General features: G+C 30.2%; 9 protein-coding genes across 9 annotated transcripts in view; all 9 read left to right on the forward strand.

Annotated features, from left to right (window-relative positions):
* Nucleotides 1–5,885: 5,885 nt before the first annotated feature.
* On the forward strand, nt 5,886–7,367 carry LOC124928899 (cytochrome P450 CYP82D47-like). The gene is made up of 2 exons (XM_047469148.1): nt 5,886–6,644; nt 6,747–7,367. Exons 1-2 carry the CDS (start codon nt 5,886–5,888, stop codon nt 7,365–7,367), a joined length of 1,380 nt encoding a protein of 459 aa, XP_047325104.1.
* A 6,169-nt stretch (nt 7,368–13,536) lies between these two features.
* On the forward strand, nt 13,537–15,474 carry LOC124928900 (cytochrome P450 CYP82D47-like). The gene is given in 3 exon segments (XM_047469149.1): nt 13,537–14,115; nt 14,118–14,522; nt 14,851–15,474. Coding segments are annotated over 3 exon segments (1,608 nt in total).
* An 877-nt stretch (nt 15,475–16,351) lies between these two features.
* LOC124932613 (cytochrome P450 CYP82D47-like) lies at nt 16,352–18,117 on the forward strand. Its single transcript, XM_047473271.1, has 2 exons — nt 16,352–17,317; nt 17,432–18,117. Exons 1-2 carry the CDS (start codon nt 16,352–16,354, stop codon nt 18,053–18,055), a joined length of 1,590 nt encoding a protein of 529 aa, XP_047329227.1. The 3' UTR covers nt 18,056–18,117.
* Nucleotides 18,118–21,002: 2,885 nt separating this feature from the next.
* LOC124928901 (cytochrome P450 82A1-like) lies at nt 21,003–22,025 on the forward strand. Its single transcript, XM_047469150.1, has one exon. The coding sequence runs from the start codon at nt 21,003–21,005 to the stop codon at nt 22,023–22,025; it is 1,023 nt and encodes a 340-aa protein (XP_047325106.1).
* A 75-nt stretch (nt 22,026–22,100) lies between these two features.
* LOC124932766 (cytochrome P450 82A3-like) lies at nt 22,101–22,733 on the forward strand. Its single transcript, XM_047473446.1, has one exon. It carries the CDS (start codon nt 22,143–22,145, stop codon nt 22,728–22,730), a length of 588 nt encoding a protein of 195 aa, XP_047329402.1. The 5' UTR covers nt 22,101–22,142; the 3' UTR covers nt 22,731–22,733.
* A 3,720-nt stretch (nt 22,734–26,453) lies between these two features.
* Nucleotides 26,454–33,405, forward strand: LOC124928902 (xanthotoxin 5-hydroxylase CYP82C4-like). Its single transcript, XM_047469151.1, has 6 exons — nt 26,454–27,467; nt 28,046–28,337; nt 30,771–30,839; nt 31,098–31,202; nt 32,656–32,675; nt 32,782–33,405. Exons 1-6 carry the CDS (start codon nt 26,454–26,456, stop codon nt 33,403–33,405), a joined length of 2,124 nt encoding a protein of 707 aa, XP_047325107.1.
* Nucleotides 33,406–47,757: 14,352 nt separating this feature from the next.
* On the forward strand, nt 47,758–49,517 carry LOC124928906 (cytochrome P450 CYP82D47-like). Its single transcript, XM_047469158.1, has 2 exons — nt 47,758–48,756; nt 48,888–49,517. The coding sequence occupies exons 1-2, from the start codon at nt 47,758–47,760 to the stop codon at nt 49,515–49,517; spliced, it is 1,629 nt and encodes a 542-aa protein (XP_047325114.1).
* A 14,397-nt stretch (nt 49,518–63,914) lies between these two features.
* LOC124928907 (cytochrome P450 CYP82D47-like) lies at nt 63,915–65,950 on the forward strand. Its single transcript, XM_047469159.1, has 2 exons — nt 63,915–64,694; nt 65,227–65,950. The coding sequence occupies exons 1-2, from the start codon at nt 63,915–63,917 to the stop codon at nt 65,848–65,850; spliced, it is 1,404 nt and encodes a 467-aa protein (XP_047325115.1). The 3' UTR covers nt 65,851–65,950.
* Nucleotides 65,951–71,811: 5,861 nt separating this feature from the next.
* The window catches only part of LOC124928908 (cytochrome P450 82A2-like), a 595-nt gene continuing 317 nt past the window's right edge, over nt 71,812–72,089 (forward strand). The window contains exon 1 of the mRNA XM_047469160.1: nt 71,812–72,089. This exon is cut by the window's right edge and continues 161 nt beyond it. Within this exon, the coding sequence (XP_047325116.1) occupies nt 71,812–72,089 (278 nt within the window).

Consider the following 72,089-nt stretch of genomic DNA (forward strand, 5'->3'; position numbering starts at 1 on the left):
TACTTAACGAAGCGTTAAGTACTTAACGAAGCGATAAGTACTTAACGAAGCGATAAGTATCTTCATCTTACCTCAGTCTTGCCCTTCTTTTCCAATTTGCTCTTCTTCTTCTTCTTCTTCCTCTCCTCCTCCATACTATCTAATTTGACAATTAACGTGGCCATCCTTTGGTTGGATTTGGCTAATAACTGTTCGCACATACTAACAACCAACTTTTTCATATAAGCCTTGTGATTTGTTTGAGTTTCTTCGTAAGCTGTTTTCATCTCTTTGAGCTCCTCCTTCACCTCTTTGATGAGTTCCTCCTTCAGCGCTTTTACCTCCTCTTTCAGCTCTTCACATTTACATCCAACAGAAGATGTTGGAGGTAATCCAGGACTAGTAGCGGATGGAGGGCTAGGAATGTGGGCAGGACTAGATTCATAAGCAAGCTTCCTCTTCAGGTTTACGGCTTCTTTGAGATTAAGCGCAGCCTTTCTCTTCCGGGTGTTTGGTTTGGAAGTAGGTTCTTCATGTTCATCCTCAGGTTCACTTCCCTCCTCTTCATCATCATAATCCTCCTTCACTAACTTCCCTTCTGTAAATCCCTCAAAAAATTCATCAGTTGACTCATCTATTTGTTCAAAGTCCTCACCACTGTATAACCTCTTCTCCATGGAGGACTCTTCCATCTCAGTCAGATCCGTTGTCTCCAGGGCAGTCTTTATCTCGATCAAGGTGTTCTTCCTGTTGGAATGATAGACTAACAACCTTGGGCGTAGAGGATCATTAAGCTCATTCTTTCTAGCAAATTTAGGAACAAAACCTTTGATGACCTCATATGTCCACACTTGAAATGCCAGTGCAAACCCATAAATGTTATAAGCAAAAGGAGCATAAGGATCAGTAGTACTCTTCTTCTTCTTCTTATAATATGTGTGACTGAGATGTTTCATGTTCTTGTTCAAACCCTTGAGGGTGGCTCTAAAGGTCACTTTCCCCCAAGGAAATCGGAGGAAACTTTCCTCGTCTTCGACCATGTGGAGGATTTTGGCAAATACCACCCTCCTTGGGTCAAATGAAAATAGGTACAGGCAAATCAAGCATACCAGCCCCATCTTCCAGGCATCTTCCTTATCTCTACATCTCAAAAAAGCAGTCTCCAAGTCTTGCATTACTACACTCGACTTCCCTTTAAAATATTTTACCAACAGAGGTGGACAACCTCGGCATTCTTCTTCGTTCACCTCAGGAAACCTTCCGAAGTTTAGGCCCGTCACCAAGGCGTACTCTTTCATACCAAACACAAGTTCTTGCCCATTGATATTGAAAGTAATCTCCTTGGAGGTTGAGGTTACCCTCCTAAGCAACATGTGATGTACAATAGTTCCTGAGAACTGCAACACTGGGGCAGAGACTATATATCGGAATTGGGTATTGTACACCTTCTCCACAAGATCCATTTCCTCAAACTTCGTTACAATCTTCTTAAGGCAGAGGGCGCTTTTCCAAGAAATCCGTCCAGGGAAATCAGGAACGGTGGTTTCTGCCATCTACAAAAGGAACAACAACAAAAATGTAAGATCATATACATAGACCACATCAAACGTTAAGTACTTAACGAAGCGTTAAGTACTTAGCGAAGCGTTAAGTACTTCGCGAATCCCTAAACCAGAAACAATAACCAACAACCAGAAACAAACATGCAAATATAATGCAATAATCAATAACCAGAAACAAACATTAAACGCTAAACCTAACCAAATAAACTGAAACAGCCAAAACCCTAAAACTAAACATGCAAATATGAAAACCCATAACCAAAAAAAGACATGCAACAACCAAAATAAAACTAACCTGAGATTTATGGGGAATAAATGATAGAGAGGGAGGACACGAGGGGGACGGGAAGATCGGCCTTGTCAATGTGTTCTTCAGTGAGACGGTTGTAGAGAGAGAGGAATCGAGAGGATAGAAGAGGGAAACAAATGAATGTCCAAATGTTTTATTTTTTAAAATATATGGTATGGCGCGTGCATATACGCGCGCCTCTTCGTCTTCCTACGCGCGCGTGCCGAAGCGTTAAGTACTTAACGCTTCGCTAAGTACAAAACGCTTCGCTAAGTACTTAACGCTTCGTTAAGTAACTAGCAGAAACGATATCATCTGCAAATATCATCACAGCCAAAAGAACAATCAATAAGATGAACCAATATGAACTAATAAACCAATATATGAACAAATATGAACATATATGAACAAATATAACCCAATATGAACAAATATGATTCAATATGAACAAATATCACCAAAAAGAACATATTTAGGGTTAGGGTTTCATTAAGAAATACAAATAAGAACATAAATCTGTTATACAAACATAGATTCGGGGATTAGGTTTCTTATCTTGTAGATTTCATTCATAATAGTCGAAGTCGCCGGAGTTTACGCCGCCGGCGACAAAATCCGGAGGAAAGAAAGGAGGAGAGAGAAAGAAAATGAGAGAAATGAAAAAATTTGAGTATATATATCAAGACTGTTTCACTTCGCGAAACGCGAACTCCCTTCGCGTTACGCGAAAAGGGTAAAATCGTCAAAAAAAAAATAAGTGGTCATCAGATCAAAAATTATTAAACATTACCACGGATGCAAATAGCCTTATTTGGGGGGTCATTTCATCCAATTTCCCCCTCAAACAAGTAAATCATTTTGGGAAATGACCCGACTTAATAAAGTTTGCAAAAATGACTATTTCAAACGAAAATATCCCTCATGTCACGCGGATCGCGGTCGCGCATCACGTTTGGTCATTATGTGACGCGAACACGTGCCGCTTGATGCAACGGGAGTATTTTCGTCTTTACACATTCTTAAAGAGTATTTTTGCAATGTTTATGAGGCGCTGATCATTTCCTAAAAAGAGTGCATTATTAGGTCATTTCATCAAATTTCCCTAGCATCTAAGAAATGTTTTTTATTTCTCCTACAGAAATTTATGGGTTCTCAAACCTTCTATGATGTCATAATTTTAAGGAAGGATTTTTTTTTTTTTCTCATAAAATAAAATATTTTAATATAAAATTTTAAAATAAAATTATTCTTTCAAAAATATTTTATGTTAAATTATCATTACTTATAAGAGTTTTTTAGGTATTTATTTAATAAATATTTCAATAATTCTCCAACTCCTTTCTTACTTATTAGATGTGTATAATGAATTTTTGGTTTTTAAGTCTCACTTCTTCTTAAATGAGGAATATTATTTTCATATGAAATATGAAATGAACCGTACTCGAAGGTTAAGGAATTAGAAATGAACATTATCAGAATATTTCCATTAATCCTTTAGAGTATTATAGTTTATTTGAAATGTATCGTACTCTGAGGTTAAGGAATTAGGAATGAACATTAATTTCATCGTAATGATCTTTAGTCTTGCTGTATATTCGTCATTTCAATAATATGGTTATGCATATGTAGATAACCTTCAAACATAATCGTGTTTAAAGTGCTCATCAGTGTCCCACCACGAACCTCATGTATTTCTTAACATTTTCAATTTTCTGTATTTTGGACTTGGTGTTATTTTCTACACTCATTCGCATGAAAATTAAGCTGAGTCGATTAGATTTTTCGTGGAAAGATATATTCTCAGCATTGTTTATACCAGCAATATCATCTGGTTTTCACTTAAGAGTGCCAAATCAAGATCCAAAATCCCAAGCACCAATCTGAGAAATTTAGTCTATTAAACTTAATAATAGATGTTATCTACTAATGAAGAGAAACATGAACAAATGTTGCAAAATCTATGCTCACACATTAATGTTTTGAGTGGCATACATTTGATTCAGATATCTACATAAGGCGTATATATTGATGTTCTCCTTTTAGTGATATACCATTATACCAACATAATTGATGCCCAAGAATAATTTCATATAAATGATAATTAAAATACTTCAATAAGACATACTTGCTTATAATTAAGTATACCAAATAAATTAAGTTTATTAATTTACCACCATAATGTTCACAATTATTTTATAATTGATTAACCTTGATTTTCTATATATTAACGTCAATGTACTCATGACAAAACTATAATTATAATATCATTTTATTATTGACATCACATAAACCTAAGTAATTAATTTTAATTTGATATTTATATACCTTCTAATTGGACTAATAAATTATTTATACTTATTGGTGAATATAAACTTTCTGTTTAGATCACTTTAGTGATTAACAAACCAATTTAATTATATTCATTAAATTTAAATGTTATAAACTTAAAATTTTCAAATAGACCCTTCATAATACTAAAAGAAACCTTATTTTTTATCTTTCATAATGATCAAACAAAACTTACTGTTTGATATAATTTCGTTCATTTCTTAATTAGACAGTAAAATAAATAAAATATTTATTTTAAACTGTTCTGTATTTTCTTTTTTAATGTGCAAGTCAATTATTTATATATTAATATATTATATATAATAATATATTAATAACTTAATTCATTTCAGCCATCACATTCTCATAATTAAAAAAAAACAGAAATAATCAACAAGAGATGAAAAGTCAAGAACGTATTCTTCTTTTACCGATAAGGCAGACATTTATTATTATTATTATTATTATTATTATTATTATTATTATATAATAATAATAATATGAGGACAGCACACTACCTCATCAATCTCTTAATTAAAAATAACTGAACCCATCATTACGAAGATAGGATAGATCGAGTCAAACTTTTATTTTTCTTAACTTTAACCCATACTTCAGATAATATAATATATTAATTAATTAATTAATATATTAGTTCATCTTCCATTAATGTTTCTATTATGACATTTCTTCATATATATATATATATATATATATATATATAAACTTCAATTTATATATATATATATTATATGAAATCATAATTTGGAAAATCATACGTTCTTCAACTAAGACTTTCATACCACAAGTTAGATCGAACACATGAACTTCAAGTTTAAAAAAATTATTGTCAAGGATTTTTGAACCGTACAATTTTCACCGATCATAAAATGGTAACACATACTGCAGGATTCATTCATAGCTGTGCGGATCTTAAACTTTTCTCTTTAGAAAACCTTAATTAATGGAGAGAGTCAACCTAGCTTCCTGTAAACCAAACATCATTCCTCAAAGTGTTTGTGGGTTAATTAAACTTTAATTAAAAAGCCTAGAACATTAATATATAGCCCACCATATAAATAATTTATCTTATTATATATTAATACTTAATGGAATGTAGACTTACATTTTTTACAGATCGATACGAATTCATCATTTACTTGCGTTTCAAAGTTGTCATACAATACATAATTTAAATATAGCAAGAGTAAAAAATGGCTGAATATTATAATTTTTCTTTTCTCAAAGACAAAATTGACTACTCATAACCACAGTCACAAGATGGGGCGCCAGTATTACTCCAAATTTCTATCCTCACTATAGTTAATGTCAGAATTTTTTATAGCTTTTTCATATAATAAATATAGTATTTTGTGAAAATTCAACATATATAATCATAGAATAAGAATAAGAGAAAAAAAACTAATTAGCCTTGTTTTATGATATGGATGATTACAATATTTAAAGAGCTTATAGGCATGCAGTTACAGGCCATATATTCAAATATGATCTCCATGGAATATCCCTCATTTCTTCCTGTAAATTTTGTAATCCTAGCAGCCTCCATTTTGCTACTTTTTTATTTTCTAAGCCAATTTACAGCCTTTAAGGTTGTTAGATCTCACAAACCTAACCCACCTCCTGAAGCAGACGGAGCATGGCCTATAGTAGGCCACCTTCATTTGCTTCGTAGACGACTTAAACTTCCCCATATAGTATTGGCGGACATGGCTGATAAATATGGCCCGATTTATACTCTCAGGCTCGGAGTGCACAAGTTTGTCGTGGTTAGCAGTTGGGAATTGGTCAAGGAGTTGTTCACAACTCATGATTTGGCCGTGGCATCCCGTCCCAAATTGCTAGCTTTAGAACACTTTGGCTATAACAATGCTAGTTTTGGTTTTGCTCCATACGGGCCATTTTGGCGCGAGATGAGGAAGATTGTTTCTTTGGAGTTGTTTTCTAGCCGACGTCTAGATCTTCTCAAGCATGTGCAAGTCTCCGAAACAAAAACTTCCATCCAAGAGCTCCATAAGTTGTGGAGGGAAAGAAACAATGGGCTAGACTATGTCATGGTGGATATGAGTCAATGGTTCTCCAATTTGACACTAAACGTGATCCTTCAAATGATTGCCGGTAAAAGGTATTCTGGGACTATGATGGATGGACCAGACAAGGACGAGGCGAAACGGTGTCAAAGGATATTTAAGGAATTTCTTCGTCTCATTGGGGTAAATATGGTGGGTGACGCGATACCTTGGCTTCGATGGTTAGACATAGGTGGTTGTGAGAAAGCCATGAAAATAATCGGGAAAGAAGTGGACGATCTCATGGAGGAGTGGCTAAAGGAGCATCATCATCAAAGGAGCTGTAGTAGCAAGGCTAGAAAAGATGACCAAGACTTCATGGATGTGATGATTTCAACACTTGAGAATGCAAACATTTTTGGCTACGATTCTAATACTGTCAACAAAGCCACATGCGTGGTATGATCATCTATATTTTCAAAAAGAAAATTAAAAAAATTCATTTATATTATGTTACCTAGCTAGATTTTCATTTTAATTAAGTAAATTTTATTTTCGTAGAATTTGATAACAGGAGCTACCGACACAGTATCTGTCGTGTTGACATGGACCCTAAGCCTAATCATGAACCAGCCGGGCGTGTTGCGCAAGGCCAAGGTAGAGATGGATGTTGAAGTGGGGACGAAAAGGCAAGTGGAAGACTCGGATATTCCCAAGTTAGCTTACCTCCGTTCCATAGTCAAAGAGGCGCTAAGACTTTATTCCCCTGCTCTAGGAGGGATAAGAGAACTATCTCAAGACATAAATATAGGAGGCTACAATGTTCCAAAAGGGACAAGGCTCATCACACACCTTTGGAAGCTCCAACGCGACCCCAAAGTGTGGTCGGAGCCTTCCGAATTTCGACCAGAGAGGTTTCTCAATGCTCACAAAGGAGTTGATGTTCTCGGCCAACATTTTGAGTTGATTCCATTCGGGGCAGGTAGGAGAGCATGTCCCGGAACCATTTTTTCTATGCAAATATTGCATTTGGTGCTTGCTAATTTGATACATGCCTTTGACCTCTCAACTCCAAACAATGAACAAGTTGACATGACTGAGATTCCGGGCTTAACCAACTCTAAGGCCATCCCTCTTGACTTGCTCATTACTCCTCGACTACCCCAAAATCTTTATGAATAACCCATTAACTATTATGAACTTATTAAATATAAATTTATTTCAATCTTATGGATGTTGAAATATATATAATATGGGTGCTTCAAATATATAATAATGTTTATTTAGTTTATAAAAGTATTAATTCGTTAGATAGGGTGGCGCAGCAGAAGCGCATAACCCACGTGTCCCAAAATCAAAATTGGACTTTGATAAATTTCCTTTTCAATTTTAATATATGTTTGAAACAAATTATAATTTCAGCCTTAATACCATTTGAACCGGTGCATATAAGCGTCGCCCAATAAGTTACCGACGCTTAATATTACGTCGGCAGTGTGAGGTCGGCGTGTTTTAAATTGGCCGCGCCTAAGTTACTTTGTTTAGAATTTTCCAGCGAAATGTTGACCGATTGTATTTTTTAGCATCTTTTTATATTTATTTTTATTTTTATTTCTCTAGGAAAATTAATTAACATCAATATTTTCCCATGATATTTTACAAAACACAAAATCAAATAGAAGAGATGGAAAAAATAGTATTATAAATGAATGCAGGAGAAATTGAATTAAAAATTCATGGCATAAGATTTTAGGATTTTTTTTTTTTATATTATGTTTAAACAATTTTTATTTAATTGCAGGATCATTTTAAAAAACATAAAAAAATCATATTGCTAGAGTTGTATGTGTTGAGCCAAAGAAAAGAAAAGAAAGAACTGAAATGAAAATGCTTTGTAGACCTACTAAAATAATTCAGGGACAAAAAAAAAAGGTCTGAATTACTCTTTAGGGGAAAAAGCCCCTAGCAAAAACAAAACTCAAACCTTCTATGTGACATAATTTTAAGGAAGGATTATTTTTTAAATAAAATAAAATATTTTAATATAAAATTATTCCTTTCAAAATATTTTATGCTAAATTATCACTACTTACATAAGTTTGTTAGATATTTATGTAATAAAACTTTTAAATAAAATAAAATTATATATATAAATTAAAAATTTTAAAAATAAAATTATTGTTTGAAAATATTTTGAAATTATCATTTTGATTTTAACAAATATATATATATATATATTTTATTGTTTAATAGAATTCTTCATTTCATCCCTATGAGGTGTATTTCTCCACTAACCAATTATGTTACGACCACTGAACAAACTTGGTTGACGAACATGGTTTATGCGCAGCTAATGTAGCGACTTGTCGAGCATTTGACAAACTCACACCATCCATTTATATATATGAGGAGTGATAGAAAGAGGGAATTTGGTGAGGGAATGACTTGGCATCATCTTCATTGTTGGTGAATATAAAAGTGCGAGGAAAAAAATATATACTGAAACAATGATAAAAAGTGAGGAGAGAGAAGAAAGAGAAATTTTGTTATTTTTTTTGCTGTCAAATTGCGGCACATCATTCCCTCCCTCAAATTTTCTCTCTCAATCATATATATATATATATATATATATATATATATATATATATATATTAAAATTATTAATCTTACTAAATAATTTAATATAAATTTATAATTTTAAAATATTTTATTACTTATTAATAAATAAAATCATTTAATTAAATATTATAAAATTTTAATTAATACACAACAATGAAGATATTTTTTTGGTTAAGTTTTATATTCTTAGACTTCCCTAACTTAACTTATGGTCTTGATAATTAGATTGAGAGTGCTCTTATCATATATCATTGTAAAAGTAGCTAAATATAATGAAAAAAATGGTCACATACTTAAATTATTATTTAGATTCCTTTAATTATTGATTTGTGGAATCATAATTTGTGAGGAAAAAATGATTTGTCACCAGTAGTTTTGTTTGGAGACATAATGTTATAAAAATAATTTAATTTAAATAAAGTTATTTAATTTTTAACATAATTTTTAATAATAATTAACTTTAGGATATATATATATATATATATATATATATATATATATATATATATATATATATATATATATATATATATATTGGCGGAAAACCAGGGAAGCATGGGTTTGGACACCAACGGACTCTGGATTAATAATATAGAAAGAACATTATAGGTTTTTTTTTTTAAGTCCATGTTCAAATTACTATTTGCAGTTCACTTTTTATTTTTTTTTCTCCCTCTGTTACTTCTCTTCTAAATTATTGTATAACAAAAAACAAATGTTTATATTATTTAAAAAATATATATTAAATAAATAAATTGAAACAAACAAATATTTAAAAGCTGAAAATAAAATATTAAAATTATATTAAATTAAAAATTATATATTTAACTATCTTAACTTTGAAGGTTACTGAAAAAAGATTTGAAACAGATTATATATTTTAAAAATTAATCTGAAAATCAAGAGTGAAAAAAATAACAAGGAACATTGTTTCAATATTTCTTAAGGCAATTTTAAATTAATATAAAAAATTATTTTAAACAACTTTATTCTGTCTTCCTCTGGTCAGTTAGTCCCACCCTAATAGGGGAATTTGAGGAAATGAACATCAAGATAGAGGACCTTATTACATATGTTGCGGGCCCATAATTTTAATAGCGCTAGTGACCCTTTTTTTAATAACAATTATACCCTTGCGTGACGCACCTGGGGTTGCGTGACGCACCTGGAGTTGCGTGACGCGATTGCGTAATGCAACGGGGGTTGCGTGACGCAACATGGGCATTTTCGTCCAAAAAATTTCATAATTAAAATTTTTTGAAAAATAAAAAAATAAAAAATTGCGTCACGCAACCTGAGGATGCGTGACGCAATAGGGACATTTTCGTCAGAAAAAAAGTGGTCACCAACGCTATTAAAATTATGGGCACACACCATATGTAATAAGGCCCCTCTTTAAGGTCATTTCCTCAAATTCCCTCCTAATATCATCTTTTTACCTATAAAATCTTATTTTTTTCATACATTAATTGGGTTATTTGAAATAAAAAACTAAATCCAATCAGCCTTATATTTGCTTTAATATTAGTTCATGTGAAACACGATGTCTAGATTTTAAAAAATAAAATATTAGTAATATTGGCATAATATAATATAATATGAAATGAGATATTTGTTTTTGAATGAATGTATTATTAAGAAGGTTACTTTAATTTTAGACTTAAGTTGCATGAAATTAAAATTTATTTAAGTTTAAAGCCTATAACTCTGGCCTTGGATTTGGGTTGCGGCCTGCCAATAATGTATTATAATTTAAAAAGAAAAATCTAAACATTGTCCATTATCCTCTTTTGCATATATGTATCATTTGTATGTAAAGAAAAAATAAATCTGAGTTGATGAAAGTGAGCTCTTTTTATTATTTTTCTTTATTTTTTTATTTTTAGTTTTAATATTCTTGAGCTTCCCTAACTTAACTTATGGGTTTGTTAAATTTAATTGAATGTGCTCTTATCATATATCATTGTAAAAATAGCTGAATATAATGAAAAAATTGTCAAATACTCAAATTATTATTTGAAATTTCAACTTTAATATTTTGTAAGTAATTATAAAATTAAATATATTTAATTAATTTAAAAAATATACGAATTCATTTTTTTTTCATTATTCTTGAATAGTTTAGCAAAAATAAAAAATAAATAAAAAAATTCTCATACATATGCAATTCAAAATAAGAACCTATATAATAAAAATACCAAATTGGAGGCAAAAATAATAATTGGGAGATTGAAAATTTTTCTTATGATCTTATCTATAAGGCAATTGAATTGATTAAAATAGTATTTGATGCAAAAATCATGTCGTGTTATTAGGAGGGCAGGCCCTACAATGCTTTTATTGATTGTTAATCCTTCAATAATTCGTCCAAAATTATTACCATGGGTCCTCCCTCCAAAATTAATCCACAAATTAATCATCAAATTTTGTCGCTTAAAAGATTGTCTAGATTTTTTTTAATAAATAAAATGAAATAATAATGCTCCACAACCTAAAATGATAAATCAATATTTTTATTTAATAAAAAAATAAATGATTGAATCAAATAATTTGAGAGATAATGGAAAATGAATATATGGTTTTGACTGAAAAAATAAAATAATTTTTCTATTATTTTTTTACATAATTTTTACTTTTTAACTAATAAGGTTATGTCATGTTATTTACTAAAATTTCTTCCTCCTACAACTCTTTAATAATAATAATAAAAAAAATCAACTTCTAACTTATATGTTTTATATGTTTTGTTATCTAATTTAATATATTCTTTTAATCTAATAAAATAAAATTACCACCCACTCTTTATTTTTTCAATTAAAGTGAAAATGACAATAAATATGATAAAATAGTATTTTTAAAAGGATATGATATACCTATTTTATTTGTGTGGATCTAGAAAGTTCATTATTTTAATAAATTTTAGAGGAGTTAGAACACCCACAGCAGGGGCAATGCTGATCCCGAGTTTTCGGCTGCCCAACCTAAAAATATAAAAAAATGATAAGAAAAAAGTTTTGGTAAAGTTAGAACTCATGACCGGTTAAAAATATTTTGTTTACATCCTACACCACTAGGCTAAATACATTTATGTTTCAAAAACACTATAAATATCTTCTTTATTTTAATAAATGAACTGCCCTGAGGATTTGTCTGTCCGGGGGTTTGCTGGGCTTACCTCAAGGTCGGCCCTGACAGGGTGTTAAATGGGGACTAAATGGTGCAGCATGGTACAAATGAGTATCAAATTTTGAGGATTAAAAAATGGGTATCAAATTTTGATACCGGTGCAAATTTTATTTCCAGCTGATGTGGCACAATGACAGCGTTTCAAGTGGCAGCGCTGGTGGGTTATTTTTTATTTTGTTTTCTTTTTTAAATACTACTTTTGCATAATAGTTGATCAAAATAAAAAAATATTTATATCATTATTTTTTATTTTTTAAGATCTATAAATAGAGACTTGGTTTGTGTCATTTGGACACAAAAAAATTTCTGAAATTTTCCACCATATTATCATCCTTGTTTGTATATCTTCTCATTAACAAATTACCAATGTTTAGAGTGTTTGTTTTATTCTTCGTTTTAAATAATATTTGTATGTTTGATTTACCAAGTGATGAATAATATTGTTTGTGGTTTAAAAAAATGAAATTATGTGTGTATATACTTAAATGATGTGAAAGTGAGAGAAAATGAAAAAGTTATTTTGATACATTGAATAACACTCTGCTTTATACTAAAAAAAGAGTGTTAAAATAGATATTAAGCTAACGTGACATAATATTAAATAAAAAAATTTAATACCATGTTACTGTGTATAGTCTTATAGAATGAGGGAAAGAACAAAAGAGAAATTTAAAATTTTTACAACCAATCATGTTGAGATATCTGTTGTTAATCTTCCCATTTTTTCACCCAAATTTTCTCTTAATTTCTCTAAATTTTATTATTTGACATGATATATATATATATAATTTATTTTTTAATAAATAATTTTATGTTTATTTAATGACATTTCATTAAATCTCTTAACAATTAATTAATTAAATAAAATATTAAAATACTTTATCTTTTATTTTTCTTAAATTTATTTATTATTAAATAATATTACATTTTAAGTTTTAAAAAGAAAATATACATTTTAAGATTTATATCAAACAATATTATTTTTTTTAAAATTTATACCAAACAACATTATTTTAATAATTCATATTTTATATATTTTAATAATCTTATACAGATCAAGGCACGGTTTAATGATCTGAGTTATTTGTGATTTTTTACTGTAAGCTCATATATTTTCAATTATTAAATTTATTAATAAAATATTAAAATACTTTTATTTTTATAAAATTTATATACAAAATAATATTATAGTAATTCAAACAATTAAAAATTTAAACAACTTACTTTTTCATAAAAAGAAAATAAAATCACTATACTCTAAACCTCCATCCAAATAACCAACTTCAAACAAGCCCTTAGACAAGGTTTATTTAAAATTAATTTCAAGAACTCCCAAACACGGGCTTAAAGAAAAAAAAAAAGAAGATAAAATCAAGTAGTTTGAAATTGACCCTTGTGGTCTTGGTTTATTTAGGAGTGTTTGGATAAGAAAAAATAAACATTAATTATGTTTTGTACATGCCCAAATAAGTCTAATTAACTAAGGCTGTCTTAATTCTTGTAGCATTTAAAGACCAATTCAGTTTCATTTCAAATTATGATTTCCATGGATTCCTCCTCTTTTCCAATAGATTTTGTAGTGACAACAACCTGCATTTTGCTTCTCTTTTACTTCCTAAGACAGCTTAAGGCCTTTAAACATAGATCTCACAAACTAATTAACACACCCCCGGAAGCCGGCGGTGCATGGCCTATAATAGGTCATCTCCACAAGCTTCATGGCCCTAAGCTTCCCCACATAGTATTGTCAGAAATGGCCGATAAATATGGCCCAATTTATACGATTAGGCTCGGTTTGCACGAATACATTGTGGTTAGCAATTGTGAGTTGATCAAAGACTTGTTCACCACTCATGACAAGGCAGTCTCGTCACGTCCCAAAATGATAGCCGCCCAACACTTGGGCTATGACAATGCCATGTTTGCTTTTGCTCCCTACGGAACATTTTGGCGCGCGATGAGGAAGATTGTATCGTTGGAGTTGCTTTGTAGCCGACGTCTAGAACTGCTCAAGCATGTGCACGTCTATGAAACGAAAACCTCCATCCAAGAGCTCCATAAGCTGTGGAGGGAAAGAAACATTAGTCACGAGTTAGACAAGGTCAAGGTGAATATGAGTCAATGCGGTTCTCGAATTTGACCCTAAACGTGACCCTTCAAATGATCGCTGGTAAAAGGTATATCGGCACTATGATGGAGGGGCGAGAAAAAGACGAGGAAAAAAGATGCCAAAGAATATTTAGGGAGTTTTTTTGTCTCACTGGGATAAATATGGTGAGTGACGCGATACCATGGTTTCGGTGGTTAGATTTGGGCGGTTATGAGAAGGCCATGAAAAAGACCGGTAAAGAAATGGATGATCTGGTCGAGGAGTGGCTACAAGAACATCTTCATCGAAGGAGCTGTGGTGAAAGTAAGGAGGATAAGAACAGTGATCAAGACTTCATGGATGTTATGATATCGACACTAGAGAATGAGAATGGAGATATGGGTGGTTTTGATGCTAATACTATCAACAAAGCCACATGCCTGGTATGATTTTTACTTCAATTTTGTTTGTTCTTGAAAAGTTAGAATTATTTTAAAATCATTCTTATAAAATAATATTACTACATGCTAATAATTAGTCTATTTACTTATATGACAAGTACAATCACAAAAGCGAACCCTTACATCCAATAATTCCCAAAACATACCTAACATCCCAAATTCCGAAAATAGTCCTATGTAACTGTCTATTGTCCATTTTTGAGTCTAAACTCAACCATGACATTCAATCACAAACAAAAGTGATTTAGTTTAGTTTTAGTTGTTTCCAAAAAATTGGATTTATAATTGTTATCAACTTGGTACATTATAGAACATGATAATTGGAGGTACCGACACAACATCAACTATATTGACATGGACTCTTAGCTTACTCATGAACAACCCTCACAAGTTGCGCAAGGCAAAGGAAGAGATAGATGTTGAAGTTGGGATGAAAAGGCAAGTGGAAGAGTCGGATATTCCCAAGCTAGTTTACCTCCAAGCCACAATCAAAGAGACACTAAGACTATATTCCCCCGGTCCTCTTGGAGGTATAAGAGAACTTTCACAAGACTTAAAAATAGGAGGCTATCATGTCCCAAAAGGAACAAGGCTCATTACGCACATATGGAAGCTCCAACGAGACCCCAAAGTGTGGTCGGATCCTTCAGAGTTTCGACCGGAGAGGTTTCTCACCACCCAAAAGGAAATTGATGTTCGCGGACAACATTTTGAATTGATTCCCTTTGGTGTGGGTAGGAGAATATGCCCGGGAATAAATTTAGGAATGCAAATTATTCATTTCGTGATTGCTACTTTTCTACAAGGCTTTGAGATTTCGACTCTCAACAATGAACCTGTCGATATGTCTGAGATTTCGGGATTATCAAACACAAAAGCCCTTCCGCTTGAGCTGCTCATTACACCTCGACTACCCCCAAATCTTTATGAATAATGTTATGTACTATTATATATATACATGAATGCTTAAATAAGTTTGTAGTTTTTCTTTTGCTACACTTTATGTAATATATAGTATTGTTTGATAACATAATTTTATGATATCCCTTCTTACAAAGCATAACATTATTGTAGATAAAAAAAACAAATTAAACTCGATCTGCCTTAAAGTTGCTGAGCATCCCATGATCACTTGAAATCTTTTCATTTCCTCACACATCAATTTGCAAAGGAATAACTAAGAGCACGTTGCTAAATTTGTCAAGTCATGCAAATTAATATTATGAAATTGTTTGGCCTAGCTTATTAAATATGCAAATTAAATTCTAGGCCTCCTTTTCACCTAACATAATTGACAAGAATTTGAATTATATACGTCTCTTAATTTCTCAAGCAATTATTTTTGTTATTTTCTTCACTAAGTCGTTTCTTTCAGATTTTTCCACACACCAAGTCATTCTCGTTTGAAATTTTTACAGAAAGATCATATACATGAATTCATAATTTACTTGCGTTTCAAAGTTGTCATGCCATACATAATTTAAATATAGCGAGAGTCAAAAATGGCCGAATATTATAACTTTTTTTCTTTTCTTAAAGAAAAATTGACGACTCATAACATAACCACAGTTACAAGGTGGGCCAGTATTACTCCAAATTTCTATCCTCACTAATAATTAATGTCACAATTTTTTTACCTTTTTCATATAATAAAATAAAAGTATAGTATTTTGTGAAAATTCAACATATATAATCATAGAATATATAAGAGAAAAAAAAACAACTAATTAGCCTTGTTTTATGATATGCATGCTTACAATATTTAAAGACCTTATAGGCATGCAGTTACAGGCCATTCAAATATGATCTCCATGGAATATCCCTCATTTCTTCTTGTAAATTTTGTAATCCTAGCAGCCTCCATTTTGCTTCTTTTTTATTATCTAAGCCAATTTAAAGCCTTTAAGGTTAGAGATCATAAACCTAACACACCCCCTGAAGCAGATGGAGCATGGCCTATAGTAGGCCACCTTCATTTGCTTCGAAGACTTAAACTTCCCCATATAGTATTGGCAGACATGGCTGATAAATATGGCCCGATTTATACTCTCAGGCTCGGACTGCACAAGTTTGTCGTGGTTAGCAGTTGGGAATTGGTCAAGGAGCTGTTCACAACACATGATTTGGTCGTGGCATCCCGTCCCAAATTGGTAGCTACAGAACACTTGGGCTATAACAATGCTAGTTTTGGTTTTGCTCCATACGGGCCATTTTGGCGCGAGATGAGGAAGATTGTTTCTTTGGAGTTGCTTTCTAGCCGACGTCTAGATATGCTCAAGCATGTGCAAGTCTCCGAAACAAAAACTTCCATCCAAGAGCTCCATAAGTTGTGGAGGGAAAGAAACAATGGGCTAGACTATGTCACGGTGGATATGAGTCAATGGTTCTCCAATTTGACACTAAACATGATCCTTCAAATGATTGCCGGTAAAAGGTATTTTGGGACTATGATGGATGGACCAGACAAGGACGAGGCGAGACGGTGTCAAAGGATATTTAGGGAGTTTTTTCGTCTCCTTGGGGTAAATATGGTGGGTGACGCGATACCTTGGCTTCGATGGTTAGACTTAGGTGGTTGTGAGAAAGCCGTGAAAAGAATCGGGAAAGAAGTAGACGACCTCGTGGAGGAGTGGTTAAAGGAGCATCATCATCAAAGGAGCTGTAGTAGCAAGGCTAGAAAAGATGACCAAGACTTCATGGATGTGATGATTTCAACACTAGAAAATGCAAACATTTTTGGCTACGATGCTAATACTGTCAACAAAGCCACATGCGTGGTATGATCATCTATATTTTTGTTTATTTATATTTTCAAAAAGAAAATTAAAAAAATTCATTTATATTATGTTACCTAGATTTTCATTTTAATTAAGTAAATTTTATTTTCGTAGAATTTGATAACAGGAGCTACCGACACAACATCTGTCGTGTTGACATGGACCCTTAGCTTAATCATGAACCACCCGGGCGTGTTGCGCAAGGCCAAGGAAGAGATGGATGTTGAAGTGGGGACGAAAAGGCAAGTGGAAGACTCGGATATTCCCAAGTTAGCTTACCTCCATTCCATAGTCAAAGAGGCGCTAAGACTTTATTCCCCGGGTCCTCTTGGAGGGATAAGAGAACTCTCCCAAGACATAAACATAGGAGGCTACAATGTTCCAAAAGGGACAAGGCTCATCACACACCTTTGGAAGCTCCAACGCGACCCAAAAGTGTGGTCGGAGCCTTCAGAATTTCGACCAGAGAGGTTTCTCAATACTCACAAAGGAGTTGATGTTCGGGGCCAACATTTTGAGTTGATTCCATTCGGGGCAGGTAGGAGAGCATGTCCCGGAACCAATTTTGCTATGCAAATTTTGCATTTGGTGCTTGCTAATTTGATACATGCCTTTGACCTCTCAACTCCAAACAATGAACAAGTTGACATGACTGAGATTCCGGGCTTAACCAACTCTAAGGCCATCCCTCTTGATTTACTCATTACTCCTCGGCTCCCCCAGAATCTTTATGAATAACCCATTAACTATTATGAACTTGTTAAATATAAATTTATTTCAATATTATGGATGTCGAAATATCTACACATAGTATGAAAATATATAATAATGTTTACATAGTTTATCTTTTAAATTAATAAGAGTTTTAATCTTGATTAATTAAAGTGGCGCAGCGGAAGCGTGGTGGGCCCATAACTCATAGGTCCCAAGAGCGAAACTTGGCTCTGATAATTATTTATTTATTTTTAATATATAATTGTTACAAAAATATAATTTCAGCATTAAAATCATTTTACCGGCGTATATAAGCGTCGCCCATTATCGCACCGACGCTTGTTATAAGCATCGCAGTATGAGGTCGGCGTATGTTTTAGAGACGCATAGTTATCCGCCGGTACAACTTAAATTAGCGCCGCCTAGGTTACTTTGTTTAGAATTTACTAGCATCTTTTTATTTTTATTTTTGCTTTCTCTAGGAAAATTAATTAACATCAATATTTTTGCCCATGATATTTTTCAAAACACAAAATCAAATAGAAGAGATGGAAAAAATAGTATTATAAATGAATGCAGGAGAAATTGAATAAAAAATTCATGGCATAAGATTTTAGAATTGATGATCAACAAGATGGAGGAGCTAGCCAATGTTAGAGTACATTTTCTTTTATATTATGTTTAAACAGTTTTTATTTTAATTGCAGGATATTTTTTTTAAAAATATATATATATATATATATATATATATATATATATATATATATATATATATATATATATATATATATATATGCTTTAGTACTAATTCAGGGGAAAAAAAAGTCTGAACTGCTCTTTAGGGGAAAAAGCCCCAGCAACTAACAAATATCCAAAACAGAACTCAAACCTTTATGATGTCATAATTTTACGGAAGATTTTATATAAAATTTTAAAATCAAATTATTCCTTCAAAATATTTTATGCCAAATTATCATTACTTAGATGAGTTTGTTAAGTATTTATTTCAATAACTATTTTAAATAAAATAAAATTATATATAAATTAAAATTTTTAATTTATTAAAATTTAATATAAAATTATTGTTTGAAAATATTTTATTTGAAATTATCATTTATATCTTAACAATGATATATAGATTATATTTATATTAACATGATTAATCTTACTAAATAATTTAATATAAATAAATATTTTTTTACTTATTAATAAATAAAATCATTTAGTTAAATATTAAATATATATTATAAAAATTTAATTAATACACAACAAGTAATATAGTTATTCAACATTAATAAATTTGACATATTAAACTAAATTATAGTAAAATATTATATTTTTTTTCATAAAAATGTAAAGACTATAAAATAGTTATTTGAATGGTATTTAAAAGTTCAGGTCACATTTATGTAATTTTTTTTATTAATAATAATAAAAGATTTTTTTCTTTTTGTTAAATAAAAATAAAATATTTATTTAAATGGATTTATATAAGTGTTTATTATTATTATTATTACTGCTACTTTATTTATTTTTACACAAAATTTAAGTACATTTTTATTATTTATCAATTAAAAAAAAATCAAACTCAACCTACAAACTGATTACCACTTTTAACCTTTAACATATTATTATTATTGTTTATTTTTTATTCAACGAACTTCACAATTATGTTTTCAACTTTAATTTAAATGTTAATGTGTTACCATTGATTTGAATGATATTCAAGAGTTGAAGTCCTTATATTTTTATTTTTAAGAATTAAAGAATAATTAACATTAATACACTCCTTAAACTCAAAACACTTTTAAATAGAAAAATATAACTCTACATATTTTTGTTATTATAATTTAGAAAATATATAATTGATAACTAAAGTTAGCTAGGTAGATTATTGGTAAAAAATTATTAAGTTAATAAATTCAAAAGAATGTATGTTTACCCTTAATTTATAATATAAAAAAATATTAAATTAAGATATTGAAGCCCACATCTGAATCCGTATAAAGAGTGAGATATATTGCATATCTCATCAAATATTTTTATAATTTTAAAACAATTCCGGACACTAAATAAGACAAATTGTTATTATCAATGGCCGGCCCATGGGCCATAAAAAATAAGAAAGCACCCAAAATAAGAAGATTAAAATATTAAAGTGGATTAACGACCCATTAAATTAAATTATTTTTATTAATATTAATACAAAACTATTATATTTATTTAATATACAACTTCGAATATACATAGTGAAATAATAAATAATAAAAAAAAATATTTTTTAAAACCAAACTAAACAATATGTACAGCTATTCAAGACCTAACAACATCTTATTTCATAGACCAAATCAACTCTAAAAAGCACGAAAACAACATTTAATGTCGTTATTTTTCATTTTAAAAAAAAACTTTTAGATTTTTATTTTTTTGCAAAATATAATTTTACTTTGAAGATGCATATACTCATAGCCGACCCAATGATTAATCATGTCATCAAAATCGCAATTAAGTGTTTCATCAACCAGCACCAATTTAAAAAAAAAAGTTTTTACCTTGATGACGTGAAAATTTGTAGGCTGTATGTAAGCTTTATAAAAAGAATAATAATAAATTAATTAAAATAACACTGACGACATTAATATAAGTAAATATAAAAGTATAATATGATAATATAAGAATTAACTTCTTGTGAAATGTATATGGACAAAATATTTTGTTTTTTTATATTCAGAAAACAAAGCACAATTAATGTTGACAAATATATTTATGTTAAAGCTGTGCAGCTTCAAACGTACACTTTTGTAGAGAAAACATGGTAAGTTGATTCATTAATTAATTTAATAGAAAATAACAAGACATTGTGCTCAAATTGCCTTAGAAAAGGGTCGAAAAAGAAATGATAATATCACTCTCTATAAATAGCCATCTACTACAAGAACATGAGCATTCAATAATCCTAAATCCTAAAGCCATGATGATTTCCATGGATGTCTCCTCTCTTGATCTTGTGAGCTCTTCAATGGCAGGAGCATTATTTATTATAGTAATGTCCCTTTATTATTATTATTTCTTAAAAGGGAACGTGTTCCAAATTCCTGGTACTAGAGCTCATCGTAAACTTAATAAACCGCCCGAACCAAGCGGATCATGGCCTGTGCTGGGTCACCTCCGTCTTTTCCGAGGTCCCAAACTTTTCCACGTAACATTGTCTGAGATGGCCGACAAACATGGTCCAATTTTCGGCATCCGTCTTGGACTTCGCAGGGCGATTGTGGTTAGCAATTGGGAGTTGGCCAAAGAACTGTCCACCACTCACGACCTAGCCGTGGCATCGCGTCCTCAAATGCTAGCTTCAGAGCACTTGGGGTACAACTATGCCATGTTTGCCTTTTCCCCATACGGGTCATATTGGCGGGAGATTCGAAAATTCGTGTCGTTGGAGTTGCTGTCTATGCGGCGACTCAATTTGCTAGGCCATATAAGGGTGTCCGAGACAAAATCCTCAATCCAACAACTTTATAAGTTATGGGCGGATAAAGGAGATGACAACTTGACTTTAACTACTGATGGTGTCATGGTGGAGATGAGGCAATGGATCACAGACTTGACAACAAACGTGATCTTTACGATGATCTATGGGAAAAGATATTCTGGGGCTGATGTTGACATGGAGGAAGCTAGAAAGTATCAAAGAATTTTCAAGAGGTTCTTACTTCTGTTTGGTGTAAATGTGGTGGGGGACATGATACCATGTCTTAGATGGTTAGATATAGGAGGTCACGAGAAAACCATGAAAGAAACGTCAAAAGAATACGACCAACTAATGGTAAAGTTGCTAGAAGAGCACAATGATAAGCGGAGGGGACATAACAGTCATGATAGGATGGATCGTGATTTTATGGATGTGATGATCTCAATGCTTAAAGATGCAGATATAGATGGTTACGATGCTGATACTATTAACAAGTCTACGTGCTCGGTACATCATTTGTGATTATAAAGAAGTCTTTTTATTATAAAAATTCATCCTTTTTAACTCTGGAAATTAAATAATGTAATGTATATGGTTTTATAGATTTTGAATATTGGGGGAGTAGACACGACCGCCACCATGCTTACATGGACTATTTCCTTACTGATGAACCATCGCCGTGTGTTGATGAAAGTTGAGGAAGAATTGGACATCCATGTGGGCAAAGGAAGGATCGTGGAGGAGTCTGATATTCCCAACTTGGTATACCTCCAAGCTGTTATGAAAGAATCGCTAAGGCTTTATCCACCGGGTCCACTAGCAGCCCCAAAAGAGTTCACACGAGATTGCGTTGTGGGTGGTTATCATGTGGCGACAGGGACAAGGCTCATTTTAAACCTTTGGAAACTCCAACGCGATCCTAAGATATGGTCGGAGCCTTTAGAGTTTCGGCCAGAGAGATTCATGACTACCCATAGAAACATAGATGTTCGTGGCCAGAATTTTGAGCTGATTCCTTTTGGTGCTGGTAGAAGAGTGTGCCCAGGAATAAACTTTGCCATGCAAATGGGACACTTGGTGTTAGCTAGCTTGCTGCATTCTTTTCAGCTCTCAAATCTCAACAATGAATTAATAGATATGACTGAGACTCAAGGATTGACAATATCCAAAGCTACTCCCCTTGAACTGATCATCACTCCCAAGCTTTCTAGTGATCTTTATGCATGATTCACTGCACATGCCACTATATACATATGTGAAGCATGGAATATGAATTAGTTCAAGTTCGGTCTCCTCTGTCTCCATCTAGCTCTTTTGGTACTGGGTCAAGTTCATTGGGCTTTAGTTGAATTTTCAACAATATTTGTTAAATATTTTTTCTTATGAATATGCTTCCATGTTTTTGTTTCTTTTCTTATTTTTAAGTATGATAATATGGAATAAAGGATTAAACCAAATAAGATTAGGAGCTGGGTAAATAGAATTAATTATTACTTTTCAATCCTGTTGGGATACCCAGAGATGAAGTAACACTCATTGCAAGAATAATAATAACTAAATTGAACAATTGCGGAAACGAAATAAAACAATTAAAAAACGTAAACACAAGATTTATGATGGTTCAATCAAAATATGCCGACATCCATTTTCAAAACACACAAGAGACTCTCAACTATTTTTATCAAAAATATTATAATAGAAATATTACAATAATGATTCTCTTACACTTAAATCTCACACATAACTCACAAGAAAACGATGCTAGGAAAAAACTTACATTATTAAAGTGTCTAAGTGCACCTTTAAATAAGACTCAATTATTTCAATATCAATATTTTGTCTAAAACTCTCTAACAGCTACCAAAACATTCTTATGTACTATATTTCTTAATTGTATTTTCATAACAAAATATTTAATTTCTTTAGTGTTAATTATATTTCTTAATATCAAGATTATACCCCAAAACCCAAAAGATATATATATATGGTTTCTTTTTATTGAATTTACTATTTCCTTGTACAATGAATATATTTCCTTTGTACAATGAATATATAATATTTGTAATATTATAAATTCATTCTCAACCCTACATAGTCAAAATATTGTTTAAATTTAAAATTTATTTATTTATAATAAAAATAGAACTATTGATTTTAGGGTATATTAAATACAAAATCTTATATACCACTTTATATATCTAGTTGGTTTAACAAAAAAAATAAAATAAAAAATAATGTGTGAGTTGAACTAAAGAACAATAGAGAATTAAAGTTTGATGGTTACACTTTGTTATTAATTTGATTCATTAATTATAAACATTATATTTATATTTATAGACTTAATTTTAAAAGGATAACAAGATAATATAAACAACAAGAGATAACGATAACAATATTATTTTTAAGAAGGTAATGCAAATAAATTTAGTTTAAGAAGAAAAAAAAAAGTTATACAAGACAATTGGATGTATAAAGACAAAGTGATGGATAGGGAAATAAATTCTTGTTTGAATGATTTCTTAACAAGTAGTTGGTGAGAATGGTATTAAATTATTAATTGTTTCCATTGTTGATGATCTTTAATAAAGGAAAAAATGGGTAATAAAGAAGTATTTTTATCTGTTTAATTAATTATGTACTAAATAGTTAGGAGAGTTGAGATCTTAATTACAACCTAAGAAATAAAAATAATATCAATCAAATTTTTATATATTTTAATATTTAAAAAATAATGATAAACTTATATTAATAGTCTAAGTAATTTTTAAGATAATGTCTCTTGGGTCCATTATTGTTTAAGGACATATTTGTACGGACTTTTTTCTTATATTAAATTCAAACATATTATATTCATACAAACTTTCTAAATTTAAAAAAAAATAAATATAACACTATATATATATATAAAATAATTTATAATTTTAATCAACGCTAATTGAGATGTAATGCCAGATTGATTCGTAGACTTATTATTTTTTTTTTGTTTAGTTTATCATTTTTCTTAATTATATATATGATTCAAAAATAAAAAGTACATAATCGACTGTTCCAAAGTAGTTTTGTTTAGCGTTCATTTTCTCAAATTAACCTAGTTTACTATTTCAGTTTTATTATTTATTTATTTTTTACATTTAAAATTTGTTATATATAAAGTTTATGTTTTGATATATATTTTAAATTATTATTTAGATAAACTAAATTATTTATATTTTGATATATATTTTAAATTATTATTTTTATAAATTAAATTATTTATATTTTGATATATAATTTAAATATAATTATTTTTTATAAATTTGATTATTTATATTTTAATATATATATATATATTTATATTTACATTTCAATTATTATTTATATAGTGTAATAAATATTAAATAATTTTAATAAATAATTGATGAATACTAATACGTTTTAAATTTATCAATTATTTATTAAATATAATAACAAGATTATCATATTTCTAGGGTTAAAATATTAATTAAAAATGTTATTATATTTAATAAATAATTGATAAATTTAAAAACATTTTTATGAATATATAATTATTATATTATTATAATTAAAATATTTTAAATTTATTAGTATTTATCAATTATTTATTAGAATGTTAAAGGGAATATTTATTATATATATAAATAATAATTGAAATATAAATATATATATATATTTATATTAAAATATAAATAATAAAATTTATAAAAAAATAATAAAATTTAAATTATATATTAAAATATAAATAATTTAATTTATATAAATAATAATTTAAATTATATATTAAAATATAAATAATTTAATTGATATATAATGAATTTTAAATGTAAAAAGAATAAATAAATAAAAAAAAAAGAATTTTAATAGTAAACTAGATTAGTTTGGGAATAAATGAACAAATTAGATTAATTTGAGAATAAATGAACAAATTAGATTAGTTTGGGAAAGTGAACAACAAAGATTTGTTCTTTGCAAACCATACCATAATCGCAATAAATTAATTCATTTATTTCATTATTATAATTATAATGATACGAGAACACGCAAAGTTTTCTTAGAAAAGTCATTGAATTCCTTTATTTTCTTAAAGATCTCCGCTTAACTCTCTATCTTCTTATTTATTTATTTATTTATTTATTTATTTATTTTTTTGGATCACTTTATCCTCTGCATTCCACTTTATACAAAATTTTGTTAGCTCAAGCAGAATGAACATATACCAACTAAGTTCGGTACTTTTGTTTTAAGAAATGAAAGGGATCGAACTATTAATAATTGATTATTATTATTTATTTATTTATTTTTAGTATTACCCAAAAATCATGAGATCCATATTGAACCCTTGAATTTAATTATTAATTTGTGGCATTATATTTTTGAGGAAAAAATGATTTGTGACAAGTAGTTTTGTTTTGGGGACATAATGTTAATTTTGAAAATAATTATAAAAATTTAAGTATGGAATTAGTAGATATTAAACTTTGTAACATAATGTTTAATAGTAATTAACTGTCAGAATATGTATATAAATATTTTGTACGTAATTGTCTGATTTATATATTTGATAGTTAGAGAATAAATTATCTAGTCATTAATTAGTGTTATTTATCTCTTCTATATTTAGAAGATAGATTAGTAGTTACATAAATGATGCATAATTAAAAAAAAGATTTATGTCAATAGTACAAAGTTTAAGTTTTTTCTGACTCAAGTCTCTGTCTTATTGATAATTCTTTGTTTTTTTTTATGCCGCTGTTTGTTTTAAGGTAGGAGGTTAGTATGATCCAATTATTGTGACACTAATTACTTCAATTTAATAGGTTCTAAAATTAAAATTGAAATCGCGACCTTTAGAAATTAATATCTCTAGTCAGTTTATAAGCTACAGTATTGGTTTGGCCGACCTACCTATATATAAAAGATGAAAATATGAATCATAATTAAATCATGATTTCTATGGATTTCTCCTCACTTGATCATGTTAGCTCTTCAATAATAGCAGGAGTAATATTGTTTACGCTATTGTCCTCCAGCTTGTCCCTCTTCTATTATTACCTGAGCGGAAGCATGTTCCTCTTTCTTGGTGGTGCCGGAGATCATCATAAATCTAATATTAAACCGCCAGAACCAAGCGGAGCCTGGCCTGTGCTGGGTCACCTCCATCTTCTCCGAGGTACCAAGATTTTCCACGAAACAATGTCTGAGATGGCCGACAAACATGGTCCCATTTTCGGCATCCGTCTTGGACTTCGCAGGGCGATTGTGGTTAGCAATTGGGAGTTGGCCAAAGAACTGTCCACCACTCACGACCTAGCCGTGGCATCACGTCCCAAATTGCTAGTGGCAAAGCACTTGGGTTACAACTATGCCATGTTTGCCTTTTCCCCTTACGGGCCATATTGGCGTGAGATTAGGAAATTCGTGTCGTTGGAATTGCTGTCTAACCGCCGACTCCACTTGCTCCGCCACATAAGGGTGTCCGAAACAAAAACGTCTATTCAACAGCTTTATAAGTTGTGGGCAGATCATAGTTATGAAGGAGATCATGACTTGACAACATCTGGCACTAATGGTGTCACGGTGGATATGAGCCAATGGATATCGGACTTGATCATGAACGTGAACTTCATTATGATTTTTGGAAAAAGATATTCGGGTGGGAGTGATGTTGAGAAGGAGGAAGCTCGGAGGTGTCAAAGGATTTTCAAGAAGCACTTATATTTGTTTGGAATGAATGTGGTGGGAGACATGATACCTTGGCTTCGCTGGTTAGATATAAGGGGACACGAGAAAGCAATGAAAGAAACATTACAAGAATACGACCAACTATTGGTGAAATGGCTAGCAGAACACCGCGATCATCGACAGAATGCTTGGAAAGTTGAAGGTAAGACTATGGAACGAGATTTTATGGACGTGATGATATCAATGCTTAAAGATGTAGATATAGTGTTGGGCCTTATGGGTCCAGTCCAATTAGGCAATATAAAACCAAATAAACCCTAATTTTGTTTCTCTCTCTACCACAATTTTCAGAGAGAGTTCTGTGAAGAGATCAAGAGAAACAGAGTGAAGAAAATACAGAGGAAGAAGAAGGGAAGAAGATATAGAGGAAGAAGAAGAGAAGGAGAACAGAGTATCACCTTCTTTGTCTTGATTACCCTCAGGTTCATTTCTCTCTTACTTGTAAAGGGAATTTCATGTTTTCTCAAACCTAGATTTGTTTGGGTTTGAATGAAATTAGTTTCTCTGTATGTATACCTCAACTTTAGGTTTAAAGTTGAGAAGAACAATTGTATCGGTTTCTTACTGATTAGTGAAATCTGTTGGTTTTGCCCCGTGGTTTTTTACCCTCCGTGTTGAGAGGGTTTTCCACGTAAATCTGGTGTTCTTTATTACTTTGCTGATCTGCTAGTATGATTTGGTTGACTTGTGAAATTAATCAGATCAATTGATTTCAATAGGAAGTATTATTCAACTTGAAATTCCTAACAAGTGGTATCAGAGCTGTTAGGTTTACTTTCTATTGAAGAGTGTTTTTCCCTTAGGTTCAGATGGAAGGCAGTAGCACTATGATCAGGCTGACAAACAATAACTGGCAGATTTGGAAATCCAAAATGGAGGACATCCTTTATTGTAAGGATCTGTATGAGCCAGTTGAAGGAGATAGTGCAAAGCCAAAAGAGATGGCTGAAGCTGATTGGATAAAACTGAACCGGAAAGCAGTCGGCACAATCAGACAATGGCTTGATGATAGTGTTTATCACCATGTAGCAAGTGAGAAAAGTGCTCATGAGCTATGGAAGAAGCTAGAGTCATTGTATGAGCAGAAGACGGCAGGTAACAAAGCGTTTCTGATCCGAAAGTTGGTAAATCTGAAATTTAGAGAAGGCACAGGTGTTGCTGAGCATTTAAACGAGTTCCAGAGCTTGATTAATCAATTATCAGTGATGGAGATGACCTTAGAAGATGAGCTACAAGCCTTATTGCTATTGGGATCATTGCCTGACAGTTGGGAGACATTGGTTGTGACTGTTAGTAATGCAGCTCCGAATGGTGTGCTTACTATGAGTATAGTTACTAGCAGCTTGTTCAATGAGGAGACAAGAAGGAAGTCAACTAATACAAATAGTGCACAGGCCCTAGTCACAGAGAACAGGGGAAGAGCTGAACACCGACAACAATCAAGAGGCCATAGCAAGTCAAGAGGCAGATCAAAATCTAAGGGGAGAGAATGTTATCACTGTGGTAAAGAAGGTCACATGAAGAAAAATTGTAGAGCCTGGAAAAGACTACAGAATGAAGGCAAAAATCAGAAGAAAGATGATGAAAACAGAAATACCACAGCCACAGTAACTGCAGAGGATGTAGTTATTCTTTCTTGTGAAAAGGAACAATATCTACATGTAGAAGATCACCAAGGAGTTGAGTGGATAGTTGATACAGGTGCTTGCTATCATGCTACACCGAATAAAGAGTTCTTCACCACGTACAAGGCTGGAGATCTTGGTACAGTGAAGATGGGTAATACTAGTCACTCAAGCATTGTGGGTATCGGTGACATTTATTTGCAGACAGAACAGGGGCATCGGTTAACACTGAAAGATGTGCGGCATATTCCTGATTTACGTCTAAATTTGATATCAGGTGATGCATTGGACAAAGATGGATTCAAGCATTATCTTGGTGGTGGTGAATGGAAACTCAGCAAAGGATCAATGATTGTAGCAAAAGGGAAGTCGTGGCATTCATTGTACAGAACACATGTGAAGGTACTCAAAGATGATCTGAATGCAGTACAAGCTGAAAGCTCTCTAAATCTGTGGCATCAACGCCTTGGCCACATGAGTGAGAAAGGGCTGCGAATTCTGGTGAGGAAGCTGCACATCCCCTCAACCAAAGATGAGGTTCTGGATCTATGCGACTACTGCCCATTTGGTAAGCAACATCGAGTCTCTTTTAGTCAGACATCAGAAAGAAAACATAATGTGTTAGACTTGATTTATTCTGATGTGTGTGGTCCTTTTGAAGTGGAGTCATTGGGTGGCAATCGATATTTTTTAACATTTATTGATGATGCGTCTAGAAAGGTGTGGGTTTATTTTATGAGAACAAAAGACCAGGTATTCAATTACTTTCAAGAGTTCCATGTCATGGTAGAAAGAGAGACAGACAGTAAGCTGAAATGTCTTCGCTCTGATAACGGGGGAGAGTATACCTCCAAGGAATTTAAAACATATTGTACCAAATATGGTATTCGACATGAGAAGACAGTGCCTGGAACTCCGCAGCACAATGGTGTGGTTGAGAGAATGAATCGCACCATTGTAGAAAAGGTGAGATGCATGCTGAAGATGGCAAAGTTGCCAAAACAGTTTTGGGGAGAAGCAGTTCGCACAGCCTGCTATCTCATAAACAGGTCGCCATCTGTTCCTTTGAAATTCGAGATACCAGAAACAGTATGGTCTAAGAAGAATGTTTCATACTCACATCTAAGGGTGTTTGGATGCAAAGCATATGTGCATATTCCAAAGGAACAAAGATCCAAGTTGGATGATAAAGCAACTCCATGTATTTTCCTTGGATATGGAAATGAAGAATTTGGGTACAGGTTATGGGACTCAGAAAAGAAGAGAATTGTCAGGTGCAGAGATGTTGTGTTCTTTGAAGGTCAGACAGGGATAAGTCCAGAAATCATTGAGAAGTCAGAGAGGGTTGATGAGTCCATAGAACTCATACCAATTCCTTCACATGTACAGTCAACAGTAACGGATGAAGATGAACAAAATGAAGAAGCCACTGAGGAAACCTCTGACATGAATGGTAGTAATGATGATGAGACTGTTTATGGTGTTCCTGAGCAGGGGGAGCAACATCGTCAAGAGGAGCCAGAAGAGCCCCCATTAAGAAGGTCTGAGAGAGAGCACCAACCTTCTAAAAGATACCCTTCTTCAGAGTATATCCTGTTGACAGAAGAAGGAGAGCCAGAAAGTTTTCAGGAGGCACAAGCTCATAAAGACAAAGTTAAGTGGCATGATGCAATGAAAGACGAGATGAAGTCATTGCAAGAAAATGACACATATGAGCTTGTGGAGCTTCCTAAGGGCAGAAAGGCCTTGAGAAATAAATGGGTGTTCAAGCTAAAGAGAGATGAAAATGGAGAACTTATGAAGTACAAAGCCCGACTGGTCGTAAAGGGTTTTGGACAGAAACAGGGCATCGACTTTGGGGAAATTTTCTCACCAGTGGTAAAGATGACTTCCATTCGTGCAGTGTTAGGTCTAGTATCTGGCCTAGATCTTGAACTTGAACAACTTGATGTAAAAACTGCATTCCTTCATGGTAACCTTGAAGAAGAGATCTATATGGTGCAACCAGAGGGATTTGAAGTGAAAGAAAAAGAAAACATGGTTTGCAAATTGAAGAAGAGTCTATATGGTTTGAAACAAGCCCCGAGACAGTGGTACAAGAAATTTGACTCCTTTATGATGAGTCATGGGTACCAGAAAACCAAGGCAGATCCATGTGTTTTCTTCAAAAGATTTCCTAATGGAAAATTTATAATCCTTTTACTTTATGTTGATGATATGTTGATTGCAGGACAGGATGCTCTGTTTATAGCTATGTTGAAGAAAGAGATGTCCAAGACATTTGAAATGAAAGACATGGGTCAAGCACGCCAGATATTGGGCATGAAGATTACTCGTGACAGAAAGGCTAAGAGACTTTGGTTGTCACAAGAGAAGTACATTGAAAGGGTGCTTGAAAGATTCAACATGCAAGGAGCAAAGAAAGTAAGTTGTCCACTTCCTAGCCATTTGAAATTGAGCAAGAAGTTGTGTCCATCAACAGAAAAAGAAAAGGATGAAATGTCAAGTGTGCCATACTCCTCAGCTGTAGGGAGTTTGATGTATGCAATGGTTTGCACTAGGCCAGATATAGCTTATGCAGTCGGTGTGGTAAGTAGATTCCTTTCTAATCCAGGAAAACAACATTGGGAAGCAGTGAAATGGATTCTTAGATATCTAAGAGGCACTTCCAATTTGTGTTTGAGTTTTGGAAATGGTGAACATGTGCTAGAAGGTTACACTGATTCTGATATGGCTGGAGATCTGGATCACAGAAAATCCACTTCAGGTTATGTGTTTACTTTTGCAGGGGGAGCCGTGTCATGGCAATCCAAACTGCAGAAATGTGTGGCTTTGTCAACCACAGAAGCAGAATACATTGCAGCCACTGAAGCTGGTAAAGAGCTATTGTGGTTGATTAGATTTCTCTTGGAGCTTGGTATGCAACAAGAAGATGCAGTTGTTTTCTGTGATAGCCAGAGTGCTATAGATTTGAGCAAGAATGCTACATATCATTCCAGAACTAAGCATATTGATGTGAGATTTCATTGGTTAAGAGATGCAATAGAAAGCCAGCAGATGAAGCTGAAGAAAATTCACACTGATAAGAATCCATCAGACATGTTTACGAAGATAGTTCCAAAAGACAAGTTTGAGCTTTGTTGTCGGCTTGTCGGCGTGAATACCAAGTGATGACTTGAAAATCGGTGTGCCTCTCTCCGTGGGCTGGAGGGGGAGATTGTTGGGCCTTATGGGTCCAGCCCAATTAGGCAATATAAAACCAAATAAACCCTAATTTTGTTTCTCTCTCTACCACAATTTTCAGAGAGAGTTCTGTGAAGAGATCAAGAGAAACAGAGTGAAGAAAATACAGAGGAAGAAGAAGGGAAGAAGATATAGAGGAAGAAGAAGAGAAGGAGAACAGAGTATCACCTTCTTTGTCTTGATTACCCTCAGGTTCATTTCTCTCTTACTTGTAAAGGGAATTTCATGTTTTCTCAAACCTAGATTTGTTTGGGTTTGAATGAAATTAGTTTCTCTGTATGTATACCTCAACTTTAGGTTTAAAGTTGAGAAGAACAATTGTATCGGTTTCTTACTGATTAGTGAAATCTGTTGGTTTTGCCCCGTGGTTTTTTACCCTCCGTGTTGAGAGGGTTTTCCACGTAAATCTGGTGTTCTTTATTACTTTGCTGATCTGCTAGTATGATTTGGTTGACTTGTGAAATTAATCAGATCAATTGATTTCAATAGGAAGTATTATTCAACTTGAAATTCCTAACATATAGATGGTTATGATAATGATACAGTTACCAAGGCTACTTGCACTGTAAGTACTTCATGATATGTTGAAACTAACTAATACAACTTTTCTTAAAGAATTTAATTTTCAAAACTAAAAGCAAATATTCTTTATTACATGGTTATATATATAGATTTTGAATATTACGGGATCGGACACCCCCGCCACCATGCTTACATGGACTCTTTGCTTACTCATGAACCACCACCACGTGTTGAGAAAGGTAGAAGAAGAGTTGGACATCCATGTGGGCAAAGGAAGGAACGTGGAAGAGTCCGATATTCCAAACTTGGTATACCTCCAAGCTGTTATCAAAGAGGCTTTAAGGCTATGCCCACCAGCTCCACTAGGAGCCCCAAGAGAAGTCGTCCAAGATTGTGTCATCGGTGGCTATCATGTGGCGGCAGGGACAAGATTGTTTATAAACATGTGGAAAATTCATCGTGATCCTAGGATATGGTCGGAGCCATTAGAGTTTCGGCCAGAAAGATTCATGACTACCCATAGCAACATAGATATCCGTGGCCAGAATTATGAGTTGATTCCTTTTGGTATGGGTAGAAGAATATGCCCGGGAATAAACTTTGGCATGACAATGGGACACTTGGTCTTAGCTAGATTGCTGCACTCTTTTCAGCTTTCCAACCCCAACAATGAACCTGTAGATATGACTGCGACCGAAGGAATGTCAATTTCCAAAGCTACTCCACTTGAAGTGATCATCACTCCTAGGCTTTCAGGTCATCTTTATGCATGACTTATTGCATACCTTAATTTATGTTCTTAATTTAAGCTTGGAAGATGAAACTTGGCCTACTTAAATAATCCATATCTATATCGTTTGCCTCTATCTATATGGGGATGTTAATTTAGCTGTGTTTTCAATATAAAAAATTGAAATCTTTTTAACATTCAATTTTTTTTAAAATAATCTATGTAATTGTGTTATAAAATAAATAGTCGTTTAAATATAACGATAATAACATAACAATAATGTTGAAGAGAAATTAAATAAATAAAAATTAGTGTATACACAAATTTTATAGCCAATAGTGTCTACTTCAATACATATTTTTCAATAGGCTCTAATAATTCCCAACCTAACCATTTAATATAATATAATATATTGGGCGTGTTAATATTTATATATATATATATGATTTTTTTTTCTCATCATTAAAATATCATCTGAAACACTTATTTTCCATCTAATTCAAATTACACAATTATATATGTTAGATTATATGAAAGCAGAGTAACCAGAGATCCTTTGATCATGACAAGGAAATAATATTTCATTCAAGACTGAAAAACACTTTCCTCTTTAGTGTTCCCATATCCATTGACAATGTTTTAGTAACATTTTTCGTGAGATATTATGTATTTACTAGAGAGGCTAAGGAGTGTTTTTTTGTTTGTTTGTGTTTGTCATGTTTACTTTTACGTATTTCCTATTTTTTTCTTGCATTTTATAATGTATTATTTATTGGTCATTTTCCCTGTATCTTTTGAATAAAGAAAAATGAGTAATAATTCAATTGACAAAAATCGTGTCTTACAGATAAAATATCATGTTTCCCTAACGATAATATAAGTTGAAATAAGGTATAACCACGAAAGTTGTGTTCACATTCTAAATTTTAAAAATATTATTGGTATAAATGATTAAATAAATTATCATTAAATGTTATACATCTTGAAAACTAAAATCGATGAATTTAAAATTATTTTATTAATATTAGATGGAGAAGAGAAAACGTAATTAATGATCAAACATATACCTTTAAGGCTTGTTTGATGAATATTGAGTTATTGGAAAAAAAAAAATTTTACTTTTAATAAAATAAAAGTTTTTCTAGAAGAAAAAAAGTCAACCAAAAAAACTTCTTCAAACAAACTTAGTCCTTCTTAGTCCTTCCTTAACTTGTTGATTTGATCACCAATGTAATTTAGCGTTTCATTTCAACATGGCTTCCAACTTTTTTACTTACTCTTTCAAATTTTACTTTTTCTCAAATTTTAGGCCTGGTTGGTTATGGGTTATTTAAATAATTATAATTAAAAAATATCATCTAACTTTTTTATTAATATTATATAGAGGGTTCAATATTTGGTCTAACCGAATATCCGACCGAGTTTGAATAAATCGAATTCGAATTTTATTTACATTTTTCTAATCAAATTTCAAACTAATTCAAATTCAATTAAAAAATCAAACCGAAAACCGAATTCAATTTTTATTATTTATTATATATAATATACAATTATTTATTATATACAATATATAATAATTTATTTATTTTATTATATATTATATCATTTATTATATATAATAATTCCTCTTTCATTCTCTAAAACTAATTTCTTAGCAGCCCGTTTACCTCATCTTTATTCTCTAAACCTAATTTCTCAGCTGTCCACTCATATATACTCTAAACCTAATCTTTTTTTATTCTCTAACATAATCATATAATCTCTCTAGCCTCTATATCTCTATTCTCTTAACCTAATCTCAAACCGTCATCTCTCTCTTTCATCTCCATTCTCATATGAAATTAACTTAGATGTCACTCTCCCTATTTCATCTTCATTCTCACATGAAAGAGTTTTTAGGCTTCAAGTATATCTCTTCTTCATTCTCACATAAAAGAGTCTTCATGCTTTAACTGCATCTCTGAGTTTGCTCTATTTAATCTGAGTTTGCTCTATTTAATCTCGTTAGGTCTTAGCTTCTTCTTTGTCAAAATAAGTCTTAGTTCAACCTTCTTTGTTAAAATAGGTCTTAGTTCATCATCATAATTCAAATTTTGTTTTGAATTAGAATAATCTGAATTAAAGATTTAACAATAAAAGTAAAAAAGAAAATTTATTTCGGTTCATATCAAATTCGAATTCGATTGTATTAGAATCGATTTCGGTTTATATGAAAAACTCGAATAACCCGAACACCTAACCGATGAACACCCTAATTTATGTATTTTCAATAAAGTTTGTGACTTTCATATTATGTTTTTCATAATTAAACTTATGACCTTCTTGGTATGTGGTTTTTTACTCCTGAGAAATATGGAAGTTTGGTATGTTTGGTTTTAATTGATGAATGTAAAATCAATATTGGAGAGAATGAAATCTATTTCAATCTCACTCTTCTATATAATTCTCTCTCCACTCCCCCATTTTAATAATAATTAATAATATATATATATATATATATATATATATATATATATATAAATTATTAAATATAAAACTTATTAATAATTTTGTTTATTTTACTTAATTATTTCTCTTTTTTCTTATATATATATATATATATATATATATTAAATTAATTAATTTATATATTTTTTAATTAAATAATAATAATAGAATAAATAAAATTTATAAATATATTAAATTATAAAATATAATAAATAATGTACAAATAAAATATTGTTAACAGTGATTCCTCAAACCAAACCAAACACTATTAATGGTAATGATAATTATTCTATCGATCATACCCTTAGTTTATCCATTCAGAAAACAAATTCATATCCGTGAAACCAAGGTAATTTTTACTGGACAAAAGATATAAAAATTAGAATCTGAATTTGTATTAGTTGAATACCTTCTTCCAAATTCAATTGGATCAAATTCTTTACTAGCAATTGGTATTAATGAAAATAGTTTTGTCATTTCAAAACAAAAGAAAAATATATTTTTAATTCTTTGAATACTTATATATAAAACATAAGTTTGAAGACTTTTATAATTTGCTGTATCAAAAGAGTTTTCAAATGGACATATTATTATTGATAAGATTGAGCCATGATTTTTGTAGGAATGGAACATATAACAACTAAGTTTGGTATTTTTGTTTTAAGACATGAAAGGGACCAACCTATTTCATTATTGATTTGTGAAATTATGTTTGTGAGGAAAAAATGATTTCTTACAAGTAGTTTTGTTTGGAGACATAATGTTATAAAAATAATTTAATTTAAATATAGTTATTAAATTTAATTTTTAACATAATTTTTAATAATAATTAACTGTTAGAATATATATATATATATATATATATTTTGTAATTGTGTGAATTTATATATATTTCATAATGAGAAAGTAAATTATCTAGATAGTATTATGATTTATCTATTCTATATTTAGAAGATATATTAGTATGTGATTACATAAATAAGATACATTATTAAATTTCTCAGTTCTCATTTTATCCTATATTTATGTCTCTTTTATTTTTTATAATTACAAAGGCTGCGAAGGCTCTAATGAATTCATGACATTTGGTCCTTATCTGTATCTAATCTTTATTTTTTTAAATGATAAACTTCAATTATTCTACTTAGGACAATTTTTTTTTTTTAAATTATTGTCAAACCTCTCCACCACATCATTCATCTTAATTAGTGCTCAAATCAGTATATATTTTCCTTGCGGACATAGTAGTTTATACCATAACAAAGTTTGGTGTTTTTATTCAATCTTAAATTTATTATCTCACCTTTTTTTCACCACCCGTTTTAAAATTCTCAATAACTTAAATTTTCAGCTAAGTTTAATTTGTTTTGTTTTTATTAATATAAATTAACGAGTTTATTGAATAGTTTCCTCTTTTAGATAAGCATACAATCATTTTTTATGCATTCTGCTTGTTGTATTTAAAGACCTAGGGACATGCCTTAATTTCAAATATGCTTGATAAATCCCACATTTTTCTGTGTAAATTTTGTAATGGTATTGATAGAGATTAATCCCATGGTTATTATTGATAAACAATGTTACAATATATACTAGTCAAAAGACTCTTAATAAGGTAAACCACTAATCTAGGAATCTAAACAAGGTAACCCACTAATCGAGGAATCTAAACAAGGTAACAAGATATATACAATATACTAATACACCCCCGCAGTCGAAACGGGAGATTCTCGGACGCTGAGACTGTCTCTGAAATCTTCAAATAGTATGCGCGGAAGTCCTTTGGTGAATATGTCAGCGATTTGAAAACGAGAAGGCATATGAAGAATGCGAACTTTACCTCTATCTACTTTTTCCCTTACAAAGTGTATGTCCATTTCGATGTGTTTGGTACGTTGATGTTGGACCGGATTTTGGGAGAGATAAATCGCACTTATGTTGTCGCAGTAGACCAGTGTGGCTTTGTCCAATGAGATACGAAGTTCTAACAATAAATTGCGAAGCCAACAGGATTCGGAGACAACATTGGCAACTCCTCTATATTCAGCTTCAGCACTAGAACGAGAAAGTGTGGATTGCCGTTTTGACGACCAAGACAGAAGATTATCGCCTAGGAAGACGCAATAGCCAGATGTAGAGCGACGGGTATCTGGACATCCTCCCCAGTCTGCATCAGTATATGAAACGAGTGTAGACAGTGAGGATTTGTAAAGATGAAGGCCATAGTGCTTTGTACCCTGTAAGTATCGAATGATTCTGTGTAAGGCAGCCAAGTGAGCCTCTTTCGGATCATGCATGTGGAGGCAAATTTGCTGGACTGCATATGAAATATCAGGACGTGTGAAAGTAAGATACTGTAGTGCTCCGGCTAAACTTCTGTAATGAGTGGGGTCAGAGACTGGTGGACTAGTTGATTTTCCAAGTTTGCCATTTGTATCGACCGGCGTTTGTGTTGATTTGCAAGTAGACATTCCAGCACGATCAATAATTTCTTCAGCATATTTCTTCTGACTAAGACAAAGTCCATCCTTAGTATACGATACAGCAACTCCCAAGAAATAGCTTAATTTACCTAAATCCTTCATAGCAAATTCTGCGCCTAAGCTTTTCATGAGAGTCTGACGTAACTGATCAGACGAAGCCGTAATGATAATGTCATCAACATACAAGAGTAGATAGGCAATTTCGGACCCATGTTGATAGATAAAAAGCGAATGATCAGTCGTGCTGTGTGTAAAACCGATTGTAGAGACAAAATCTGCAAACCTTTGATACCAAGCACGAGGAGCTTGTTTTAAGCCGTATAAAGATTTGCGCAATAAACAAACATGGTCGGGAAAGATTTTGTCTCTAAAACCGAAAGGCTGATGCATGTAAACTGTTTCGTTGAGATTACCATGTAAAAATGCATTCTTGACGTCCATTTGGTGAATGGACCAAGACTTCGATAAAGCAATGCTCAGAACAGTTCGTATGGTGGCTGGTTTGACAACAGGACTAAAGGTTTCTTCACAATTGATTCCAATCTGCTGAGACCTGCCATCACCAACAAGACGGGCTTTATGCCTCTCAAAAGAGCCGTCAGAGTTAGTTTTATGCTTAAAAATCCACATGCATCGTATAATATCAACACCCTGAGGACGCGGAACCAAGTCCCAAGTCTTATTACTAATTAAAGCGTTAAACTCATCGTCCATGGCGGCTTTCCAATTCGGGTCTGATAAAGCTAACTTTGGGTTTTTGGGAATAGGCGATGGAGATGTGAGTGTGTTTAGATTGAAAATGCGTTTTGGACAGACAATCCCATCCATTGCGCGGGTTCGTATTGTCCGTGTTGGATTGATGATGGTTGGTGAATGATTTGGACGGTTTGGTCTTGTGGACGGGCTGGTCGTGTTTGGGTTTGGGCCTGGTGAAGTGGTGATGGGTGATGGTGGGTTTGGTGGAGTGTGTTGAGTTGATAATGGGCTCGGTAATGGAGTGTTGTTTGGTGGGGAAATGGACTCGGTGATGGGCGGGGTTTGGATGTGTATTGGGATGGTTATTGGTTCGGATTGAGATGGGTGAGTTGAGTTTGGGTTTTGGACAAGAGAAAAGGGAAATTTTGTTTCGTCAAAAATGACGTGACGAGAGATGATAAATCTTTTTGAGGCTGGGTCGTAGCATTTGTAGCCGCGATGATTAGAGGGGTATCCTAAAAAGACACAAGGGGTAGAGCGTTTATGAAGTTTGTGAATAGTGGTTGGAGGAAGAAGAGGATAGCAAAGACAACCGAAAATTTTTAGGTGAGAGTAAGAAGGAGTTCGGTTATATAGAAGTTGAGTGGGTGAGAAATTTCGAATTTGTTTATTTGGAAGAATATTTAGGAGATAAGTGGTCATTTCGAGGGCGTGATGCCAAAAATTTAACGGGAGAGAAGCATGAGTAAGCAATGTTCGAATCATGTTATTTATGGTGCGTATTTTTCTTTCTGCTTTACCATTTTGAGGAGAAGTATAGGGGCAAGAGAGGCGAAATTGTAGACCATTTTTGTCACAAAATGTACGAAATTGACTGTTGTTATATTCAGTTCCGTTGTCACATTGGATTGTTTTAATGGGCTTTTGAAATTGTGTTTGAATTTGATTTTGAAGTGTAGAGAAGACGGAGAATACTTGGGATTTGTTTCCAATTGGAAAAGTCCAAAGGAAATTTGTGTAATCATCAAGAAACAGAATATAGTATTTATGTCCATTTGTACTTAGCACAGGCGACGTCCACAAATCACTATGAATAATATCGAATGGGGAAGTAGTATAAGAGACAGAATTGGTAAATGGTAACTTAACTTGTTTACCAAAGATGCAAGACTCACAGAGTTTAGACCCTAAAACGGGCTTACAAGAAATAGAATTTGATTTATTGAGAGAATGCAAAATATCGACACCGGGGTGTCCTAATCTATTATGCCATAAATTTGACGAAATTGCAGTAAACGAAGAATTAGTTGGGGGTTTTTGGCTTTGGCTCGACAGAGAGAGTGGGTAGAGATCCCCCGAGCTATTGTTCCTCATGATAACCTTCCCCGTCTGGAAATCCTTTACAGAAAAACCAAGTGAGTCAAATTCTACAGAGACGTTGTTATCACGAGTAAACCGACGAATAGATATAAGATTTTTAATGAGTTTGGGAGCATGTAGAACATTGTTCAGAAGTAAGGGTGGTAAGGGTGGTTTTAAGTTAGTTTTACCAATACCGCGAATCGGGATTTCCTGTCCACTCCCAACAATGATATTTTTAACACAATTTAAATTAGAATAAGGCGAGAGACTACCTGAGTTGGGTGTCATGTGTGAAGTTGCTCCCGAATCCATGTACCAAGTATCGTCAGGCGGAGTAAGGGATAAAGTGTGCATCGCCTGATTGATATCGGTTGCAACGTAACTTTGGGGCTGCTGCTGGCTCGTCTCAGCCATGTAGGCCTGCTGTGGCCGAGAACCGAGTACGCCTGCTCCTGCTGTCCGAGTGTGTTGCTGCTGATAGCCAGAACCGCGCCAGGAGGCGCCTTGTTGCTGTTGACCAGATGCGTGCCAGGGGGCGCTTTGCTGCTGCGGCCAGATCTGTTGTGTCGGGTAGGGACAAGGGGGTGCTGTCCAGCCCGCAGGCGCCCACTGTGCCCATTGCTGTTGGCCAGGAGGTGCCCAGAATTGCTGCTGCTGGTGGTATGTGCGGCTGGTGTTGCGACCGCGTCCTCTGCCGCGCTGGCTGCGTCCTCGGCCCTGGCCGGCCTGTTCCTGCGCGCTAGAGGTGCCCTGCTGCTGCTGCTGGCCGGTAGCACGGGCTGATTGGCTAGAGTTGTTTCCGCGGCCTTGGCTACGATCGTCCGAGGCAATAAAAGAGGTGTTTGTGTGGACGAATTCATCCTTCCTTGTTTCAACAAGGAGCAAATCAGATCTAGCATCGTAGAAAGATGGGAGAGGCTTCTTTTGACCTATTATGGTGGCGATTGTTTCGTAGTTTTCATTCAAACCCCCAAGTAGACGCAACACCAGTCGATTTTCAGAAACGGGGCAATCAACATTAGCAAGTTGATCCGCAATCATCTTCAATTCAGTGCAATAAGCACTCATGTTTGGGAAATCATTGAGACGAATTTGAGAAAACCTATTTTCAAGATACATAGCGCGAGAACCTGTGTTATCTTGAAATATATTCGCTAAACGTTCCCAAGCCTGAGCAGCCGTCATACCAGGTTTTTGGATCGTGTTTAGTAGATCCTTGGATATTGTTCCAAATATCCATTGCTTGACAAGGGCGTCAAGGCGTTTCCACAGAAGAGAGTCGGTCTCGGAAGATGTTGAAGGTGTTTCGGAGGCGTTGGGAGTTTTTGGTTTGAGATGTTCGTAAACATTGTGAATCAAGCAGTGGTTTTCGAGAAGGTCTGCCCAAGAGAGATATTCCTCGCTACCCATCTCTAGGGTGATAGGAATTATGGAGCGGAGATTGTTAACAGAGAAAGCAGAGTGGTATTGAGAAACAGACATGGTGGTGGGCGTCTGACTTTGATTGGAGGAGGAGTCTGAATTAGTAGGTGGGACAGACATTAGAAGTTTGTGCGTGAGGCAGCAAGGTGGGAGGAAGAGAAAAAAATTCGATTGATGATCTTGAGAGGATCTTTACTCTGATACCATGATAGAGATTAATCCCATGGTTATTATTGATAAACAATGTTACAATATATACTAGTCAAAAGACTCTTAATAAGGTAAACCACTAATCTAGGAATCTAAACAAGGTAACCCACTAATCGAGGAATCTAAACAAGGTAACAAGATATATACAATATACTAATAGGTATATAGAAGTAATCTTATTAGTTGTCTTATTTTTATTTCTTATGCCTTTAAAACCGTAGAGGTCACAAACTAAACACACCATCTGAAGCGCATTTGGTTTATATATATATAACAAAAAATAAAATAAGAAGTATTAAACTTTTTAGGTATAATTTAAAAATATTAAAAAGTTTAATAAAAATTTCAAAACAACTAATTTTTTTTATGTTGAAAGACTGCGAACCTGGAGGTGTTTTGTATAAAAAATAATAAATCATAATAATATGAGAGTAATATGAGAGAGTGATAAAGGGAGAGAGGAAACGGTGTGTCACCACATTAATGGATTAAAAAATGATAAAGAATGAAGAGATAGAAAATAGTGAAAATTTGATTTTATTTAACCAAGTATGCGTCATTTCTTTTAAAATTCTCTTCCTCGGTCCTTTCTCATATATGGAGTACATTAATAAACGCATAAACATTAATGCATAGTCATCTTACGTCAACAATAAAAATACACTTAGGCCATCTCCAACCGGACACCAAAACACAAACGCATTTCCATTTTTGCTCCAACCGGCCACCATATACATACCCAAAATGAGAATTTACTCTCTCTCTCTAAACAAAAAAACCCATATATGCGTAGTTACTGTTCATTTCCCAAATTTTTTTATAAATTTTTAAATAAGCCTTTGAAATATATACACTCTTTAATTTAAATATTAAACTTGTTTATATGAATTATTTGAAACATTTCATTTGCTCTATAATTAAATATTAAATTTTATTTAATTTATTTATTATTTTATTATATATTTTTATGTTATATTCTATAACTTAAATTTTAATATAATATGTTTATTTATTTAAATATATGATTAAATTATATGTTAAGTATGAATTATTGATATATAATTAATTTTATTTTAATTTTATTAAAAATAAAAAAGATTAGGGTTAAATATGTAAAGTTAATAAATATATAGATAATATTAATAAGGTTAAAAAATAGTGTAAGAAAAGAATATTCTAAGAATATTCTTTTGAGTTTGAAAATGAGTTTTTGGGTTGAAGATGAATTACTGTTTGAAGTGACATTTACTGTATTTTGGGTTTAGGAATGGGTTTGTGGGTTGGAGATGGTCTTAATAATGCGTCAGTAATATTTAGAAGGTGCCACGAAAATTACTTATTTACAATTTATTTTCAGCCAAATTTGTTATGTATACCGATTTCATATTCTTTACTCTATAAAATTAATTATAAACATTAATATGACCATGATTTTTCAAAGCCCAAAATGAAATATAGTAGATGAAATAATAATATTATAAATGTAGGCAAAAGTAAAACACATTCATTCAAACATGTAGTACCAACTCATTGTAATCAACATTAATAAATATAAATAAAAAAAACTAATTGGTATAGCAACTTTTATTTGAGATCCTCCTCCAATTCTTTTTATTTTTCAGGATATTATTGAATCTTAGCAACATTGTAATTTTCAAGAACTATGACATGACACTGTTTTAACTTTTAACATTCTAATCCTCCATCTTTAATATTTTTTCATTTTACGAAAAATAAAATAAATCATGTAATACAATATAAATAATAGTAGTATAGATTATAATCAGTTCAGATTTGGTGACAATAATTTAAAACTGACTTATATAGTAATTTATGTCAAAAATTTTAACATTAATTTGTCTATTTTTAATTGATCTCAACCCAACGAAATTAATCTGATTTAACTGGAGTGCTATCCGGTGCAATCTCAAGTAATATTCATGAAATGATATCAACACAAAAAACAATAAAAATAAAGATAAATCACAAATACACTTACAAGTTGAGTAGTAAAAATAAATGTGACTCTTCAAAGTAATTCCAACAATTACAAGTGACTCAAATGGATAGAGATGCAGTTGCACTCTACACGAACTTAGAATGAATGAGAGTGTGTCAAAGGACAACATGTCAATTCCGTAAAGGAAGGCTTCAAAAATTTTGAAGGACATGCTAAAATTGAAACAGAGGAAGAAGTCAAGTTGAAACACACTGAATATTTTAAATTTAAGTGGGAAAACAAACATAGAGAAATGTTTAGTTTTTTTTACAATGGTTAGTGCAATGTATTATTAAATGAATAGTAGTGTAAACATATAAATAAAAATATAAAACAGTGGAAAACAATCAAATTATTAAATAAATAACGTTAATGTATGTGAAGATTATTCGAAAGATCAATGAGATTTCTGATTCTGTCGAATTTTCAAATTGAACCTTATATAATATAAAAATAATAACATTTTGTAAATTTGCACATGGAAATTTAATTTATAAATTAGAAATAAAAATATAAATGAACAGTGTTAGGAGCGGTGAACCATATGAGAATTGCTAGATGATTTCTATTCTAACAAGGATGCAGAAATGGACAATTCAAACAAAGGAGGTTTTGATACTTTTATCCTATGAAAATAGGAACGAAACATACCGTTCAAACATAAGAGATTTTGAGATAGCCAGGAATTTAATGGGCTTGCTCTTAATATATTTAATATAAAGTGCAAAATTTATTATTGGAACTAATGAAATATAACTGCTCTTCTAGTCAAGACATTAATAACGAAAAAAAATCGTGATAGGACAAAGTAAAGTCACAAATTTAATGTATAGTAGAAAGAAATAAAAAATAACTCATTCTAAAATATAAAATAAAAAAGACCGATACATTTTATTGGATTGTTTAGACTTAAAATAAAGTTAATTAAAAAATTATATTGAACATGGCCATATTTAGGATAATTTTTTTTTTGAAAAAATAAAATAAAAATTATATTATTTTATTTTCTCCAACACATGAGAATTTGTAACATTAATTTTCGTTCTAACTTCATTGTTTCACTTGATTAACCGATTTAGTTTGAAAACTAAAGAAATGTTTATATAAACCTAATCTTGTTGATCACATAAGATCCTCTGCTCTCAATATATGTTTGTTCCCTCTCACATAAAGAGGGACATAAATGTAATCTTTTTTAATTTTTAAAAAAAGATTACATTTATGTGAGATTAGGAAGAGAGACCTAATCTCCTACTTGTTGTTTAAATTATTCGATTATGGGAAGGAGGAACCCTAAGGATGTGGTGCTCGGGGTTTGTGGGAATAAATCTGCAAAGACTATCTAATATACCAGATTGAAGACTTTTTTTTAATTGCCAGGGAATAATAAAAACTCAAATCCTAAAATTGAAGACATTAGTTAACTGCTCTACTAAATTTATTATTTTATCTCTTGTTTTATCATCTCATTCTTAACCATTCATATTTGCATTCAAACAGGTTAAAATTAGATAATATTAACTTTATTTATAAAGTTATTGAGATATCAAATTTATTTATAAAATCTGTAAAATTTTATTTATATATATAAATTTGTAAAAATATTTATCAAAATTATACAAGTAAATTATTAAACTGTGTTAAATTTTTATCTACATGCAAATCCACATATATATATATATATTTTAAACAGATATGTAAATATAAAATATTTTAACATCATGACAAGTTTATAAATAAATGTGACACATTTCTCCAATTTTATTTTTAAAAAGTTGATATTCTTCTCTACAAAAATTGGCCGGAATTTAGAAAAAATTATAAATTTATCTTGTTTTTTTATATTTTTGAGTAATTTGGTTAATTTATTTGTTAAAAAAATTTAATAGGTTGAGACAAATATTTATTTTGTAAAATTAAAATGATTAAGAGGTTTCTTATCTTAAGATATTTTTAATAAAAGAATTCTAAATCACTCTTAAAACACGAATAAAATATTTCAACATAAAATTATTTTAAGAAATAAAATTTTTATTTTGAAATTATTTAATAAAATAATATATTTGAACATAAAATTTCAAAATAAAATTTTTATTTTAAGATAATTTATGTTAAATTATCATTATATTTAGTTATTTATTTATTTAATAAATTTGTCAATAATTGTCTAACCAGTTCGGTATTGTTTGCAAGTGGAATCAAAAGGTGCGTGCACATAATATATATTCAAAATAAAATTAAATTATTAAAATTTCAAAATTAAATCATTCTTTAAAATTATTTTGTTCAAAATTATCATTTATTTTAATCATTATAAATATAAATAAATATTGAAATTATTAATCTTATTAAAATAATTCAAAATTAAAATTAAAATTATAATAAATAATTAATATTAATTTAATTACAATATTAATAATTTTTTATTTTTAATAAACTTTATAATTAAGTTCAGTTTTCACAACCATATCAATAAAATAAAAATTCTTATAAGCGTGAAAATTTGTAGGCTTTTATAGGAAATCTATATATATATATATATATATATATATATATATATAATTAGTAAATATATATTTGGTTCGGATTATGGATTGACTCGCTCAGAAATATAAAACGGTTAAAAATAAAATAAAAAATTCTATAAGTATGTTTCGAACTCGTAATCTAATAAAACAAATATAACTCTTTAATCAACTATGCTAATAACACTTTATATTTTAAATTCAACACCAAATTTAATGAACGCGGGATATTATAACAATATATTTTTATTCGTAAGCATCGCATGTAGATCTCCTAGTATGAATAGTGGAATAAAATATAATAGAAGAGAATTTGTTCGGATTGGGGTTATTCTAATAACCTAGAAGGGGAAAATGAGTAATGATTGGTGATGATTTTGAGGAGATAAGAATATTTTTGGTAAAATTACTTAAAGGGTATTGATATCTAATAATAAAATAATAAATAGTAATTTAAAATAAATGGTATTTTAGTATTTTGAGTAATGAATTGAGTGGTATAATTGATGAGAGAGAATGGAAAAATATTTGAATGGACTACTGAACAAGCCATAGTTCTTCTAAAATCTTCTAATTTGATTGGAGAACAAATTTTTAAATTTTTAAAATTTTCTAATTTGATAGGAGAACAAATTTTAAATTTTTTATTTCAGTCAAAGATGAATAGTACATTTTTCACTAACTCTCCTACAAAATTTTCCTACATCTATTATATTATATATATAACTCTTCGTAAATGCATAGGGACAAAATATTTTGTTTTTTATATTCAAAAGAACAAAACACAATCAATATATGTTGACAAATATGTTCAAGCGGTGCCGCTTCAAACCTACAGTACACGTGTAGGGAAAACATAGCAAGTTCATGCAATTAGTTAGAGCTAGTTTGATATGGATTTTTTGAGATATGTTTTATTTTATAAAGTTCTTTTTTTATAAAAAAAATCGATTAAATTATTATTAAAATAACTAGCAAACAGTTGATTTTATCAATTAAAAAGACTAAAATACTTTGATAATTCGACCAATTAAAAATTAAAATAACTTTTTTTCGTAAAACTAAATAAAAATATCCTCAAATAATCAGGATCAAACAAGCTCTAAGAAAAAAAATCAACACAATGCTCAATTTCTATAAAGAGCATCGGATACAATTAGTCATGAATCTGAGCATCCATTCCTAAATCCTAAGCCATAGTGAATATTTCCATGGATTTCTCATCTCTTCATGATCTTGTGAGCCCTTCAATGGCAGGAGCATTATTTATTATAGTAATGATGTCCTTTTATTATTTATTAAAAGGGAACGTGTTCCAAATTCTTGGTACTGGAGCTCATCGTAAACTTAATAAACCCCCGGAACCAAGCGGAGCATGGCCTGTGCTGGGTCACCTCCGTCTTTTCCGAGGTCCAAAATTTTTCCACATAACATTATCTGAGATGGCCGACAAATATGGCCCAATTTTCAGCATCCGTCTTGGACTTCGCCGGGCGATTGTGGTTAGCAATTGGGAGTTGGCCAAAGAACTGTCCACCACTCACGACCTAGCCGTGGCATCGCGTCCTCAAATGCTAGCTGCAGACCACTTGAGTTACAACTATGCCATGTTTGCCTTTGCCCCGTACGGGTCATATTGGCGGGAGATAAGAAAATTCGTGTCCTTAGAGTTGTTGTCTACGCAGCGACTCAATCTGCTCAGCCATATAAGGGTGTCCGAGACAAAATCCTCAATCCAACAACTTTATAAGTTATGGGCGGATAAAGTAGATGACAACTTGACATTGACTACTGATATTGGTGTCATGGTGGAGATGAGGCAATGGATCTCAGACTTGACAACAAACGTGATCTTTAGGATGATCTATGGGAAAAGATATTCTGGGGCTGACGTTGACACAGAGGAAGCTCGAAAGTATCAAAGAGTTTTCAAGAAGTTCTTATATCTGTTTGGTTTAAATGTGGTGGGGGACATGATACCCTGGCTCAGATGGTTAGATATAGGAGGTTACGAGAAGGTCATGAAAGAAACATCAAAAGAATACGACCAACTCATGGTGAAATTGCTAGAAGAGCACAATGATCAGCGGAGGGGACATAACGGTCCGGGTAAGGCGGATCTTGATTTTATGGATGTGATGATCTCAATGCTTAAAGATACAAATATAGATGGTTACGATGTTGATACCATTAACAAAGCAACATGCTCGGTATATCAATTAATTAATTATGATTATATAATGAATTGAATTCTTTTAATTATTATAAAAATTCGTCCTTCTAATTAGCTATCAGGTAACGAAACTAATTAATGTGATCATGTATGGTTATATATAATCAGGTTTTGAATGTTGCGGGAGTAGAGACCACCTCCACCATGCTTATATGGACTCTTTGCTTACTCATGAATCACCGCCATGTGTTGATAAAGGTTGAGGAAGAGTTGGACATCCACGTGGGCAAAGAAAGGAACGTGGAAGAGTCTGATATTCCCAACTTGGTATACCTCCAAGCTGTTATCAAAGAATCGCTAAGGCTATATCCACCGGGTCCATTAGCAGCCCCAAGAGAGGTCACACGAGATTGTGTCGTCGGTGGCTATCACGTGGCGGCAGGGACAAGGCTCTTTTTAAACCTTTGGAAACTCCAACGCGATCCTAAGATATGGTCGGAGCCATTAGAGTTTCGACCAGAGAGATTCATGACTACACATAGCAACACAGATGTCCGTGGCCAGAGTTTTGAGCTGATTCCTTTTGGTGCTGGTAGGAGAGTGTGTCCAGGTATAAACTTTGCCATGCAAATGGGACACTTGGTGTTAGCTAGATTGGTGCATTCTTTTCAGATCTCAAATATCAACAATGAATTAGTAGATATGACTGAGACTGAAGGATTGACAATATCCAAAGCCACTCCTCTTGAACTGATCATCACTCCAAAACTTTCTAATGATCTTTATCTAGCTATGTGAAGCATGGAATATGCATGAGTTCAAGTTCGGCCTCCTTGTCTCTATCTAGCTCTTTTGGTACTGGGTCAAGTCCATTGGGCTTTTGTTGAATTTTCAATAATATATATATATATATATATATATATATATATATATATATATATATATATATTATCTTTTCTTCTTTTTAATAAGTTATATTTTAGCATATATGAACATAATAATAATGTTTGAGAATAATGTCAATTTTATTGACAAAGTGGAAGTATATTGGAAGTATATGTCAAATCTATTTACAGTCCTAAATTTTATTTATGTATATAAAATTTATAAAAAGTGTCAAAAATTATTCAAAATGTAATTTTATTCCATATTATTTCAATTGTAATATCCACATTTATTATTTATTATATTATATTATATATATATATATATATATTAACTTATTATTATTTCAAACAGATCTTCCATCCAAGGTCAAATTCAGGAATTTTTTTTTTTGACTGGCGATAGATTTTAAGGAATTGTTTCTCATGGCGATAGATTTTAAGGAATTTTTTCTCATGGGTGTAAAGATATATGTATTACACTATTACGGGTAATAAGTCAACATATTAATCGAATCGTTGTTTTAATACTTTTACTAAAATAAAATAAATATACAAAATTGTGATAAAGATCATTCGATTTAAAAAACAAATTTATACATTTAAAATTATATAGTTAAAGAAAAATTATGTTAAAAAAAATACGTGAAGTTAAATTAATTAGGATTTAAATAAGTGAATACTATTATATAAATAAAAAAAAAATATTGAAGTTTAATCGAGTAATTTCAGTATAGTTTGGTGAGAATATAAAAACAAAACAAAACAAGACATGAAAATAAGAAGAAAAAAATACAAAATTGTTGCCAAAAACATATTATCAAGTGAATAGACACTAAAGCAAGACGATTATATAATATTAATGCCTATAAATCATTTTAAAGAATAAATAATATATCAATTTCTATATTTAAATAACCGAACCAAATGAATATAACTGTAGTAATTTGTTTGAATATTAATTTACATTTTTTATAAATTTTTAAAATAGTTTAAAATTAAGAAATATAAAAGACTATTTATCCTTATATTTATATAAATTATTATTTTAATATTTATCATATAAATGTAATTTTAAAATAAATAATAATATTATATGATTTACACTATTTTATATTTAACTGATATAATTATATAAATAAATTTTATTTATATATTAATTAAAATTTATATGTTATTATAAATATTTGTATATTAGAAAATATTATTTATATAAAATAAAATTCTAATAAAATTATAGTTGAAATTAGAAGGGTATAATTTGAATTACATATAAATTTAATATATAATAATAATATCACTATTTATATAATTAATAATTATATTTTAAAATATAATAAAGAAATTAAAATTTTACATAAAATTAAGTCGAGGACAGTGTTTGATTAATAAAATTATTAATATATAATAATAATAAATAAATAAACATTAAGTATTATTTTTTATTTGTTATTTTATTGTCATCTTTGATTAAACGATTTTTTTTAATAAATGGATCTTTTCAAAAATAAAATAAAATATATACTAAAATTTATTTTATTTATTCAAATAATAAAATATAATTTTGACCATTAAAGTTGTGTATGCCTCAAACATGTGGGTAGGACTTAGTCATTTCATTTGACAAATTAATCGAGATAAGAATAAATATATATTTCAAACAAATTAAAGTTGTGCACTTAGCCTAAATTATGTGGGTAGAATTATGGGTGGAAAAAATTACCGATATTAAAAGTATATCAAAAATATTGTATCGTAATATATCAAAAATATCGATTTTTAAGGTATACCGAAAAAAGGTAAGGTATGATACCGATACCGAAATTATTGGTACGGTAAATGTATGAGATTTTTAAAATTTTGGTATATCAAGATATACCGAAATACCGAAATAGTATTTATAAGTTAATATATATATATATATATATATATATATATATATATATATATATATATATATATATATATATATATAATATTTATAAGAAATAATTAAATAAATTTGATATTAATTTAATTATAAAAATATAATCTTTGAATAATATCAAAATATAATTATACTGAAATATTATTCAATATATGCAATCTTTACCTTAACGATGAGATTGAATTTTTTTAAGTTAATATGTTTTTTAGCTATCAAATGTATAATACTGATACTGTTCCGAAATTAAGGTATACCGAAATCAAAGTAAGATAAATGTATGAATTTTTTGTATATCGAAATTAAGTTATACTGAAATCAAGGTAAGGTAAATGTATGCATTTTTTGCATACCAAAATCAAGGTAAGTTAAAGGTATGCATTTTTTCATACCGAAATTTTCGATAATGTATAAGGTATACCATACCAACCCACTCCTAGGTAGGACTTAGTCATTTTAGGCAAATGTATTAAACATATTAACGATGCCCGAATATCTCTACTAAAATAAAATAAACACAAATTAAAAGATTTAAAATGTGATGTGAATACCTGATTTAAATAGTAAATTTATATATTTAAAATTTTATCTTCAACAAGATCTCGTTCAATATAAATAATTATAGTATTTGTTAAAAACTTTCTTTCACCTTATTTCATTGAACATTTTTCACATGTTTTATAGCTGAATCATCTATTAATCAAATTATAATTTGATGACTTGTTTGTTTCAACTATTCTGAAACACAATTAAAAAATAGATGACATATTTTAAAAATTCTTATTACAATAAACATCAATTTTATAATGCTGGTGTTGGAATCTCAAATAATGCATTTCTTGTTCACTAAAATCGTTTGGATGATATTTTTCAGCCAATTTATAAATATTTCAAATTTTAAATAATTTAAATTATCTTTACGTTCTAAAACATAATTAAGGTCTTGTTCGTTTGAGGTTATTCAAATAAGCATCACCCAAAACCATCTTATTACTCACCTTTTATTCATCATATCACTCAATTCATTACAAAAAAATACCCTATATTTTAAATTATTATTTTTTATTTTATCATTATATATTAATATCATTTAAGTCATTTTTACCCCCAAAAAAAAATCTCCACCTCATTAAAATCACCACTCATTATTATTTTCTAAATAACCAATTTATTTGGATAATCCATCCATAACATTCACATGCTAAAGTCAAGATTATATTTACTTTTTACTATAATTTGAATAATTCTCATAATTTTGTGTTTCATATAAAGTGTGAAAATAAATTCAAACAAAATATCTCAAAGTTCTTTAATGGACACAACATACTTCTCCACTTAAAGAAAAGAAGTAAATGATCTATTTATCCTCCACTTAAAAAAAACATATATATATTTTATATTATAAAAGAAATAATTGTGGAGAGAATTTGAGAGAATAACTAAATAATTTGATTGGCTAAAAAAAAAATTCTCTCATTTATCTAATTTCCTCATATTTTTTTTTATAACTAAATAAGAAATGAGGTAATGTCACGTTATTCTTTTCCTTAAATTTTTTCCATTGTCACCTCTCTATATTTTAGTTTATATATATAATGAGAGAAATGATTGAAAGTATTATTGACTGAAAAAATAACAAAATTTCTCTCTATTCTTCTTTTCTCATCCTTTATCTTTTTTTAACCAGTAATATAAGTAATATAGTGACATATCATTTTTTTTCTCAAATTCTCTCCCTATCACTCAAAAAAAATTACCCAGGCCTATATCTCACCCACAGCAAATTAATTAAGATGAGAAAAAAATTATATATATTTTGCTCAAGGAAAGACATTGGTGTCTATATATAAATAGCTGCTACAAGTTGATGAATATTCTGAAGATGCATTCCTCCTAAAAACCTACTAGTCACGATTTCCATGGATTTCTCTTCTTTTGATCTTGTGAGCTTTTCAATAGACTAGCATTATTTGTTATACTAATTTTGTCTCTTTATTATTTCTTAAAAGGGCCCGCGTTCCAAATTCTTGGTGCTGGAGTTCATCGTCAACTTAATAAACCACCCGAACCACGCGGAGCATGGCCTGTGCTGGGTCACCTCCTGCTTTTCCGAGGTGCCAAGCATTTCCACATAACATTGTCTGAGATGGCAGACAAATATGGCCCAATTTTCAGCATCCGTCTTGGACTTCGCCGGGCAATTGTGGTTAGCAATTGAGAGTTGGCCAAAGAACTGTCCACCACTCATGACCTAGCCGTGGCATCGCGTCCTCAAATGCTAGCTGCAGACCACTTGACAACTATGCCATGTTTGCCTTTGCATTATGAATGATATGTATCGGACAATTACAATCATTGAAAGTTCTACGATTTCTCTACAACCAAATAGTGCACCAAAAAATAACTGGGATGGTAACCCAACTATGTATGTCTACCATATAAGCCACATCAATCCAAATTGTTTAGCAACTACTCAAAGACTCAGGTATCACTCAATGAATCTCAATAATACTGCACAAAAGACTTCAAATACTAGTCATTTATCGACAATGCAAAAGTACGTGAGTTGTCGATTCAACTTCTTTGTGATATATACAACTAGCCATAATACAACATTTTTTCATGCAAATATCATCCCGTTAGAATTTCACCATGAATAACACTTCATCCAAAGACGAGATCTTGGATGAAATATTTGACTCTTAAAGTTTTTTTAAACAAAAATTATATGGAATCATCTTAGCGAACAACTTGTAAAAATGTCTTACATGAAAACTATACATATCTTATTAACGCATAATATTTTGTTTAGACGATAACACTTTTTTGTGTCCTATAAAAAAGTAAAACTCTAAAATAAAGTCTTGAATATGATAAACTCTATTTATTTTCATAAATAAATTAATTCAATTAAGATATTTAGAACAGATATGTTAGTTATGTATGATTATATTAAAATTAATAACTATATTATTAACCAATTTTAAAATTTTTATTTATTTTTCATTTGACTGTAGGGAGATAATAAATAAATATATAAGAAAAGTTAAGAAAATATGTTGGAGTTAAGAAGATGATTAGTTTATATTGAATTAATAAAATAAAATAAAATAAATTTAATTTAAGTAACCCTAATTAACCTGAATTCAACCCAACCTAACCCAACCTAACCCAACCCAACCCAACCCAACCCAACCTAACCTAACCCAACCCAACCCAACCCAATCCAACCCAAATTAACTTACACAAATTAATATTTTGGAGTTGGATTAAGGTTTAATCAACCCAAACTATAATTACCCCTACTTAATATTATGGAGCCTCATAAACAAGGGGAAAGGGTGGAGCTACGTTGCGACAGTGGTGGATTGTAACCCTCATAATATATATATATATATATATATATATATTTAGAAAGAAAAATAATAAAATCAATGAAAGATTCAACAAAAGTAAGTCCACAAATCAACGTGGCATGACATGTGGGTAAGAGAGGGAAATTTTTCAAAATGTCTCGAAACGCTTATTTCAGGTCCCGAAACAGATTCTTAATATCCCGAAACGATCATTTCAGGACCCGAAATGAGCGCTTTCAGGACGTGGGGACAACCTGACAGGTCACGTCGAATTCGTGGACCTACTTTCGTTGAATCTTTCGTTGAGTTTATAATTCCTCATTTAGAAAATACAACTTTGTCCTGTTGGCTCTTAGTAGTCAGTGATTAAACTATTATTTATTTTTACATTTATATGATAATTATATATTAATTTTTTTTATTAATTTTAATATAATTAATAATATAAATACTTATAAAAAAGATTAAAATAATAATTTATATAAATATAAAGATAAAATAATCTTATATTTCTTAATTTTAAATTAATTTAAAATTATTTCAAAAATTATTTAAAATAATATAAATTAATATTAAATAAGTTAAAATAGTTATATTCATTTAGTTCGGTAATTAAATAAATAATTTGATATATTATTTATTCTTCCAAATCGATTTATAGACATTAATATTTTATAATCGTCTTCTTGAGTGTCTATTCGTTTGATAATCGGTTTTTTCAAAAATTTAGTATTTTTATTTTTATTTTTATGTTTTATTTTCTTTTTCTTATTTTATCTCAAAACTAGACTGAAATCTACTAAATTGAACTTTTATATTTTTTTATATAGTTAGTTGTTCTTTTTTAAAGCTTAATTAATTTAATTTCTTACATTTTCTTAACCTAATTTTATATAATTATCTTTTATTAGATTTTATTTATTTATTTTATTTTAGTAAGGATATTTGTGATTTGATTAATATGTTACTTATTACCGTATTAGTATAATACCTATAAATTTTTTCAGTCCAAAGAAAAAAAAGTCTAATTCACGTGACAGTGAATATAAATATTTCCCCCCAAAATACTAAGGCAGGTTTTCAAGTTCAAGTTCTTCCGTCTCTATCCAGTTCTTTTGATAGTGGGTCAAGTTCATTAGGCTTTAGTTGAATTTTTAATAATATTTGTGAAATCTTTTTCGTGATTATGCTTCTATATTTTGTGTTTGCAAAAACAGTTATATGTTTAACTTTTTTTTATGTGAAATTTTTTAATTTTGTGCACAAAATTTGAAGTAAATGAAAATTTGGTTTATTAAGTTGTCAAATTAAAAATATGTCAAATTTATTCATTTAAAACAAATTGATGAATTATTGGCCACACAATCTAGATTTAAGAATGAAAGCGACACCCGATTTAACGTGGTATCCAGCAAAAGTGCTGATTAATCCACGGGCAGAGCCACTGAAAAATATTCCACTATAATCGTTAACACGGATTACAGATACTCAATAGTTCAAGAGAAAACTAACACCCAAGCCCTTTATTTATAGGGTCAGGTCAAGACATTTTTCTTGCTCACTTCTTATGTGGGACAAACACCAAAAAAAACATTCTAGGCAAAGAAACCAACAATTATATATATATATATATATATATATATATATATATATATATATATATATATATATATATATATATATATATATATATATATATATATATATATATATATATATATATATATATATATGTTAGGATCGGGGACGCCCTTGGAGGACCAGGGTGTTCCGGTTTTGAAGGGTGACCGCTTACAACAACACAACACACTATGGTGATAGTCCGGTTAGAGACTATAATCGTTCTCAGCACTTCGCAAACTGTCACAGACTCTTGAACTGGGTTCAAGGGCGGAAATGTCTGTTTCAGTCTGAAGCAACGTATACGACTTAGATGATGTTTAAGAGAAGTCGGTTTTAGAAATATGAGTGGATCGGTTTTTAATCTAGGGAGTAAGATTGTTTTGGTTTGTGGTTAGGTTAAGTGAGTAAGCAGTAAATAAAGGAAATAACACGAGACAAGATTTTTTATGGATGTTCGGAGCAAACCCTCCTACGTCACCCCTTCTTCTCAGGTTATGAGAAGGATCTCCACTAACCTTCAAAGTTACAACAGTTACACAGTTGGTCGAGCCTTAACTCACTACTCGCCGGTTACACCAACTCACTCTTGATGTAATACAATAACACAACACTATAATAGCTTTCGGTTAATGACACAACGGTTTTGAGTCGCGCGTGAGATTTCTTTATCTCTCTAAGATTTTCGTAACTTGTCATTAATGAGGTCGCTTCGTCTTCCTTTTATAGTGAAGATCGTTCCAACGGTCGATTTCTTCTCTCACCGTGGGATTGGTTGATCTAAAGTCACGCCGGTGCAGAGAGGTTGCTTGCACGTTTCACCTTCCTCAACACTTGGCAATCATGCAGGCGCTTCTGAAGAAAAGATGACGTAACCGGTCGGCAGATTCGAACACGTGTCAGGCATGCACCCTCCGACTGTCGAAGTCGGATCAGTAAATCATCATTGTTTTTCTCGCATGCTTCTGATCGGATCTCATCTTCTTTTATCTCTTCGAGACACGTCTATTTCGTCATATTACGTCATCTCTGCAAATTGTATTTTCCGGTTGATTCTTACACAGTATAGTCCGGCTGAGATGTAGACTTGTCTCTGCTAGCCGGTCTCTTGAGAAAGTTAAAACCGGTTCCTCTTGATCTTTACTTGATCATTTGGAGCTGGATTTCTTTGAAGTGTTCTTCAGCCGGTTTGTGATGCTCCAGCCGGTTTGTGCAATTCAATCTGTTCCTGCATATAGAAGTTAATAGTTGTTTAGTTTTTCTGGCCGGTTCCAAAAATTAACCTTACTTAATTTTTCTATCAATTTCTCCTTTTTTGATTATTTAGAATAAATATTCAAAAATTGTAATGTATGGCCGGTTTGAAAATTAACTTACTTAATTTTTCTATCAATATATATATTTATATATTTATATTGTTTTAAAAAATGTATGTAGATTAAAAATGAAAAAGAAAATATTTAAGCACAATCACAAGACGTGACATAAAAAAACATAAAAACATTTCTAAATAAATAAGTTATCGAGCTTACAATTTTTTAAGAATAACGAGTAACTCTACGACGGACTCTATCTAATTTTTGAAACGAATATACATTACTCAATATTCATATTTAATATTGAAGAAATTTTTAAAACTTGTTGTTCATTGTGATTTTTAAATAATATTCACACATAATCAAATATTATTTTACTATTCTATTATCAATTATATCACTTAATTTAGTAATCGAAATAATAAAATACACTAAAAATTTCAATATTAATAAAAAAAACTTATTTTATCATTATATATTATTTATTTTAGATCTTCTTTATTCAAAATATATTTTTTTTTCAAAATTTATACCAAATAAGATTTTGAAATATTTTACAGATTATTTAATTAATCCTATACCGAACAAGTATGAATAAAAATAAAATATTGAATTTCAAGATATCTATATTTGTGCACGAAAATTTAAAAAAATAGGAAAAAAAATGAGTACAACACAATTAATTTCACTTTTTTTTTATTAGAAAACAATTATTTAAAATGAATTATTTTAAATTCCTTGTATATTTTTAATTAAATTTAATAAAAATAAAATAAGAATATTTTGTACGATATTTTTTAAAATTTATTCTGGAAAGTAAGTAAATATATGAGAGAGTTAAATATTTTTGTTTTTTAAAAGACCTACGAGTTCGATAACATATTAAGTAATATTTTATAATTTTTTTTTTATTTCATGTTTTCGTTGTTATGCTTAAATGATTTTAATTATTTTTAATATACATGAACATTTTAAAAAATAATGAATTAAATTATATAATAGTTAAAAATTTTAAATAATAGTGTTGTAATAAAAATATATATTTCTTAAACTTAAAAATAATTAGAAACTGAGTTTATTAAAAAAATCAAACATAATTTAATTCACTTTAATTAATCAAATAATTTAATTCATTAATTAACTTACTAAAATATTTTATATTTAAAAAATATATATAGTTTATAATTATATAAAAAATTAGAAAGCTAAACTCAAACTCGACCAACTAATAAAGGTAATTTAGTGCATAAAAGTTCAAACATCGTCCCTTATTTAAACTAGCATGTATCTCGCACGAGTAATAATATAAAAAATCGTGAAAAAAATATTACGGTAAAATTTTTATGGGCGGGTCAACCCAAAATCCGACACAAGTATCCATTTACTCTCACATATATCCAAATTAACCACAGCTCTCGACCCGACAATCCGGACACTTTAAAAATTAAGCATCATTATATATATAGATAACTCAAACATTATTTCATTTTTTTCTAAATATTCACATTAGTTAATATATTAACCAAAATACTAAAATACTCCTTATTTTCAATTTTATTATTTTATTATATATATATATATCTAAAAAAAAAACATTATCATCTTCTCAAAATCATTATAAATTTAAAACACTTATCGACGCTACAAGACTAACATTATTTTTAATTTTTGTTTCTCATGACTTTTAATCTATATTTTTTTTAATTTTAATAACAAAATGTTTTTGTCATTCTTTATCTTCTAGCTCAACATTATTTGATATTTTATTTATTTTATTTATTTTATTTATTTATTTTTATTATTTTTTATAAGAAGATGTCTGTTGTTTTTCTTGGACATGCCCTACTATTCAGTGTATGGATAGCAGTTGGCTGCATTTCCACATCCAAGAAAGGACCACCTTTGAATTCCATACATTACAAAAAATTGATGAATTTTTGTTTTCTTTAGAAAGGATTGATGTATTATGGAGAATTGACAATGGTGATTTTTACCTTTTATCATTTTATTTTTAAAAAAATATATATTGCCAATTCTTTTGAAACATGTTCACTATAATATTTATTTATAAAGTAAGACTTTTCGAGTTGATTTACGAAAGTCTACCGTGCCTATGAGTTAGCCGCTTGGGCAGACGGACATGATTTTATTAGGTTAAATAAAATATTTTTTATTTTTTTATTTAAAATACTTCACTAATTTATAAATAAAACCAAAATTTAATATGAATAATGAACCTATATATTATTTTTCATGATATAAGAAACTAAGTGAGAAAAAAGAACATAAATAAATAGAGTTTTCAAATATATCTCTGTTAATTTTTTCTAATAGAGATTTAAAATATATTTGATTGCTTGTTTATTTGAAAAGTAAAAATTTGAGCTTAACATTTTAAGTAGATTCATGTTTGGATATAAACTAATTGAGGACCTCTATAGTTTTATATATAATAAACTTGAGCCTTAAGAGATTTTTTGGTTATGATCAAATCCCTCGTAAAGACAGAGACTAATCACTCTAAACATACCATTCTCCCTATAAATAAGATTTTGATTAGAACTAAGAAAAATATATTCCTATCAAGGGATTATATATACTCTTTTAACATTTGGAAATATTTTGTTTTTTTTATAAATATGTATTTATTTAAGTTATTTTTAAAAACATAATTTATTCTAAATCAATATTCGAATTATATATTTAACAAATTATATATATATATATATATATATATATATATATATATATATATATATATATATATATATATATATATTATCAATTATTTCCCATTTGACAATTCATCTGCGGGCAAGTCTATTAGTGTATGGATATCAAATTTTCACCATGGAAGTGTGTGGATATCAATTTTAAACATTTCCATCCACTATGTCAAGTATCCTTGATAGAAAATTATTTTGGAAGACTTTAATTCCTATTTGGTAACTAACTTTTAATTTTTCTTATTTTAAATTTATGGACGTTGGACATTTGGACTATTTGAATGCGATAAACATGTGAAAAAAAAAAAAAATTCACAACAAATCAACAAAAATAGACTTAAACTTATTATTTATCCCATCTTCTAGTCTAACGGCAACAAGAGATGTATATTCTCAGCCTCTTTCAAGTCCTGAATTCGAGTCCGTCATGTGACAAATTCTGCGCTTAATTAAATGATTAAGTGAAACTCAACATTAAAAAAAAATAAAAAAAATAATTTAAATTTTAACAAATAAATTCAAGAAATGTCGTAACAAAACGGGTAACCCCTCAATCTCAGACCCTTCTTTTTATAAAAATGAAAATATTTTAGGAAACTTAATACTTTTTACAAGGATTATATATTTAACTAATTAAACTAATACTTATATTAAATATAATACAAATTTTTGTATATTTATAATATAACATTAAAAAAATAGAAAGGTAAATAAATATTATGAACACATTTTATTTTGTTTTCGCATACCCATAAATTTCGGAGTTGTTCAGTGCAGCCCTATGTATGGGGTTAGTTAGATTTAATTCAAATAATTAGTTATTGAGATAAATACTTATATTTTTAATTAAATATTTTATTTATATTTTTCCCAAAAAAATATTTTATTTACATTAACAATATATTATTTTATAGTGTTTAAAATTTGTTTAATTATTAAAAATGGTTAAAGTTTGATAACTAATCGACTCCACCATAGTGGTCGACCTAAGATATTGAAGTATCGCGAATTCATGGTTGTTTGATGTCATTCTAACCTAAGATATTGAATTATTGCGAATTCATAGTTGTTTGATGTTATTCTAACCTAAGATATTGAAATATCGCAAATTCATGGTTGTTTGATGTCATTCTAGTTCTTTTTAAATAAAAATAAAATAAGTTTGATTACCATTTGAATAATTGTACAAAATATAAGATAATATTATTGATTTATTTAATTACTGGAAATATCAAAAAAAAAATTGTACATAAACAATGAAGGTTATTATTAATTCCATGATTTATCAATTATATATTTGATAACGTCTTTGATGGAAATGCACCACAGCAGTAAACAACAAATGCGGAATTTATCCTACGTTTGGCAACACTTTCTCAAACCATTTAAACCTGTGAGGAAGCTAACAAATAGGTATGCAAAATGCAATCAACACAGCCCTAAAACAATGAGTAACACACCAAGCAAGCACACACAAACAACACAGAATTTTAGCGTGGAAAACCCCTCAATGGGTAAAAACCACGGGACACCTAGTGCCGCTTAAAATCCACTATCACCAGTAAGAGAGCAATACAAAAGTCTTCTCTAAACAATACTGGAGGCATACAAATTCATAATACCCTTGGAAACATACACATCAAGGATATAGAAACAATCAAAGAACAAGAAAGGAAGAATATCACCAAAAACAATTGTTATTGTTCCGGCAATGAAACCCCGACCTCCAAACCTCAGAATCCGATCTCCACCGTCCAGAATGTTGGCCCAGAAGCTGTGAAGCTGCTGTCCAAAATTAAGACGATCCAACGGTGCAAACTTCGGCAATCATCAAAACACTAAAGCTGCTGGAACTTGAAGTTTTTCTCTCTTTTCTTTCTTGATTTTCTCTCTCTTTCTTTTGCTCTTATTTCTTGCAAAAGAAGCTTTCCCCCTTTTATATTACTCCCAAATAAGTGAATTAGTGGGGGCCTAAGACAGGGGCGGAGCCAAGTGCAAGCTGGCCCGGGCTGTAGCCCGGGGAGCCTTATGTATTTTATCAATAACGACGGTAAATTACCGTCGTTATTGGTTGTTTTCCGTCGCTAATATGTTATTTTTCGTCGCTAAAAGTCATTAGTGACAGCAAACTATAAAACTAGCCCGGATAGATTTTTTTAATAAAAAATTAGCCCGGGTAGTTTTCAAATCCTGGCTTCGCCCCTGGCCTAAGATGGGCTTATTTGCTGGACTTTTCCTCATGGACTAAGGAAACAAAAAAAACCCAACCGTCTTTTTTTCTAGACATCCTGATTGAAATTTACATTAGTTGATTATCAATTTCTGTTTTTTTAATTACAATTAAACTCATAAGTTTGTCCTATTTTATATTTATAAAATTTTAATATTTCTTTTTAAAATGTAAGCCGTTTTCAATAACCACATACCAATAAAAATTAGGAATATCAAGGACAAATATTACCGGTACAAATCATGATAAAATTACAAAATAATGAAAAACGTCACTTCACAAAAACATAAAATGGATCAAATTAAAACATTTTAGAAAAATTAAATTCGATACTGATCATATCCTTATTAGTGTAAAGACTGTCATTTTTCTTTTGAGCTTCATAATTCACGTTAGCTTTATTTTTTTCTTGTATTTGTGCTTCTTTACCTTCATTTTGACGTTGCAGTCTTGCTTGCACCGAAATTCTTGATCCCATCCCATCTCGTAAGTATTTTGTGTTTTTCTAATATTCGATGAATCTACTCCCTTAAGCTTTCAGAAACACGTGCAGGGCCTCATACTCATAATCAATTTTGTCATTTCAAGTTTAATCATTGGTGTTCCGAGTTTGTTCGCTCGAGTTTCATTCTAATTTTTTACATATTAAATTCTAACAAATATTTAATTAATAATTTAAGTCAAATAATTCAATTTCTTAATTATAACACAATATTTTTAAAATTTATAATAAAAAAAATCATTTAAATATCCCAAATATTCCAAATTTAAAAGAGATAAGATCATAGTAATACTCACTTTTCTTAAAATGATTAGTCAAGAAAAAAAATAACAAAACTTTCTATAAAAAGCTATATACTACAACTCTAATTCGTTCATGCTAGAAGTATTCAGTACTCCCAAATCATACAGTCATGATTTCCAGTGATTATTTTTCCTCACTTGATCTTGTAATTAGCTCTTCAATAGCAGGATCGTTATTTATTTTAGTATTGTCCCTCTATTATTTTATCTTCCTTGGTGGTGCTGGAGCTCAACATAAGTTTAATAAAACGCCCGAACCAAGCGGAGCATGGCCTGTGCTGGGTCACCTCCGTCTTTTCCGAGGTCCCAAACTCTTCCACATAACATTGTCTGAGATGGCCGACAAATATGGCCCAATTTTCAGCATCCGTCTTGGACTTCGCCGGGCGATTGTGGTTAGCAATTGGGAGTTGGCCAAAGAACTGTCCACCACTCACGACCTAGCCGTGGCATCACGTCCTCAAAGGCTAGCAGCAAAGCATTTAGGGTACAACTATGCCATGTTTGCTTTCTCCCCCTACGGGTCGTATTGGCGTGAGATTCGGAAATTTGTTTCCATGGAGTTGTTGTCTGCTCGTCGACTCAACTTGCTCGGGCACATAAGGGTGTCCGAGACAAGAGCGTCAATCCAACAACTCTACAAGTTCTGGGAGGATAAAAGAGATGACTTCACTTTGAACACTCATACTAGTGGTGTCTTAGTGGAGATGGGGAGATGGATATCGGACTTGTCCACAAACGTGATCTTTATGATGATCTTTGGAAAAAGATATTCCGGAGATGATCATGATAAGGAGGAAGCTCGAAAGTGTCAAATGATTTTTAAAAAGTTCATATATTTGACTCGTACAAATGTGATGAGAGACATGATACCGTGGCTTGGATGGTTAGATATAGGAGGTCACGAGAAGTCCATGAAAGATACATCAAAAGAATACGATAATCTTTTGAGGCAGTGGTTAGAAGAGCACCGTGATGGACGAATGCACAGTAAAGCTCATGGCAAGGGGGTCGAACAAGATTTTATGGATGTGATGATTTCAAAGCTTAAAGATACAGATATAAATGGTATAAATGGTTATGACGCTGATACTATTAACAAAGCAACATGTTCGGTATGCACTAATACTTTTCTAATCAATGTTTATATAAAATTATTGAGAAAAAAACACAACATATACAAAACACTCTATTCTGCTAAGCTATAATTGAAAGGCTAAATAAATCATTCCATTAGTTTAATTAAAATTTATGTTATACAAATGTCAAAATTTATGAATAGAAGAATGATAATATAGAGAAAGGAGTTGGATACTTTTTATTTTTATTTTTAAAAATATCAACATTATTTTTTTAATTAAATATTTTTAGTAAACAACTGTTAACATAAACTATATGTCAAAAAAATTACAAACTAATTCAGTTTATATAAAAGTCATGAATCAAACAAAAACAAACAAACATAACAAGTGAAATTATAAAGAATTTTATAAATAAGCTGAATCAAACTACGTTGATGTTTTGAGTTCATGAAAATATATTTGTGTTCTTGCATTTTTTGGCCCAAATATATAATTTATGAACTTTTTTAGGATCAAGTATAATGACTTAATGAAATGTATATATATAAATTACATGGTTTTATAGATTTTGAATATTGGGGGAGTAGACACGATCACCACCATGCTTACATGGACTATTTCCTTACTGATGAACCATCGCCATGTGTTGATGAAAGTTGAGGAAGAATTGGACATCCATGTGGGCAAAGGAAGGCTCGTGGAGGAGTCTGATATTCCCAACTTGGTATACCTCCAAGCTGTTATGAAGGAATCCCTAAGGCTATATCCACCGGCTCCACTAGGAGGCCCAAGAGAAGTCACACAAGATTGTGTTGTGGGGGGCTATCATGTGGCGGCAGGGACAAGACTTTTCTTTAACATATGGAAACTCCAACGCGATCCTAAGATATGGCCCGAACCACTAGAGTTTCGACCAGAGAGGTTCATGACTACCCGTAAAAATCTAGATGTTCGCGGCCAGAATTTTGAGTTTATTCCTTTTGGCAGTGGTAGGAGAGTGTGCCCTGGAATAAACCTTGGCATGCAAATGGGACACTTGGTCTTAGCTAGCTTGTTGCAATCTTTTCAGCTCTTGAATCCTAACAATAAGCCTACAGATATGACTATGATTGAAGGAACAACAATATCCAAAGCTACCCCTCTTGAAATTATCATCACTCCCAAACTTTCAAACAATTTTTATATGTGACTCTCTACATAAAGCTCAAAAGATGAATGACTTGGTCTTTATATTTGTAAGTTGAAATGTTTGTTATTAATTGAAATACTTTCATGTTTATGTTATTATTTAGTTGAATTTGTAACAAAAATTACATATGTTGACACTTAAAAATGAATTTATCGGCGTATATATTTAACCTTATAACCGACAAGTAAGAAGTTTACTGACACAAAACTGTCAATTAGGTAACCCGTAAAAGATTTACCGACATAAGATTTTTCGCCGATAAAATAAGCAAAAAAAAACTATATTATATATTATTAACTGCTAACTTGGATTAATCTATTACATATGATTCAATATTCAGATAATAATAATTTTCTTCATATGAAAGTTAAACTCCAAATTATGTTTAAAAATTGCAAAATATAAATAAGAATAAATGTGAAATCTTTTAGTCTAGCTTCTTAATTCCTCGATTACAAATCTTATTATAACACTAGAAAACTTCATAATTACCTTTTGATATAAAACTTTAAAGTTAAAAAATTAGACAATACAAAATAAAAAAATCAACTATCTCATATGATTATATCCCTTATCAAACTTTGTTTTAATCGCCACAAAGATTCCAATAATAATCTAAAACAAAATATTTAAAATATCATTCTTGTCCTCTTAAACATGTAAATTACCACAATCATACAAAATGACATATATTATCAATTCATGTCAAAATGTCAACACTAGTGTAGACAACTTGACTTAGATTTCTGGTATTGTACTGATGGTGTGGATATCAGACTTGACAACAAAACGTGATCCTTAGAATGAAGCTCGAAAGTGTCAAAGAAATTTACTTAAGTTCATTCATTTGATTGGTGCAAATGTGGTAGGGGACTTCATAACATGGTTTCGATGGTTAAATATATTTTAAGTTAAATCAATGAAATAAAATCATTTCAGTTTATAATTAAGATGTATAAGTTAAATCAATGAAACAAATTTAGCTTTAACATAAGATGTATTGTGGTTTTCTTTAAACTATGTATTTTTATTTTTTTATGTAAGTAAGAAGATGTCATTGTTTTCTTTTAAGGTGCTTTGGGCCCTAGGGAGGGGTGGTTCGGTGGGCTTACATGCACTTACTAGGGAAAGGCCCGACTATTCAGTGTATGGAGTATGTACAGAAGTTAGCTGCATTTCCACATCCAAGAAAGGACCACCTTTGAATTCCATATATTACAAAAAAAAAATTTAAAAATTTGATGAATTTTTGTTTTCTTTAGAAAGGATTGATGTATTATGGAGAATTGATAATGGTGATTTTTACCTCTTATCATTTTATTTTAAAAAATTATACTGCCAATTCTTTATACATATTTATTTATAAAGTGAGACTTTTCGAGTTGATTTATCGTAAGTCCAGCAAGTTTTATGACAATCGGACATGACTTTATTAGTCCAAATTAAATACTTTTTATTTTATTATTTAAAATATTTCACTAATTTATTTATAAAAACAAAAATTAATATGAATAATGAACCTATTATTGTTCATGATATAAGAAACAGAGTGAGAAAAAAGAACATAAATAAATAGAGCTTTCAAATATATCTTTGCTCATTTTTTCAAATAGAGATTTAAAATATATTTGATTGGTTGTTTATTTGAAAACTGAAAATTTGAGTTAACATTTAAGTAGATTCATTTTTTTGATATAAACTAATTGAAACCTCTATGGTTTTATATATAATATAAAAAAAAATTGACCTACAAGAGTTAAAACGTATAATCATTTAATCAGGTGCAGAATTTGTTGACAGAATCGAACACGATACATCTTAAGAAGGTTGGAATATCCACATTTTATTTTCGTTTAGTTTGAATAGGGAATTATAATAAACTTGCTTAAAAGATTGTTTTGGTTATGATCAAATCCTTCACGTAAAGACAGACTGGATCACTCTAAACATATCATTCTCTCTTTAAATATTATTTTATTTATAGCTCAGAAAAATGTATTCCAATCAAGGATGTACTTTTTTACCATTTGAAAATATTTTATTTTATAAAAATATATTTATTTAAGTTATTATTAAAAATATAATTTATTCTAAATCAATATTCGAATTAAATATTTAAAAAAACATTATATAAATTTAAGGGCAAATTATTTAGATGGCCCTCTAATTACTACGATTGCTCACTTTTGTTCCTTAAATTATTTTTTGAAACAAATCGCCCTTCAACTTTTAGAAATATCATCTTCCGTCAACTTTTTGGTTAAATATAACAGTTTAAACTTAAAATATTTTTTTTATATATTATCTTTAATTATTATATATATATATATAGTTATTAAATGCTTATATATATAATATTTATATAATATTATAATATATATATATCTTTTATTATTAATTCTTATATAATTTATCTATATAAAAAAGATTTAAAAATTATATAAATATAAAAATTAATAATAAAAGATATATATTATAATATTATATATATATATATACAAATATAAAAAGTAATAATTAAAGATAATATATAAACAATTTATTTTAAACTTAAACCGTTATATTTAACCAAAAAGTTGACGGAAGGGCCATTGGTACCTTTTTAAAAGTTGAAGGGGCAATTTGTTTTAAAAATAATGGACAAATTACTTAGGTGACCCTCTAATTACTACAATCGCTCACTTTTAACAACTTTTAGAAAGGTCATCAATGGCCCTTCCATTAACTTTTTGGTTAAATATAACGGTTTAAATTTAAAATATTTTTTTTTATATATTATCTTTAATTATTATTTTTTATATTTGTATATATATATATATTTTATTATTAATTTTTATATATTTTATCTATATAAAAGAGATTTAATAATTATATAAATATAAAAATTAATAATAAAAGATATATATATATTATAATATTATATATATATACAAATATAAAAAGTAATAATTAAAGATAATATATAAAAAAAAAATTATTTAAACTTAAACCGTTATAAAAGTTGATGGGAGGGTCATTAGTAACCTTTCTAAAAATTGAAGGGGCGATTTATTTTAAAAAATAATTTGAGGGTCGAAAGTGAGCGATCGTAGTAATTAGAGGGACGGAAATGTAATTTGTCAAAAAATAATTTAAGGACCGAAATTGAGTAATTAGAGGGGACATGTAATTTGCCGTAAATTTAATTGTTTCCCAATTTGACAATTCATTTGGGGCACGTCTATTCTCTATTCGTAGTAGATATCAAATTTTAAACATGGAAGTGGGTGGATATCAATTTTAAACATTTCCATACACTATGTCAATATCCTTGGTAGAAAATTTGGAAGACTTTAATTCCTATTTGGTAACTATCTTTTTATTTTTCTTATTTTAAATTTATGAATGTTGTTGGACAGTTGGACTATTTGAATGAGATGAACATATGAAATAAAAAAAAAAAACTTCACAAGAAATCAACAATTATTTTTGACTTAAACTTACTACTTTTCCGTCGCTTAATAATACTAATTTACAATTTTGACAACAAGTTAAGAAAAAATGTCTTCTCAAAACTGGTAACTTTAGGCTTGAAATTTTGCGATCTAAATTGACATGGTTCATAATTAGAGCAAGACAACCAATACAACCATATAGGGTCCCTCAATTTATTCCCAGTCAAATTTATAAAAAAAATACCTTAAGAACGTTGAAACTTAAGACTTCTTAGAAAATATTAAACATTTAATCAACTAAAATAATTACTTATATTAAATATAATACAAAATTTTTAATTTTTACATTATAATATGAAAAATAACAAGTTAAATAAAAATTATGAACATTTATTTTTTCACAAAAGGCCCCAAATTCTGGGGCTGGGGTTAGTTAGATTTAATTCAAATAATATTATTGAGATAAATATTTATATTTAATTAAATCTCTTTTTTACACTAACAATATATTATTTTATAGTATTTAAAATGAGTTTAATTATTCAAAATAAGTTTGATTACGACTCCACCAAAATGTTTTAGAGGAAAAATCGACATAATAGATTAAAATGTTACGGATTTATAGGTGTGGGGTGTCATTCTAATAAATTTGATACCATTTAAATAATTGTATAAAATATAAGGATAATATTGTTATTTTATTTAATTACTGGAAATATCCAAGAAACAATGTATATAGACAGTGAAGGTTTTTAATTCCCTGATCTATCAATATAATTGATATTTGATATCCTCTTTTCTATTAGATATCCTGATTGAAATTTACATTAGTTGATCATCCATTTATCCATTTTTAAAAAAATTAAATGAATAAAATTGTCCTATTTTATATTTATAAAATTTTAATATCTCTTTTATAAATTTAAGTCCTTTTCCATGAGCCACGTCACAATAAAAATTAAAAATCCCAAGGAAAATATTACCGAGTTTTAAAATGAAATATCTCAAATTCAATAAAATAAACTACAAGATAATGAAAAACATCATCATGTCCAAGAAAACATAAAATGGATAGAATCAAAACATTTTAAAAGAACTAAATTCCCTATTAGAGTAAAGATCTGTTTTATCTTTCTAGCTTTATAATTCACATTAGTGTAAAGCTTGTCTGTTTCTATTTTTGTTTGTATTTGTGCTCTTTACCTTCATTTTCACGTGGTAGTCACGCCTGCACCAAAATTTTTGAGCAAATTTCATCTCATAAATAGTTTGTCTTCTCTAATAATTCGATTAGTCTACTCTTTCGAGCTTTCAGAAGCACGTGCAGGGCCGTAATACTTATCATCAATCTTGTAATCTCAAGTTTTCTCATAGTGTTCCGACGAAAGTTCGCTCGAGTTTGATTCGAAATTTTTTAATATTAAATTTCAACAAATATTTAATTAAAAAATTTAACACAAAAAATTTAATTTCTTAATTATATCATAATATTTTTTTAATTTATAATAAAAAAATTCATTTTAAAAGATTCAATTCATACGACCATGATTTTTTCATTATTAAATATTGAATTATCACACAATATTTGAATTTATAATGAAATTTTTATTTAAATATTCGTTTTAAAAGAGATAAGATCATAGTCATGCTCAATCTATATATGTATATATAATGCTTAATTTTTAAATTGTCCGGATTGCCGGGTCGAGAGCTGTGGTTAATTTGTATATATATGTGATAGTAAATGAATATTTGAGTTAAATTATGGGTTGACCCGTCCATAAACATAAAACGGTTAAAAATAAAATTAAAAATGTTATAGGTATGGTTCAAACTTGCAACCTTACAAAATAAGTACAATCTTTAACCAAATAGGCTAATAACATTTTATATTTTAAATTAAACACCAAATTTGATGAAAACGGTGGTTCATCAATAGTTTTTAACCCGTCGTCATTCTCTTTGGACTATACGTTATAGATTTCAATATTATTAGTGAACAATAATAGAAGAATTCCATCATATTTATAGAAATATGAGACATAATTCATATGGATATAGTATGTCTCGTCTAGGCTACTTTAATAGTAGTCTTTACATTTTTCCTTTCACTCGTAATATGGGGAAGAAAGTGGACTCTAGATGTCAAATTAATTGAGTTGGGATCAAACTGTATCAAATGTTCTAAAGATAGTTCTGCAATGTGATATTAAAAATAGATATTTACAACGGTTAAAAATAAAATTAAAAATGCTATCACATTTTTACTGTAATATTTTATCACAGTTTAGTTTTTTATATTAGTGCACGGGGTATATATATATATATATATATATATATATATATATATATATATATATATATATATATATATATATATATATATATATATATATATATATATATATATATATATATATATATATATATATATATATATATATATGATATTTTCTATGAAAAGTTATATATTACAACTCTAATACATTCATGCTAGAAATATTCAGTACTCCCAAATCATACAGCCATGATTTCCATTGATTTTTTTTCCTCACCTGATCTTGTTAAATCTTCAATAGCGGGCTCGTTATTTATTTTAGTATTGTCGACCCTCTATTATTTCCTCTTCCTGGGTGGTGCTGGAGCTCAACATAAGCTTAATAAAACGCCCGAACCAAGCGGAGCATGGCCTGTGCTGGGTCACCTCCGTCTTTTCCGAGGTCCCAAACTTTTCCACGTAACATTGTCTGAGATGGCCGACAAATATGGCCCAATTTTCAGCATCCGTCTTGGACTTCGTCGGGC

Source organism: Impatiens glandulifera, chromosome 3 (assembly GCF_907164915.1).
Source record: "Impatiens glandulifera chromosome 3, dImpGla2.1, whole genome shotgun sequence".
Taxonomy (NCBI): Eukaryota; Viridiplantae; Streptophyta; class Magnoliopsida; order Ericales; family Balsaminaceae; genus Impatiens; species Impatiens glandulifera.

Excerpts from the sequence above, each read along its gene's own strand:
- LOC124928899 (XM_047469148.1), top strand. The coding sequence starts at position 5,886 with ATGGCTGATAAATATGGCCCGATTTATACTCTCAGGCTCGGAGTGCAC. Across the intron at positions 6,645-6,746 it reads TCAACAAAGCCACATGCGTG|AATTTGATAACAGGAGCTAC; the intron begins GTATGATCATCT and ends TTATTTTCGTAG.
- LOC124932613 (XM_047473271.1), top strand. The coding sequence starts at position 16,352 with ATGGAATATCCCTCATTTCTTCTTGTAAATTTTGTAATCCTAGCAGCC. Across the intron at positions 17,318-17,431 it reads TCAACAAAGCCACATGCGTG|AATTTGATAACAGGAGCTAC; the intron begins GTATGATCATCT and ends TTATTTTCGTAG.
- LOC124928901 (XM_047469150.1), top strand. The coding sequence starts at position 21,003 with ATGATGATTTCCATGGATGTCTCCTCTCTTGATCTTGTGAGCTCTTCA.
- LOC124932766 (XM_047473446.1), top strand. The coding sequence starts at position 22,143 with ATGCTTACATGGACTATTTCCTTACTGATGAACCATCGCCGTGTGTTG.
- LOC124928902 (XM_047469151.1), top strand. The coding sequence starts at position 26,454 with ATGGATTTCTCCTCACTTGATCATGTTAGCTCTTCAATAATAGCAGGA. Across the intron at positions 30,840-31,097 it reads AAAAACTGCATTCCTTCATG|GACAGGATGCTCTGTTTATA; the intron begins GTAACCTTGAAG and ends TGTTGATTGCAG. Across the intron at positions 31,203-32,655 it reads ATTGGGCATGAAGATTACTC|TTACCAAGGCTACTTGCACT; the intron begins GTGACAGAAAGG and ends ATAATGATACAG.
- LOC124928906 (XM_047469158.1), top strand. The coding sequence starts at position 47,758 with ATGGATTTCTCATCTCTTCATGATCTTGTGAGCCCTTCAATGGCAGGA. Across the intron at positions 48,757-48,887 it reads TTAACAAAGCAACATGCTCG|GTTTTGAATGTTGCGGGAGT; the intron begins GTATATCAATTA and ends ATATATAATCAG.
- LOC124928907 (XM_047469159.1), top strand. The coding sequence starts at position 63,915 with ATGGCCGACAAATATGGCCCAATTTTCAGCATCCGTCTTGGACTTCGC. Across the intron at positions 64,695-65,226 it reads TTAACAAAGCAACATGTTCG|ATTTTGAATATTGGGGGAGT; the intron begins GTATGCACTAAT and ends ATGGTTTTATAG.